The sequence below is a fragment of the Diadema antillarum genome, unplaced genomic scaffold, assembly GCF_040938485.1.
Source record: "Diadema antillarum isolate AM-2024a unplaced genomic scaffold, OU_Dant_1.0 seq00000569_RagTag, whole genome shotgun sequence".
NCBI lineage: Eukaryota > Metazoa > Echinodermata > Echinoidea > Diadematoida > Diadematidae > Diadema > Diadema antillarum.
This window is the reverse complement of record NW_027271507.1, coordinates 1-65,090: the sequence shown is the minus strand read 5'-3', so window position 1 is coordinate 65,090 and position 65,090 is coordinate 1. Positions and strand designations below refer to the sequence as shown.

Sequence of the window (65,090 nt, the reverse complement as noted above, 5' to 3'; positions counted from 1 at the left end):
ATCACTGGCCATAGCAAATCATTTTTGGTAGGGCTCCATTTCATTTGCATCTTCTTCCCTATGAGAAAAACAACAACAAAATACCTAATTCTTAGACACAAGCATTTCTTTCAATGGAAACAATACCCTACAAAAGCATACAAGTACATGTATCTATTATCGTAGAAACAATGCCATCTGTTTTCATCATTAGAATCTCTTTCATCTCCAATGTCTGCGGAAAACGGTCACAACACATCCACATACTGTTTGCTGTCCATGTACCTTCAGCACAAACGATGAACGAAACTCCTTCACAAAAGTTATGAGATGACATTTTGAGATGAACAGTAAGTCATGTTTGAGCTTTCGGTGCATGGCACTGGTCCGTCAAAAAATCCTCTTCTTCAGGATGTAGATGACCGTCGCTAGAAAGAGGGCGAGGGCAAGGAATATCAGCAGCTTGTCGGTCATCTCCCTCCGGCCGTACTTGGTCAGGAGGTTACGGCTAGTGTGGATCACCCCGGCCATCCCTTTGAATTCCTCGTGCGTCTCTTGCAGGGTTCCGGATGATTTGACTGGGGGGAAAATTACACAGAGAGGAAGAAAACTACAACACTAAGACCTGGAGCTAAAATTCTACAGGGCTAAACGTGTTTTACTGTCTACATAGATTTCAAGTCGTTATAATTCACAGCTTCACTAGCATGCATCTTGAGGGATAACATTTTTCTTTTGTAATATAAGCATTCAAACCCATTTCTTTGCTATAATTAGATGTAATGACAAGAAATGTGAGGAGCTGCCTTCACTGACACCAAGTTTTAAGATCATCATCTCTAGAGTAGCTTTCAAAGAAGAGAACTTGTTTGCACTTATCTTGTTTCACACATAAAGTACTGCTCAATTACTACCATTTTATCCATTGTTCAGCATTGAAATGTATTCAAATTATCAGAAACTCCCACATTCGTTGTGATACAAGGATAAGTTGTATTAGAGAAGAGCCAGATTCAAGACAGATGACTGAGTGCTGTGTCAAAAAGCATGTTTTTGATGTATTACTATTCTTTGTGGCAGCCCACTCTCGCTTATTCAGTTTTCTTTTTATTTCTTTTTGCATTGAAAGTCATACGAAAGCATGCTACTATCCTGCATACATGGATGAACCTATCTCTATCTCTGTTAAAATGGTCAGTGAGTTCTGAACCTACCTAATGTCTGATTGGTGATGTTGCTTCTCTCAACATTGGCTGCCATCATCCGATTTAGACTCAGCAAGTTTTCTGTGATGCTGCTCGCAGTCTTGGCAAGATCTTCTTTATTCTTCCTGTTGGGCAACAAGGAAAAAGGTGAGTCATAGTGCAGGGGCGGATCCAGGAATTCCATACAGGAGAGGTGCCTTTACAAAATTAAAGGGGGCGCTTGCCCCCTCCCCCCCCCCCCATTTTTTTCTTTTTATTTCTTTTGTTTAGACAGAAATAAAGAGGGGGCACGCGTCAGGTGCACCCCCCTCTGGATCCATCACTGATAGTGGTCTAGTGTGCTGTGGATACCTTACTGTGAGTTGATGCTTGGTTCAAGCACTGGTCCCAACAAAAGAATCCATGCATGCTAAATTCTTTTCTCTTGCAAAGTAAGAGTGGATGACCGCTTATTCTCTGTAGTAGATCCGGGTTCTCAAAAATCACTCCTCTTTTGAGAGAAATGCACTGACTTTCAATTCACCAACAACTGTCACTTTGAATCTTGCTGATTGCAAACAAGGCACTTATTGGTCAAGAAGCAAACTATTATATAGGATTATCACAACTCAAATCTCACAAACACACTCATGCCCAGCCTGCCCAGCTCTGAAAATATCTACAACTACGAATCCCAACATGAAAAACTAAAATTAAGATAAGAATTCCAAGCATTTGTCTGTGCAGATGCCCCAAACTGTGGAATAAGTTACCATTAAAAATTAGGAAACCTATAACTGTAGAATAATTCACACTAATACCACAAAACACATCCCTTTATTAATATGTTCGCTTTTGTTTAAGCTTTATCAGGGGCTCTTGAAAATTGTTATTATTATCATTATCATTATTATTATCATCATCATCATATATCATTATTATTATTATTATTGGCATCATCATCATCACTATTACTATCATTATTCAGGTGTGAACATTTTTACAAAAGTTATTTTGACCACACCCACATCAGCAGGTGGTAGGGGAGATAGTGCACATGTACCCCATGATTAGGGGATTTCCTGTAAAGTTGAGAGTTTTCCTCATTTCTCCAGCAAATGAGCCACAAGGAACACAAAGGAGTGGTCCTTTGTTACTGTTCTCACCTCTTCCTCACTTGTGGGTCCTCCTTCGCTCTCAAGAGCTCATTCCTCTGGTCTCGGTCTATCTCCATCTTACACGTGAGATTTGCTTTCCTGATTGCAGTCTGTGTGCTGAAGAATGCAGAGAGAATAATCGTTTCATGACTCTGTCACATACACCATGTATCGCAATTCTCAATTCCTCAGCACCATTTACACATGTGTATTTGTAATTGAATCATTTACATTAGTGGTAACACTGATGACTGGGAACATAGCATAGTGCATGTACCATTAATTTCTGTGTATCACACCTACCAAATGTACAACCCCATTGGTGCCCACACAGTATTTCAGTCTTGAGTAATTCCCAAGTGTAAAACTTACGAAACACTGAGTGAGAACAAATGGGGTTGTACATAGGGACAAATGTATGATACACAGAATGGTTACAGATAAACAATGGGTAATATGCTACACCATTTCAGAGAAAGCGTGTACACTCGGAGTGTCACACTAGAGTAGCAGAGATAGTAGCAAAAAGTGATTTTTCTGATTTGGGTTTGAAATTGTTTTCGCCAAATCAAACGTTCCACTTCCAATGTCTTACATTGTGAGTCACAAATATCAGTGGTCAGCTATTCCCACAGCTATTTCCTTTTTCCAACTATTTCCACACTGCAAAACTTTTCATTTTCATAGTATATTTCAACTACCGGTATACCCTTCCGGCTTCAAACAGAAACTGAGATATCAAGGCTGAAATCACTGGACACAGCACGTTATACACAATTTTTAAAAGGGGTAACATATCAACAGGTAATGGGAGAAAATCTTATGCAAAAAGATAAATAAATAAATAAATTAAAAATATATAAAATACTACTTATTGCCCATCAGTACCGGTACCAAATTACTGTGGCATGCAGTAACACGTACCAGTAGTCATAACATGGACAAATGTGTATAAATATACTTACTTTAGAAGCTGTTTGTGGTAATGTTCAGCTTCTTTCAGTAGTCCAAGCCTGTCTGTTTCTTTGTCTTGTTCTTTGCCAATTTTCTCTAATTCCTGGACAGACAAAATAAAAAAATGCAGGAGAATGACACATTTGGGACCCATTCTTTGCAGATCAAACTTTTCTTATGTACATGTAGATGTTTCTATTTCCCGAGTTTGGCAACATATAAAAAAAAAAAAGAAAAGATATACAATGTGTATCTGATCTAAAATTTAAAATCGTCGGGTGAGAATGAGAAGGGTGTCAAGTTGCCACTAAACCCAGTGTTCAAGACAACTTAACGTCCTTATCATTCTCAGCCGACGAAATTGTCTCTTATCGATTTTTGAAACTAGGCACATCATTACAGTTCTTTATTCATAATCTAAAGGCAGTTAGTGAAAATGACAAAACAATATCCACCTGTAAATTAAAATGTATGGTCGGTAGTACGGTAACTAGTATGAGTAGTTGGATGACAAACCTCAATTCTGCTCTTCAGGACTGCAGTTTCAGATTTTATTCTTGCATTTATGTCATTTAGACCCTCCATTGTCTTGCAGCTGCCTCTCAACTCCTGTTTAAAAAATGATACATGCAAGACTATGATTTATTTGTACAAGAGAAGGGAAAACAAAGAAAGCTGTGAATAAATACTGGGTGAGGGATCTTTATCTTTCCGGTACGAATAACTGTCCATGAACTGCCTCTGCAAATGTGCAGGAGTTAGAGGACAAGAAGTAGTCCATTTGGTGGAATGTTCTGCGTTATCCAGGTGGATGTGATAAAGGAAATAATAATCATACTAAACTAGAAAAGCACTCAGAGAGTGCAGACCTCCACCAGCTAGCAACTCATTTCCACTCATACACGCATGCAATTTCCCAATGTAGAAACCTTTTGTCTACATCATCAGCTTCCAGCTGCACAGCGCCTTGTCCAAGCAGAGTACGTTTTAATAGTGCGCATATGTTAACCTCCAGTACGCGCAGCTTGAACTCCAAAGTTCATTGACCTTATATGCCAAAATATTAAAAATCCTTCAAAATCCATAAAAATTCCCAGATCACTACCCAAATTTAATCATCTGTTCCTTGTGTCATTACCGACTTTTCCCGCAAGATTCAAATCCATTCACAACTTTTTGAGTTATTTTGCACACAGCAAACAATCAAACAAACAAGCCAACATTGATGAAAACATAACCTCCTTCCTTGGCGGAGGTAATAACACTATTTACAGTACTTACATAATATTTTCATAACTAATATGGAAATTTTGAAATGGAACTTTTTCCTCTGGGCCCTGCCCAAGACACAAGTCATGAAGTCTACATTGTCAGTTTGTGAACTGCTGACTCTGAACACTAACTGCATGTCTACCCCTTCTGACGTCCCCTAGGAGAGTCTATTTGTGTTTAATACTGGACATTTATTTTTCATTGCTCTGAATTCAGTCCTCAGAGGATGAAAATTTCGAGCAAAAATAACACTACCGGTATACTCATTCACCAAGTCCTTCAAATTATGAATTTTGCCAGATTATGTGAATATTTCTTCTGATTTGAGTAATGTCCAACCACAATTTGTGAAAAATACACTTCAAGTTAACTCCTCTACAAATAGTAATCTTTTAGCACAGTGCAAAATTGCATTATAATTCTGAACACGATTTTCATAATGGAATAATTGACATCTGTCACATCTTATTCATGAACCAGAATCACTATTCATATGGTACCGGTACCTGTACCGATTATTCACCATACACAGCAGATGGGGCTCAAGTTTTGTATTGTATGGTATACCGTAGGCCCTAGCAAAAGGTCAAAAATGAACATTTCAAACAATTCATGCGATAAAATCTTGTAATAAATCTACATCTTCTAAATTTGAGGTAAAAAGTTAATTTCTTTGTATACCGGTACTTTTTACATTTTTGTGTTGCACTTTGGCAATTTTGGCCCATACAACACTCAGCAAGCAAGATAGGTCTGCAAAGTCCCATGCCCATAGACCCTAGTCATAGAATGTCATTATTAACAAAGAGATATATGCGTCTGGAATTACCATAGTTGCATAGTGTCCAGTAACTATACACACACAGCCCTGTCACTGTACACAAGTGTCGCGTGGCGTCTGGTCGGGCTAAATATAAGTGTCCCAGAGCTACCATACCAAGTCTCACGCACTCTGTGTGAGACTCACGCCGCGCATTTAAGGTCCGTCTCACGATCTCACGCATATGGCACCCATTTTTCTCACGCATTGGGACCATAGCAATTGAAGGTATATTTCCCTTTTGTCTTTCAAAATAAGTAAAAAATAGTCACTTAAGTATGCATCAGATGACACTATATGAGAGCTAAAGATTAAAAAAGCTCCCTAGATCTACAACACCACAGAGTAGCATGCATAGCATGTATAGCAGCATGTGGCAGATTAACGATTAATAGCAAAATCTCGAATCTCTCTGTCCAGATCCGGAGGAGTTTTTTATTTCATTACTAATTAGACCAAGTAAAAAAAGATAATACTTAGTAGCTGCTCGTCCTCGCCTCGCGCGCGTCTATTTTGTTTGGCCACCGCATACATGCATGCTTTGTTTGTGCTATTTATGGTTGGGTGTTCATAATACCGGCCACCTAACGTTTTCTATCAATAGAAACGTGAAAAATTTCACATTTTGCCTGAAATTTTACTCACGTGTGGAGAAAATACTCCGGATTCACAAGCGCGCACTGAAAATGCGATCTGAGGTACGCGCTCTAGATGGCGGCTTCGAACGCGTGGGGTCTCATTTTTTCCGCACTCAGTTGCCCTGCTCATTTCAACCGACCACCCTGACAATACGTATAAAGGGCACTTAAATGCGTTTTTTTCGACAGGCCGCTGTTTCTTTCTAGCCGTCATTTTTTCCCCAATAATATTTGAATATATTTTGAATCCTTCGATATTACTTTTGAAGGACTGTTTGATGAATTTGAATTGATTTTCATGAGGAAACTTTTCATCGTAATTAATTGAAATAAATTAGATGAGTTGGTTTGTTTTTTCACATTCATTTCTTGTTTCTGCTTCAACTCGTACGGTCGTAGCGGGCGACAAAATAATTATGTCAATGTGTATGTGTAACGTGTGTGCACGATCGTACAAGCGGCGGTGACAATTTTGCGGTCAAAATCGTCAAATTTGATTACGGAAGGATACTCTACATCTAACAACGAGTCAGCAAAGGTAGGCCACTGCCGGCCTAGTTATATTATATGTAGTTACACGATAAATCTTATTCGATTTTGCTAAATTTTGTTAATCTAGAGGGAATACTTATTTGTTTTCGCCTCATTTTACTCGGTAGCGTAGCCCAGTGAAGAATCGAACACCGTTGCGCGTAGTCCCATGCGTACATTTTCTTTCTGTACGCGCAATGCCATTATAATGCGCGGTCGGTCGTTATGCACCCGGTCGGTGGGTTGCACACCTACCAACATACTATTTTTTTTTAAATTGGCTTTAAAAATGTCAAAAACTGTTGTTTCTCGTCCCCGCCTGCACCCCTTTTTGATTGCCACATCAATCACTAAAAAGATAAAGACCGATCTTTCGGTCAATTGTGTAGGGGTAGCATTAACCCCGTCGCGGGGCGCTGTAACACAGTAACAGCCCTTTCGGTACGTATTGGTCCGTATGGGGTCGCTGCTGCGGTTAGGGTAGCATATATTCTAGCTACGTAGATGTGTGATGAAATGTGCAGACACTGGACAGACAGCAGTGCTAGAATCCACAGACTGAATTACATTACAACTTTTACAATATACGGGACTGCACATATTGTTGGCAGTATCATAATTACGTACTCTTTCCTTCGTCGTCACTTCCTACAAACACGTCGACAATCAAACATTAATTATAATCACTTCGTAGATAATCACTACATGTTATTCTTTACAAGTATACCTGAGCATAAGCATTCAGCTGTAAGTCGTGCTTGACGATTTCTTGCACACATGTTCTGATTCTCACTGCGTCGAGGGCCATTTTTGCACGATCTGTACAAGACGAAAATACGTGAAATTGGCAACTAATTGTCTGCTTGCTCTTTGCATAATTTATTGAATTTAAGCTTAATTTTCTACAATATACACTTTTGTTATCTTTTTAAAGAGCTTTTGATATTGAATATATACAAATTTATAAAATATACATTTTTACTTTTTGAATATACAACTAATTCTTAGATGTTTACTTTACAACGTTGCCGTAAACACGCTTACACAGCTACAGCTATTAACCGTCCACGTACACGTACACGTACTTGGTATACCAAGTGCTTTTGCTTGGCTGACACACAGCCGAAGTTACACGTCGCCTAACCCCGTCGCGGGGCGCTGTAACACAGTAACAGCGCCCCGAAGCAACCCATGCAATTTTAGGAAGCACTCAAATGCACTGCAACACGTAAACAACTCACCGCTCAAAAGGACACTGGATTCGCAACGAAAAGCCACATGATATAAAACCATTATTGTTGAACAATAGAAACGACTATGTATTTCTCACCATTACCTCCGAAAACAAGATAAATAGTCATCTTTGAGACCGTCTACTCGAGATACTGTCCGTTCACCGTCTTGAACGTATCACGTAAATATACTGATCTGCGCATGCGCAAATGAATATTCATATTTTACGTCATCTGCCATATGTACAATGTTGCTCGTATTTGGTTCTCGGTCTCATTTAATAAAGGACACCTGTTCGTACCAATACCATAGGTATCATGGAGTTCAAAGATGCTCTAAGTGAAGTAGAGGAGGATGTAAAAAGAATTAAGTTCAAAGTGGAGCAAATAGAAATTATCGAGAACGCAGTGAAACAGAATGACACCTTCCTAATGTTGCCAACTGAGTTTGGCAAGAGTGCTTGCTTTGGTTTCATCACCAAATCTTGGAAGTTGGATAAAGCAGGGCTGCACACTAACCCATTTTTTTTTTTTTTTTTTTTTTTTTTTTTTTTTTTTTTGCCGGTCCAACCTGTCTCTGTCGGATCAGTAAATATCCATTTTTCCTCCCCATTTTTGTACTGGTCGGAACAGAAAATTTACTTGTCAACAATAACCTGAAAAAGCATTAACTGGCTTGCAAATTTATTTTCATGTTTTTGTCGACAATAATATTACCCCCCCCCCAAAAAAAAAAAAGAAAATACATTTTGCAAATAAATATTTGGTAAACTCAAGTGCCTTGTTTATGGATCATTTCCTTGAGAAGGAACAAAAAGGAATCATTTGTGAATTGATTTGTTGATACGAAAAGGAAGTAAAAAAAAAAAAAGAAGGGACTGAAATGCGGTTTTTAACTTTCCTCCGAAAATTTCTTCCCGTATCTTACAAGTATGCGTTCTTGAAAGTACACTGTAGTGTCGAATTTGTGATGCTTTGTACTCCTATCTCTTCTTCGTGTATAGAACCATTTTAAAAGAATTGAATGTTTGTGAATTAAAGTGTTAAATGATTATGAACAAAATCAGATTGTATCAAATGCGTTTGTGACTTTCTGTCAACATCGGCGCACGTAGAGTAACACGTGTTACTTAAGTTGCTGTGCTTTTCACATTTTTGGTGCTCAGCTGGATTGTAATGATTATATGAATTATTTTTGCTGTATAGTATTTTCTGATACATGTGCCAGAAGGGGTTCTTTATTTTTCTCCCGATAATCTGTTCGCATTTGTGCATGCGCTCTTGAAAGGTATATACGGCAGCATACGGCATCAGGGTCGAATTCACGATCCTTTTTGCTCTTATTTCTACCTCATATATCAGCGGGATTGTGACGATTTTATGAACTTTACTTCGGATCACTGTTCGGATGTAATCTGTTGTGATGAACACACCAGAATGGTTGACAATGCGCCCTTTATTTTGCTCCGATAATCTTTTCGCATTTCGTAAATGCGTCCTCTCGGATTAGAAGAAATGATACGGCCGAATTCATGATTCTTTTTGCACCTCTTGTTCTCCTCAAACTTCAACGGGATTGTGATGATTTCATGAATCATTTTGGCTGTAATTTTTATAATGCACGCGCCAAAAGAGGTTTAAAATGTGTCTTATTTTTCTCCCGAATTTCTGCATGCGGTATATGCGTTTTTGAAAGATACACAGCATGCAGGGCCAAATTCACGATCCTTTTTGCGCCTATTGTTTCTCAAATTTCAACGGGATTGCCATGATTTCATGGATTATTATTCGGCTATAATCTTAATGATTCACGTGCCAAGAGGGGTTGAAAATGTGTTCTTTATTTTTCCCCGATAAAATCTTCGAATTTCGTAAATGCGTTCTTGAAAGATCATAACACGGCCGAATTCATGATCCTGTTTGCGCCTATCAATTTAATATCAGCGGGATTGTGACGATTTCATGAATTCCTACAGCTGTAATCTTTTACTTTGCACACACCAAAAGGGGTTGAAAATGTGTCCTTTTATACTTTTTACCGATAATCTCTCCCATTTCGTAAATGCGCGTCCTCTCGGATTAGAAGGTATTCACGGCCGAATTTATGATTCGTTTTGCGCCTATATTGTCTCCTCAAACTTTAACGGCACCGCGGTGATTTTATGAATTATTTCGGCTCTAATCTTTTGTAATGCACACACCAGAAGGGTTGAAAAAACATTCTTTATTTTTCTCCCGAAAATCTCTTCGGAATTATTCATGCGTTTTTTGAAAGACAGTATTCAGGGCCGAATTCGATATCCTTCTTGCGCCTATATTTCAACGGGATTGCCATGATTTGATATTCGGCTGTAATCTTTATGATGCACCACCAGAAGGGGTTGAAAATGTGTCTTTTATTTTTCCCCCAATAATCTCTTCGCACTATTCGAATATCACGATTTTTTTGCGCCTATTTCTATACCTCAGATTTCAGCAAGATTGCGATGATTTCGTGAATTCTTTCGGCTGTAATCTGTTGTGATGCACGCACAAGAAGGATTGAAAGTAGTTTTTTTTTTCCCGATAATTTCTTCACATTTGTGCATGCGTTTTTGATAACCAACATGGCATGCAGGACCGAATTCAAGATCCTTTTCGCGCCTACTGTTTCCGCAAATTTCAACGGGACTGCGATGATTTTATGATTTTTTTTTTAAAATTTTTTCTCATCACATTTTGTGCATGCGTTCTTAAAAGGTACACAACAGGACAAATTTCGTTATCCCTTTTGTGCCTATCTTCATTATGAGACCATTCTGAAGGAATGAAATGAAAACAAACGCAATCAGATCTTTATACTGCTGTAATTTTTTCAATTTTTCTAAAAATCTGCACAAGTAAACTCGTTCTAACATGTCATCTGCCACGCTGCTGCAAAGCCGGGATCAGATCATGGGTTAAAAAAAAGGCATGAGTGAAATGACCACAGAAATGCGTGCGCCCCTACGAATACATACTCCTTGTCTGATGGCATGACCGCCGATCGCAAGCAAACGAACGATGTAAACGCGTTGGGGAATACCGGCATGCATTTCAGCAGTATTGTACATACACGTATAAGGCTTAAAAGGGTATTGATCAAGCAAGACAACATCCAAAAAAAAAAAAAAAAAAAAGCCATGGGGAGCAATGGAATACAATCCCAATGACCATGTGGATGGATCTGAAAGGGTTAATTTCTAGTTTTTCATCAACCAATCCATTATGCCTTTAAGATGAAAGCCAATCTAAAATTTTATCAATTTCACGACAATGATAAAAAAAAATCTAGCAGAACAGTGCAAAAATGATAAAATCGGATAAAAAATAAGGAAGTTATGACATTTGAAATTTCAAAAATTTTCAGAAGACACTTCTTGTCCCATTGCTATGAATGAATGAATGAATGAATGAAAATGAATGAATACTCAAGAGTCAATTTTATTGATCTGTATGTCACAGTACATTGAAATTTAGCTTCCAATTCTTCCAACTTGTTACACACAATAATTATGAAACACACATGCACGCGGACACACACACACACATACACACAATCAAACAGAAAGTGACAAGCCTGACAGAAAAAGAAAGACAGGAAGGATCTCCTCTCATACGGTAGTAAGTCTTTGAAAAAAAAAAGGTCTCTCAATAAATAATCAAACAATTCTCAACTATTGGAAATAAACAAAACATGTATGTAACAGAAGTGTATTCAATTCAAATCACAGTAGAAAATAAACATGAAGCAAAAATGAATATGAGTCCCCAAGAAGCAGAGCTTGTGAGTGGAGCCCATTGTGAATGTACAACATTAAAACTATAATGTACAGTGTGAAAGGAAACTTGATCTATAGATGAGACATCTGGGGCATTGCCTCTGCAGACTGGGGAAAAAAAAAACATACCCTCTATCATGAAAATCACCTGTTATTTTCTTAATCCTTCACATCTCCAGATGTTCATTATGTGTGCACTTCCTTTATTGCAAATAAATAATGAACCACACATTCGAAATGTGCTTTAAAAACGAAATAAATAAGTGCCGGTAGGCCCGATAGTAAATCATCGCCCAGCATGCATTCTATTTGTTACGTCTCATGAATATTCATTTCAGTTCTCAGCGAGCTGTCCGTTTTTTTTTTTCCACACGCATACATTGCGTATTACAGTATGTGCTACGTTTTATCCATATTAGCGCATGCGCTGTGTAAGTCGTGCTACAATACGAAATGCGGTAGGACTATAAAAACCTCGGATAAACTCTTTCACAGGGCTCTCAAAACAGATCATATTGTAAATCGACTTCGCCTGCCGTGATTGTAAGTATCTTATCTAAGAGTAAGGCTACTGATTTCAGTATAAAACCCTCTATTTTGGTCTCTGGTCACATAAATGCTTAGCCATATCAGGTGCTTCCGTGACAGGTATAGGTTTGCTGTGCGACCCCTTTACGGTACGTATTTGTCCGTATGGGGTCGCTGCTGCGGTAACACGTCGCCCAGATGGAGAATGCCGGTGTCAAATGTTGACATGTTATCGGATAGGTAGTAGCACTTTGCTCATATCTGCTCAAGTACACCGGGAACTATGATGCCGATGCCTGGCAATTATTTACCCAGCGGCTGAGACCATCTGTGTTATTTAAACTAAACAAGATATTTGGCTCCATCACGAGTATGGTTCGGTAAGTTCCAACAAAATGCCCCTCGCATCTATATTATTGATAAGCAGGGACACAAGCCTGGCTTCACCTTGTTCACGTGTTGAATGTCTCGACATTGATTGATAAATTCAATGGTAAATTAACCTAAATTAAGCAGCAGTTGGATGAGTCGCGCTGGAGCGGAGGTGTGAGTGACTAGACTCTAACGTTTGTGAATACTTTAATTTCATTATAGATGGAGTTTCTCACTAACGGTTAGATTCTAGGTAATTTTAGCTTAGGTTTAACTTTTTTTAGTCATGTTTGACCATGCATGAAAGTCCATGTTGACCTGAGTCATTATCTGACATTACATTACTAACGGTTAGACTCTAATAATATTATTATTAATAATTGTTGGGTCTAGACTCTCGTCTCAGTTTGTGAGAAATCTGGGACGGCTGCCAGCCAGCCAAGCTTTCAGGAAGTGTGTCATCATGGTCATATACCGTAGTTATGGGTAAACTCGGCCTAGCGGGTAAAGTCGGCCGCCAGCGCGCACAAGTACATAAAATTGTACTGTGCGCGCTGGCGGCCGACTTTACCCGCTAGGCCGAGTTTACCCATAACTACGGTACATGATGTATTGGTGTTATATATACAACCACACGCGTGTGTCTTTACCATCCAGCCACACGAGTGTGGTTGTAGCCATGGCGCAAGTCGCTCGATACAGCCACACTTGTGTGTGATGTACATTAACATATCCACACACGGCGAGAAGCTTGCCTTTATAAACATTTGCGTAGCGGGGAACACACTGTGTGTGGCCACATCAACACGCGATATCAGTCCGGGAAACCCACTCATGAGGACTGCTCCCACGTACGAGGACTGCCCCGCCTCATGAGGACCGCCCCCACGCCTCATGAGGCCCGGGGGGGAACGCCTCATGAGGCCCCCTATTCACTTCTATTCATCTCACATCTGACATATAAATTGTCGCAACTTTGCATGGTGATTTTTTGTTACACACACATGTCCACTATCCATGATGAAAAGAAGAAAAAATCCTATCTGTTTTTTTTTTCAAAAATCTAGTTTTAATCAACCGATGCAGAGCGCCCATCAAAACACACATGAGCGGGTTTCCCGGACTGATATGACGTACCACCGCAAAAAGCGATGAACCTACCTCCCTAAATTAATTTAATTTAATATTATCTCACCATCTAGACATTTCATTTTAAACTGTATTTTCATTTTCTTTATTTGATAAGATGAATTTAAAATCAATAGCAAAGTTACAATTGATTTTGCACTTTGATTTACGATTGATCATGCATCGCGTCGTTATTGTGACTTCGCCTTCGTTCGTTCAGGTACAGTAACTCGCAAATTGCGCACCAAGCGTACACAGGCAGCCGGCCCTGCTGGGGCGGGCGGCGGCACAACAACTGCTCTGGCTAGGCAGTGTACTGCTGCAGCTGCGCTGAGCGATTGCTAGCACCTGAAGTCACAACGTAGGGCCTACCACCTGCAGTCCAGCGATGTCAATCCGAAGTCCCCCAATTTAGCGGCAGTTGTAACTTTGCTATTAATTCTAAACCCACCGTATCAAGCAAAACGATAAGAATGGAGCGATAAAAAATATTTGTAAGAAAACAATATTAGAAGGTATGAAAATGAGGTTACTTTCATCGCTTTGCGAGCAAGCTGGTTGTGTGGTGTTCATGTGCTTGATACTCACAGCGATCAGCTTCTCCACGTGTGTGTGTGGATATACACACTGTACATAAATACTCACGAGTGAGTGTGGCTGTATCCAGCAACTCTGGCCATAGCTACAAGTTACAACCACACGCGTGTGGCTGGATGGTAAAGACACACGCGTGTGGTTGTACAACCACACACGTGTGTCTTTACCATCCAGCTACACGAGTGTGGTTGTAGCCATGGCCCGAGTCGCAGGATACAGCCACACTCGTGTGTAATGTACATATCCACACACACCGAGAAGTGTATAGGCTATTGCGTACATTGTATGTAGCGGGGAACACGCTGTGTACTGTACGTGTGGCCACATCAACACGCGAAATTGATGTACAGTTACCACCGCAAAGCGATGAACCTACCTCCTAACGTAAGATTAACCTCATTTGATATTATCTCACCATCTACTAGACAATCTTACTTTTTCCATTTCAAACTTTATTTTCATTTTATTTATTTGATAAGATGAATTTGAAATCAATAACAAAGTTACAATTGGTTTTGGACTTTGATTTACGATTGATCATGCATCGCATTGTTATTGAGATTTCGCCTTCATTCGTTCGGGTAATCGCAAATCGCGCACCTAGCACACACTAGCATACACAGACAGCCGGTGCGCGGGTCCCTGCTGGGGCGGGCGGCACAACTGCGCTGGCTAGGCTGCTGCTGCGCTGAGCGATCACTATCTAGCACCTGAAGTCGCGATGTAGGGCCTACCACCAGCAGTCTAGCGATGTCAATCAGAAGTCCCCCAATTTAGCGGCAGTTGTAACTTTGCTATTAATTCTAAACCCATCGTATCAAGCAAACACAATGAGAATGGAGCGAAAAAAATATTTGTAAGAAAACAATATTAGAAGGTATGAAAAGGAAGTTACTGTCATCGAGCTGGTTGTGTGGTGTTCATGTGCGTGACACGCACGGCGATCATCTTCTCTGTCGTGTGTGTAAACATGTACATTAGGCCAAGCAAAAAAAGATAGTAGTTTCTCGTCCGGGTTTTTTGAGCAAGGCGATGAGGGAGGTCCTTACTATTTGATATCTTACTATTATTTCGAGGATTGTCAAAATGAAAGTAATATGTGTTTCTCATCCGGTAATTCTGAGAAAGGTGAAGGGATTTCGTAGTAGGATGTTAATAGAACGTAGAAAATGTATCCTTCTACTCACCATTCGTTGATTTTATAACACAATATCTCCCGTGCTGCCGAGCTGCGCCTGGAGTCGATGCTGTTGCAGGAAATGGTCCTCCAATTGAGAGTTCAGTTATTGCACTTTCCCGTTTGGTATATACACAAAAACATAACGCGACACACAGTATAATTTCAGTAAATAAGGCGAAGTAGCACAATGTAGAATGCTCCAGAAGACGGCGAAGTTAGATAGGGAAAATAGAGATAGACGGATTGAGAGAGAGAGAAGTTCGCGAGTCCGATGTTTGATGATGAAGTTTGGCGAGTTGACAACTTGGCGTTTTCGTGCTTTCACGTCGAAAGCTGGTCAAGAAGTGTCGTGTGCGTGAAAAGTTGATTTTTGTGAATGGAGAGTTGTAACACGCGTGCGAAACTTCTTCGAGAAGTGGAGCGAAGAAAGAAGGAGATTGGTTAGAAATGATGTCCATCTCGCGTTGTCATGGTGACCGTAGGAGTGACCGGAGGTGAAGTTACGCTGTTCGCGAGGAATGTGACAGATGATAATATATGAGTGCTCGCGATACGGAGGGCCAGAGCGGTCGTAAAAATGTGCTTGTATTACGCCGTAGAGTGACCACTAGCGGATATGGTCAGCGAGTGGACGAAAACAATTCTTAGTAGTGCGAGAAAATGAAAGTGTGACTCATTGTGCTGCTACAAGTAGCTCCCCCCTAGATTGCTGCGAAATGAGATGCAGGAGCAATCGATGAGTGTAAGAAAATAGAGTAGAATGTTCGCAGGTGAGCGAGAGTAACAAAATAATATGTACAATGACTTAGAAAACAACAAGCTGGATTCGTAAGAAACAAAATTGTCTCTTCAACCGTTATCACAGTAGTCGACGTATTTTGTGGGAAATCGCACGTGACGACCGGAGCGTGTTTTCTTGATTGCCGTGGTCGTTTGGTTGGAGAGTGAGGTGGGGGTGCGAGGTGGGTTGGAAGGGGGCGTGGCAGGTTGTGTCGTGCGTTGAGTGTTTGTAGTCACGGGTGGTCGTGTGGTGCGGCGAGGCAATGGCTCGGGAATGATGTCCGTTTCTATGAATGCTGGTTTCAAGCGGTCGATGCTGACGGTGTCGTGTTTGCCGTGGTAGTCGATCACGAAAAACTTGTCAGCACGCCGAATGACTGGAAAGGGGCCTCTGTATGGGTGTTGTAGTGGTTTTCTCACGGTGTCATCGCAAATGAAAACATGTGTAGATGTGTTGAGGTCGTTGTGTATGAATGTCGGTTTGTGTTGAGTGCGTGTTGATGGCGGGTGCATGTCCTGCATGAACTTACGTAGACGTTGGACGTAGTCGGAAGGGTCGATGTCCGTCGTGGTCTGTTCGTGCTTGGTGATGCACTGGCCTGGTAGTCGTAGCGTTGTCCCATAGACAAGCTCTGCAGCTGAGCAGCCTATGTCTGTCTTCACTGCGGTCCGAATGCCGAGGAGAACGAGTGGTAGTGTCTCGGTCCATTTGGCGTGGTCGTGTGCCATGAGAGAGGCTTTGAGTTGACGATGCAGGCGTTCGACGAGGCCGTTCGATGTCGGATGGTATGCCGTTGTGCGAATGCGAGTGGATCCGAGTTGCGTAGTGAGAGCGTTGAAGAGATTGGATTCAAATTGGCGACCTCTGTCTGTTGTGATGGTCGATGGTGCGCCAAATCGTGCAACCCAGTGAGTGACGAAGACTCGAGCGACTGTTTCGGCTGTGATGTCGCTCATGGGGAAGGCTTCTGGCCATCGCGTGAATCGATCGACACATGTGAGGAGGTATGTGTGACCGTTGGATGTAGGGAGTGGGCCGACGATGTCGATGTGTACGTGGTCGAACCGTGCATCGGGCGATGAGAAAGTGCCGAGGGGTGCTTTGTTGTGGCGATGAATTTTGCTGCGTTGGCACTGTAGACATGTTTTGGCCCATGAACGAACGTCACGATTGATGCCGTTCCAAACAAATCTGTCAGTGACCAGTTTCTGCGTTGCTCTTACTCCTGGATGAGAGAGTTGATGAAGGGAGTGAAAGATTGCCTTGCGATGAGGGGCTGGGATGTATGGACGAGGAAATCCAGTTGACAAATCACATAATATCGTGCGGTCTGATGAGGGGATTGGCACTGGTGAGAGTTTGAGTGAACTGTCAGTCGTGAGTTGTTTGAGTTCCTCGTCGTGCTCTTGGGCGAGGGCAATGATGTCGAAGTCGATGGGGGTAGTGCTTACATTGTTGATGAAAGCTCGAGAGAGTGCGTCGGCAGCTGTGTTGCGTTTGCCTGAGATGTGGCGGATGTCGGTCGTGAATTGGGAAATGAAGTCGAGTTGACGAATTTCCCGTGGCGAGTATCTGTCGGGACGACCGTGGAGAGAGTGAGTGAGAGGCTTGTGGTCAGTGTACACAATGAATTGTCTTCCCTCGAGCAGGTGACGGAAGTGTTTGATGCACAGGTAGACGGCGAGCAGCTCTCGTCCAAACGCACTGTAGCGAGTTTCAGCTGGCTGTAGTCGTTTAGAAAAAAACGTGAGAGGTTGCCATGTACCGTCGATGCATTGCTGGAGTACACCGCCGACGCCGACGTCCGACGCGTCTGTGAGGAGACAGAGGGGTGCATCCATCTGCGGGTGAACAAGCATGGTGGCTTGTGAAAGCGCTGCTTTGACTGCATGGAATGAGGAAAGTTCGTCGTCGCTGAGCGAGATGGGCTGATTTTTCCTTTTAGCATTTTTCAACTTGTCGGTGAGTGGTTGCATTAAATCAGCGCATCGAGGGAGAAATCTCCGGTAGAAGTTGACGAGACCTAGAAATTCTCGCGGCTTGCGAAGTGAAGTAGGGGCTGGGAGGTCTTGAATTGCTTTGATCTTGTCTGGCAGAGGAGAGATGCCGTGGTGATCGACAACGTGGCCGAGGAAGTGGAGGGATGGCACGCCGAGTTGGCATTTGGCTGGGTTGATGACGATGCCATACTCAGAGAAGCGTGAAAACACAATGTTCAGGTGTTTTTCGTGTTCCTCGTGTGAGCAGCTTGCGACAAGGACGTCGTCCACGTACGCGTAGGCGAATGGAAGCCCACGCAGTACTTCGTCCATGAAGCGTTGAAAGGTCTGCGCTGCGTTGCGAAGTCCAAAAGGCATGCGAGCATATTCAAACAGACCGAAGGGCGTGGTTATGGCGGTTTTGTGAACGTCAGCCGGATGAACGGGAATTTGATGGTACGCCTTAACGAGGTCGAGTTTGGAAAATACTGTCATGCCATCAAGATTTGCTGCAAAGTCTTGTAGGTGGGGAATGGGGTAACGATCGGGGACTGTTTGTCGGTTGAGGGTGCGGTAATCGCCACATGGTCGCCAATCGCCGGAGGTCTTTTTCGGCACCATGTGGAGGGGCGAAGACCAGTTGCTTTTCGATTGCGTGACGATGCCGAGCTCGAGCATGTGGCTAAATTCCTCTCTAGCTGCTTCGAGGCGGTCTGATGCGAGCCGGCGTGGTCGAGCGGAGACGGGGGGACCTCGAGTCTCAATGTGATGGGTGACTGAGTGTTTGACGCTCGCCGGTGTGTATACTGGTTGTGTGATTGATGGATGTTGCTGAATTAGGGCGTCGAAGCGAGTGCCGGTGGAGCGTAGCATTTTGAGACTGAGGGACGTTGCCGACGGTTCGGTGACGACGCCGCTGACTGAAAGATTAGTGGTTCCATCTATCAGTTTGTGTCGCTTGACGTCGACTAGCAGACCGAAATGCCGTAGGAAGTCGGCTCCTAATATGGGTGTGGGCACGTCTGCGAGTACGAAAATCCATCGACACACGCGTCGCAGTCCGAGATTTAGCGTTAGGGAGCGTTCGCCGTATGTCGTGATTTGTGACTGGTTTGCGGCCTGTAGCTTGATTGTGTTTGATTGCACTCGCCTCTCAGCCGGGGAAGGGGGAAGAACACTGACTTCCGCGCCGGTGTCGACGAGGAACTGCGTGCCGGTGTTCTTGTCCGAAATGTAGAAGAGGCGACTGTGTGAGTGTGAACCAGCGCTGCTTGTCGCCATTAGGCGCTGGCTTGCTCGTTTCCCTGGGTCGTGGCAGCGGGCGGTTGATGAGCGGAAGACGGTTGTCGTCGACAAGGTGGTTGACAACGGCGAGCGTTCTCTCCGTAGGTTTGATGGTACCAGCACTCACCATTGTCTGAAGCAGGCGTCTGAGCAGGTACGGCAGGGCTGCTACCACGCGAGGTATGCTGTCGGTTTCTGCGTGTGGCCGACCGACCTCGACTACGGCTCCGCTCACGGTTACGAAGCTGCATTGTTAGAGTTTCCACCTGCATTGTTAAACGGTGTATTTGGTCCTGGAGGTGTTGATTGGGCGTGGGTGTTGTTTGGGGTGGGGCTGCCATGGCATTGACAAAACTAGGCGCTGTGACGGCTAGGATGCGGTCGGCGAGCTCCGCTAACTGTGTGACAGTCAGCGAATCGCTAGACGATGCCAGTATTTGTTGCACGTTTGTCGGCATGCGCTGGACAAACAGCTGCCGAAGAATGCTGTCTTCGAGCACGCGATCACCAAGCAGCTGTTTCATCCGACGGAGGAGTTGGGTCGGCTTCCTATCCCCCAGTTCTTCCTCCGTCAAGAGCTGCTGTAGTCTACGCTGCTCCGTCTCGGATGTCCGCGCGACGAGTGCTGTCTTCAGCGTGGTGTATGGCTGTGCGGCAGGCTTTGTGATGAGGAGATCGCGCACCTCCTGGGCGATGTCGGGGGAAAGAGAAGAAACCACATAGGCATATTTTGAGTCTTCCTTGGTAATGCGGCGAGTTGTGAATTGGGCCTCAACCTGCGCGAACCACACCAACGGGTCTTGTGGCCAGTAGGGCGGCAGCTTTATGTTTGCTACGGCGGCGTAATCGACAGCGATGTCAGTGGATGGTTTCGAAGTCGCGTCATCAATCGGGGGCTGAACGGGCTCAACAGGCGCTTGCGAGGGGTCGGTCATAGTGGCGGGGAGATGAATTAGATCACGTCGGGGTCACCAGTGAAGGGATTTCGTAGTAGGATGTTAATAGAACGTAGAAAATGTATCCTTCTACTCACCATTCGTTGATTTTATAACACAATATCTCCCGTGCTGCCGAGCTGCGCCTGGAGTCGATGCTGTTGCAGGAAATGGTCCTCCAATTGAGAGTTCAGTTATTGCACTTTCCCGTTTGGTATATACACAAAAACATAACGCGACACACAGTATAATTTCAGTAAATAAGGCGAAGTAGCACAATGTAGAATGCTCCAGAAGACGGCGAAGTTAGAGAGGGAAAATAGAGATAGACGGATTGAGAGAGAGAGAAGTTCGCGAGTCCGATGTTTGATGATGAAGTTTGGCGAGTTGACAACTTGGCGTTTTCGTGCTTTCACGTCGAAAGCTGGTCAAGAAGTGTCATGTGCATGAAAAGTTGATTTTTGTGAATGGAGAGTTGTAACACGCGTGCGAAACTTCTTCGAGAAGTGGAGCGAAGAAAGAAGGAGATTGGTTAGAAATGATGTCCATCTCGCGTTGTCATGGTGACCGTAGGAGTGACCGGAGGTGAAGTTACGCTGTTCGCGAGGAATGTGACAGATGATAATATATGAGTGCTCGCGATACGGAGGGCCAGAGCGGTCGTAAAAATGTGCTTGTATTACGCCGTAGAGTGACCACTAGCGGATATGGTCAGCGAGTGGACGAAAACAATTCTTAGTAGTGCGAGAAAATGAAAGTGTGACTCATTGTGCTGCTACAAAGGTAACGAGAGAGGGCTTTACTATTTTCTTATATCCAATTTATGAAATGAAATATCACTCTGGTAGCTGTGTTATGAGAGACCAGGTCCCAAGTGTACAGTATGTGTTGCCTGCACTCTGTGCATTTTCAAACAAATAGATTATGTACCATACTTGAAATGAAACTTCATGCATGCAGAAATACATTTGCTTTTTCTTTCCACTACAGATGTCAAGGGAAAATGACCATCTTAATACTGGTATTATTAGTGTTGTAATGGCATTAAATTCTGATACCAGTGTTATACTTGCAATTCTGATGTATTGTGCTACTCAGAAACAGGTATAAAACATGTCTTTCAACAAAGAATGTACGACTGAAATAAATTCTATGACATTCAAAACATGCTTTATTCATCATTGGTGTTTATGACTTTTTGTGTCCACACAGCTGGTATGTATCTGCATTTCTTCACAGTACAATTGTAGCACATTTAACTGGAAACTGTTGTACAATTGCAGATGGATGTCAAAATGATACTGATATGGCATTATAGCATTAAACGTTTAAAGATGTTTCTTCATGTTCTAAAAAGACATTTGAAAATCACTCATCATTTGGATGATGAATGATTGTATACCACACTACAGATGATCCGACTCACGGCCGTGTCCGTGAATTTACATCGTAAAGAAAAGTATCCCGCAGAAATACGAGACAAACCAGAATCCGTGGAAAAGTTATTTATTTTGCAGATACACCCATTTGATAATTCTACATTTGCTGGAAAAGTGCATTCACTTTCTCTTCAAAATAGAACAATAAATCGCCGTCAGCGATGCAACGTTACAGAGCAGAGTGTACGGGCTTCTACACATTCGAATGTGTTCATGCGTGCGTGCAGACAGCTGACAGACAAGTCCCGTTGCATAAAACTTTTTTAGCAACCGTTGCATAAAAACTCTGGTTGGGAGCTTCCAGCCGGAATGTTGTGATTTCAACCGGAAAAAAATCCGGTTGGAGTTTTATGCAACAGGCCCCAGGGGTTGGTACCGGTGACCGACCCTGGACAGCTACATGCATCAATATGTTAAATACAGACACGCACACTTTGCCAATACGGTGCGGCACGGCCACTGCACCGGCACCGTACCTTCCGACACTGCACACACATGCACATACATTTGTAGTCACAATGACATGAAAATGTATACAAACTCGATACAATCCTCACAAGCATTTGTACAGTACAATTCATCCGCTTGAAATATGAGCAGAAACGGGGGAAAATACGAACAATGCGCGAAATATGCGTGGAATATCAGCGATTGATCGCAAAAAAAAAAATGTTGCCGCTATCGCGTTCACGACGTACCGAGTGCGCTGTTCATCACAGCTAGCCGGCCCAGGCCGGCGCCGCCCGAGGCCGGCGCCGCCCGCGCCCGCGCCCATCCAACTACAGTTCGACTGCTTTGTGGGTCATTCCTTCTTGCCGAGCTCGCAGTGTGAAATGCATGCGTTGCGCGTTATACATACACACTACAGAAGCTACAGCTGTACTACAGCTAAGTAGAGGACGCAAGGCGTAATTAGAAATGACATCACGATTGGAAGGTGAATTGTCGATCTTTTTTTCGGCGGCCGAAAAAATAGTAAATATCAAAAAAGTTGATGCGGCAACTGAAAATTGAGGCGGGCGGGGAGCGGGCTGGGACGAGAATTATGAATTTCTTGGTATTTTCAGCGCCATTTTGAAAATAGTAAATAGTAAAAAAATCGATGCGGCGGCCAAAATCGATGCGCGCGAGGACGAGAAACTGGTTTCTTTTTTTACTTGGCCTTACACACGAGTGTGGCTGTATCCAGCGACTCGGGCCATGGCTACAACCACACTCGTGTGGCTGGATGGTAAAGACACACACGTGTGGTTGTATACACTGCCTTGAATTACAGTTGAACCTCTCGTATCCGGACAAGTCGGGACCGGGGCTCATCCGGATAAGGGATTTGGCCGGATACGGGAGACTCAATGCTTTAGGGAAGGGATATTTATTCTCACTAGCGTTCTACCGCGGGATCCCGCAAATTTGCGGTAGGACGATTTGCCGAACGCGTATACGCGCTGAACGTTTTTTTCTATGCGCAGCGGCAGGGGAAAAAAAATCGTGCGGAGGAACGCGGTAGGACGCTGATCGTCCTGCCGCGGTAGGACGGGCATGATTCATTCTTCGTGTGCACGCAACTACGGGCAGATACTGAAGTGGTGCACGCACACCCTTTCCCCGTCGATCGGATCATCTCTGTGACACAACCTTTCTAACGTTTCATGCATGCACGATACACTCGTTACATGTATCATGTTGTAGTGTATTTGAACGGCTCGTGTGTTTCACGCGGGGTTAGTAACGGTGCGTTTCTATTTTTGAGTTCTCACGATCGTATTAATAAACATTATACACTTTCTTTCGATCTCAACATAAGCAAAACTGCGTTTGACTTGTTTGCACTTTACGAATTCTTTGAGCTCTGTCACAGCACGATCATGACAAAGTTTTGTCAAATTCTTTCGAAATCATGCTCAGCAAAACTGCGTGTGATTTGTCTGACTACAAATATACAATCTAGCAAATTCTTTGGGCTCTCTCCAGCACGATCATGACATTTTTTTATCTAATTTTATCATTTTAAAGTTTTTGTTCGATCTCACTTTCAGGAAAATTGCGAGTAATTTTTTTTTTTTCTTTGAGTTTGTACAGTACGATCATGACATGTGAAGCAATCTATCACACACTTTCTCATACTAACAAGCTAGTAGTAAAGTTGGGCAAGCGTTTTGGAACAAGGAAAAAAAAAAATGCTTGACCGAATCGGGCAAGCAAATTATTTTGAAGTCATCCTTTTCCCCCACATTTTCCCTGAGCTCCAATATCAATAAACCCATAAAAATCGAGCATACGGAAGCCCTAAACTAACGACTGTCTAGCGCTGCTACGCAGTTTCAACAACTTTCTAACACTTACTTTTCGATGAAACACGAACACTCGAGAGATCGCTATGATCGGAAGTACGAGTAGTTATACAATGTACTTGAATATTCCAATGCAATTTGTGTGTGACTAGTATTCCGTAGTGACAAAGCCCAATATTTTGGCAGTAAAAGTAACCACCAGCAGAGAACTGGCGTTTTCTGCTCGCCGTAAGCTGTTTGCAGGTGAGTATAGGTGACCCCCCTCGTAAACAGCCATACAGTAACTGTTTGTGCACCACGTGTCTGTAGAGCACGCAGCGAATTCGGAGAAACAAAACAGAACGCAGTCACGTAGACAAAGTTGTGAACACCAACTTGACCAAGAAGGAAAACATGAAAAATCCCACGATGGCAAGGTGCCAGACTTGGGGGAAGGGTGGGGCGGTAGAATAGAGAGCATTCAACGAAGGAAACCGCGCGCACTGGTGCATTCCTGGAGGTTATAAGCAGTCTGGGGCCTGGGGGACCCGGGATGGACAGGTAAGGAAAGCAAATCGAAGACCGAGGGCGAAGACCAAGGATGTCAAACATTTAATACGATTCGTTATCACAGGCTATTTTTTCTTTTTCCTCTCATTTCTTATCTGTCTGATCTTTCATTTATCGGTAAAAAGAAAAAAAAAACATTAATTGATGTCAGGATTCAAATACTAGTAACTTGTTTTTTTTGTGTGCCTTATTTTCTTTTCTACTGAATTACCTCAATTATCACCACTGATCAGGGAAAAAACAACAGTTGTTCGTTTCTCACAGTTCACAATCCGAAGTTTTTTGTTTTTGTTTTTGTTTTGTTTTTTTAATAAAGAAAAAAAAATGAAAGAGAGAAAAAAAAGTTTCGGTTTTCCGAAGGTTCGCTTAACAAAATATGGAAAAAGAAGAAGAAAAGTTAAGTAATTTTGAAGGTTTGTTGATTCGAAAGCGAAACACAATGTGTAATTCTGAAGATTCCGCAATCCCGAAACTAAGGCCAAGTAAAAAAAGAAACCAGTTTCTCGTCCTCGCGCGCATCGATTTTGGCCGCCGCATCGATTTTTTTACTATTTACTATTTTCAAAATGGCGCTGAAAATACCAAGAAATTCATAATTCTCGTCCCAGCCCGCTCCCCGCCCGCATCGATTTTCAGTTGCCGCATCGACTTTTTTGATATTTACTATTTTTTCGGCCGTGTCTGTAACTTGCTAGCTGTCCAAATCGGGTCCCCAGGCCATCGCACGCATGAACACATTCGAATGTGTAGAGGCCCGTACACTCTGCTCTGTAACGTTGCACCTGACGGCGATGTATTTTGAAGAGAAAATGAGTGCGCTTTTCCAGCAAATGTGGAATTATAAAATGGGTGTAACTACAAAATAAATAACTTTTCCACGGATTCTGGTTTGTATCGTATTTCTGCGGGATACTTTTCTTTACGGCGTAAATTCACGGACACGGCCGTGAATCGTAACATCTGTAGTGTGGTATACAGGGCAGGGGAAGCTCGGTTTATAAAACGAACACTGCTATAACGAGATATCGGTTATTACGAGGAAATTTTCCCGGTCCCAAATTTCCTTCCACACAAGTCCATGTAAAATGCTACTCTTACAGCGAGATTGGCTATAACGAAATAACTGCTATAACGAGATAAATTTTGTGATTTCCAAACAAAGAAAAATATAGCCAATCAAACCTGATATAGCGAGGTAAAGCAAAATGTCTTCGGGTAAAGCTTAATTCGCCTGTGCTATCACGGTCCGAGATTGTAAAGCTCGATGCGCCAAAAACTGTCTTGTACACACACATTTTCTTCATGACAGTTCACTCTACAGCTAGCACCGCATGTTGTACGTGTATGTGTGTGTGTGTGTGCGCGCGCACTGATACATGCAGAAAATGTGGTGGGACGGCCGTATACATGACATCATCATGACGTTTAGCAAGTGTGAGGCAATCTGATGCTGTGATTGGCTTTCTACGTAGGGAATTCCCCATCTACACACACACATGCAGTCATAATGTACATACAGAATGTGTCACACACACACACAAAACATCGTGCAGACCATATTCAAGCTTTCCACACACAACACCCATACCATAAACCACATGCCAATCCACAGACGATGTTCACACAATCGCAAGCTATGTAGATTTACAAATTCAAACATCTATTCTACAATTAATAAGAAAAACATTCTTGATATCGGATTTCATTGGCGAAAAAAAATCTTCTTAACCATAAAGGTGAGTAATTACCTCACACACATTAGCAAGTTATCAGTATTGATTGAAAGATGATGGGTAGTCCCACGTGTGCAAATTAATGTCTTTATGTTATGCCTTCTTTTATGCCTACTGATATAACGAGATATCGGCTATAACGAGGAACACGACTCGTACCCGACCATCTCGTTATATCGAGTTTCCACTTGTACAATCATCATCCAAATGATGAGTGATTATCAAATGTCTTTTTAGAACATGAAGAAACATCTTTGTTTAATGCTATAATGCCATAAATCGTATCATTTTGACATCCATCTGCAATTGTACAAGCCAGTTTCCAGTTGAATGTGCTACAATTGTACTGTGAGGAAATGCATATACAGTGTACATACACTGTACCAGCTGTGTGGACACAGTGTCACAAACACAATAATAAATAAAGCAGTGTTTTGAATATCATGGAATTTATTTCAGTCGTACATTTGTTGAAAGACATGTTTTATACCTGTTTCAATTAATAGCACAATACATCAGAATTGCAAGTACACTGGTATCATAAATGCCATTACAACACTAAATACCAGTATTAAGATGGTCATTTTCCCTTGACATCTGTAATGGAAAGAAAAAGCAAATGTATTTCTGCATGCATGAAGTTTCATTTCAAGTATGGTACATATATCTATTTGTTTGAATATGTTTGAGAGTGCAGGCAAGACATACACTTGGGACCTGGTTTTTCATAACACAGCTACCACTTAACAGAGTGATATTTCATTTCATAAATTGGATATAGAAAATAGTAAAGCCCTCTCTCGTTACTTTTCTCAGAATTACCGGACGAGAAACACATATTACTTTCATTTTGACAATCCTCGAAAAAATAGTAAGATATCAAAAAGTAAGGACCTCCCTCATCGCCTTGCTCAAAAAACCCGGACGAGAAACTACTTTCTTTTTTTACTTGGCCTAATAGGCCATAAGTTTCGTACCACGCAGACCTATACATGAGAGTTCGTTCTAAGATTAACAAACTTTTTCTCAGATTTACAAACCCTGGGGATAATGCCACAGTAATATTCGTATTAACGAATCCTTATATTTTCTTTAACAAACATCTGGAGATTTTGCGTGTTTCAGATTCGAAATAACGGGGTCATCCTACGAGACCGACACCCACGACTCATACAGCTCACGAGTTCGACATTGAAAACAGGTCCATGAGTCATACAGGTCACGAGTTATAGAGCCCACGAGTTCGACGCTGGGCAAATGAAGTTCATGAGTTCGACACTCGGTAAAAACGGCTCACGAGTTCGACATAAATAAAAACAGTCCACGAGTTCGATGGATATACAACACGGGATTTAATGTGTCGGTCTCGTTAGGCCTTTTTTGCTCACGTTAAATGGGTTATTCAAATACCGGTTTTGATTGATTGGCTAAACACAGTCACGTGATGGAGGCACATTGGTTATGTTCGCCCATGGGCAGAACATTTTTGTAATGCTCTCCCATGGGAAAACATTTTCACGTAAGAAATGACAAACGATACCAAACGATTGTACGATCATATTTTTCACGCAATCGATAGGATATAAATTTGCCTATTCCGTACAATGTGAAAATTAAAGCAGATGACCGATAATTGTAATGCGTACGAAAGTGTGATAATTTGACTAGACCATATAGGCCCAATCTCACAGATAATGACTTTCGTTGTCGGGAACATGTACCAAACATTCCACCATCAGGGTTTGAAACACTATTTCGGGAGGCTGTAAGTTCCTCGACTTTGTCTCGGGACTTATAACCTCCCTCAATAGCATTCCAAACCCTTCGGATGGAACATTCGGTATTTTCCCTCCCCGCCAGTGGACATCATCTATGTCGAACTCAGGGCTGTATGACTCGTGAGGTGTATGACTCCTGGACTGTATATTATGTAAATATGACTCGTGGGTGTCGGTATCGTGACGTACATGCACCCGAAATAACGAAACATCAGAATTTCCTTTCAACGGAATAATGTATACCGTGCCTGAAAAAAATCAACCATTCTAAACCAAAAGATACTATACTTATTTGTTACGATTATATCTCCACGTTTTCCATACCTCCTTGTAAGATATCACTCACTGCCATATGAATACTCCTCGATAAAAAGTAAACTATGTCGAACCATGTATGTTAACTTATCTTGCCTCAAGGATTTTGTCTTTTCTTGATTATCCCTAATAACCAGAAGGTTCGATAATAAAAAAGAAATGAATATATAAAAAAATGAGAGGAAGAAAGGATCGAAGGTTCGTTCATTTGATAACGAAAATTGATTCGGTATACTGCAAGTTCGTTTATCAGAAAAAGTTTCGTACGACGTGATTCATTCTCTGATCAACGAATCTTATTTCATTTCCAGAGAAACGAACCTTCGGAATAATGCCACAAGTGCAATGGGATAAACGAACCTTGTTGATTATTTTCGGATTGACAAACTTCTATATAGTCGGCAGAGGGAATCTGCGTGTATCGGATTTGCAATAACGAACCATCGGCATAACGAACCTTCTTCTTCTTCTTTTTTTTTTTTTTGTCGGAAATTGAACACCACGCCTAGAAATCATCGATAGTGTCGAATAAGAATGAAACTGATTTCTTATACCTCAAAGATTATTCTTTTCTGAACTTTCTCCCAATGCCCGAATAAAAAGGGTGGTTTTAGAGCGTGTTGCTCTGAAAGTGCTTTATTCCAAAGGTTCGTGAATCCGAAAATGATGAATGATATGGCCTATTAAATTCTCCGAAGGTTTGCCAATCCGAAATGAAGGTTCGATTTTGTGATGGTTCGTTAGTTGATATATAAAAGGGTACTGTTCGTTATTCCGAAGGTTCGTTAATCCGAACATTTTGTGGCGTTATTTCGAAGGTTCGGTAATCCAAAAATGAAATAGGGTTCGTTATTCAGAAGGTCCGTTGATCCGAAAATGAAATAGGGTCCGTAACGAACCTTCGGAATAACGAGCTTTTATTTCATTTTCGGATTAACGAACCTTCGGAATAACGAACCTTATTTCATTTTCGGATTAATGAACCTTCGGAAGAACGAACCTTCGGAATAACGAATTGTAACCATATGTATATGTTGAAAAAATGGTGTTATGTTGAGGTGCATGTAAACACATAATTACAAACACAAGAACACACGATTCACAAACTGGAATACAATCGTAATCTCTATTTGTGGAATTGATGAATTTTATATCTACTCCTGACATTATTGTGATGAAAGAAAAAATATCTGCTTCTTTGAATCTCTCTAAAAAAAAATCGAGTGAAAATATTCACCCTTAAAGGAGTGAATACAAAAAAGAGTGAATTTCGAGTGAATTTCGAGTGAATTTTGAGTGAAAATGTTCATTTTCACTCGTTTTAGAGTGACCTCAGGGATCACTCCAAATTCTTCGAGTGATCCCTGAGGTCACTCCAAAATGAGTGAAAATGAACTTTGCATTCAAAATTCACTCCAATTTCACACTAAATTCACTCTTTTTGTATTCACTCCTTTAAGAGTGAATATTTTCACTCGATTTTTTTAGAGAGTACGTGTGTGCGGAGATGGGTTAAGATGATAGGTGAGTGGTCGAGTCGCGACTTGATAATGTTTTCATCAGCGTATACTCCATTACAAAAAGTTTGAAAAATGGAGATATCGAGGAATGAAAATTAAATGAAAACACACACGCATACAGAATCACGCACATACCCGTTTAAAGCTGACAGAAGGTTCGTTAATCCGAAACACACAAATTCCCTATAATACCTACAGAATCCGAAAATGAAAAAGGGTTCGTTATAATCCGAACATTTGTGGCGGTATTACGAAGGTTCGTTATTCCGAAGGTTCGTTAATCCGAAAATGAAATAGGGTTCGTTGTTCTGAATGTTCGTTTATCCGAAAATGAAATTGGGTCCGTAGCGAACATTTGGGATAACGAGCTTTGTTTCCTTTTCTGATTAACGAACCTTACTTCATTTTCGGATTAATGAACCTTCGGAATAACAAACCTTATCACTTTTTCGGATTATCGAACCTTCGGAATAACGAACCTTCGGACTAAAGAACCTTCGGAATAACGGACCTTCGGAATAACGAACTACAATCGGTAGGCGTAAATTCACACACGAATACACGATATACACCAAGAGACGAACTGGAATATAATCGTAATCTGAATATGTGGAATTGCTTTTATCATTGTTATTTTCATTTTTTCCTCTTCCTCTCCCTTCTTACGAAACTGTGATGATGAAGAAAAAAAAAAATTCTGCTTCTTGTATATAGGTTACTTCATTATTCCACACTTGTGTGCGAAGGTAAGGTGAGGGGTACCGAGTGGTCAGGTGTCGGGGTCATCCAACGAGACAGTGGACATTGGAGTAGTGCATACAGATGAGGCTTATGAATATGTCTTACGGTATTTTTTGAAAAAGTGGACCTTCCAGACTTTTATTTTATATTTATTTATTTATTTACAGTATTTATTTTTTGGGGGTGGCGTATAATGTATACGCACCCTAACACCACCCCCGCTACGGGCCTGCTGATCCTGATCATCCTCTTTGAAATAATGGGCTGCGTGTTCCCCTTGTCATTTATCAGCCCCTTCTCATCATCATTTTATAACGATGACCCCCCCCCCCCCCCCCCGTCTTCGCCGCAGGTTATTCACTGCTGTATAAGTTTGTCTTAATTCGATTAAAGGAGTGGTATAATATATTGGGTGATTTTTTTTTTCATAGCAAGATACTCACAAGCAACCTTTATGAAATGTTGAAGAACATACAATTCTAAGAGGAATTGAACATTCATTTGAGCAAAATCTGTTTTGAAATGGCTGATATAAAAACAGTGTAAAACAAACGATCGTCAAAGTGGGTCTATAACTTTTCTTGAACTGCTTTATTCCACCTCCCTGATATCTCAGCCATTTAAAAACCAATTTTCATCACTAAACTTTGAATTCTTCATAGAATTATGTGTTCTCTATTATTTCATTAGAGATCTCATCTAAAAGAAAAAAAAAAACATCTAGTCCCATCTCAAACAAAACTGTACCATCCCTTTATCGAACCTTTCCCTGTGGAACAATGAACTGTCGGAAAACTCCACAAAGAGTCCGGATAGAATTCCGCAAAATACTACGTGGTGGCCATATTTTACTCTTTCTTTACACACCGATCTGCAATTCCAAACGGTAAAAACAAATGCCAGTCCCTTCCAGTCAAAATGGGATGATGTTCGTTGTTCCGAAGGTTCGTAATTCAAAACAAATTTTCATCAAATACAACTTTGAATTCCTCACAGAATTATGTGCTCGTAAGCAGAAATTAGTAGGGACATACTCAGCAGCTCCAAAATTCGTATTTTGCCCTAAGAATAAAGATTCCCATGTTCAGCGTTCATTGATTGCTTTATGTTATATCAAGGACGCAATATCTGATGTTATACCAAGGACGCAATATCTGATCTCCAAATACTTCGGAAGGGGGGGGGGGGGGGGTGCGGAAACTCCAACTGCCTTTCAGGAGAGGGGGATACTTTGATCTTCTCAAGCGAGCTTTTGTGAGAGCGAATGCAAAACTTTGTTGGGTATTTTGAATTATCGTTTACTATAAAACATAGACATGCATTGTTTTCAAGCTTTAACTTTAAACATCACCATTTCCGAAGTATATTATTCCAGTTTCTTTTCCCCTAACTATAATCTGAAAGTCTGCCACATGCATGATCGCTAAACGCCACGCTTTGCGTGGATGTGCCGAAGTACGAAACGATTACAGCTCGTTATTCCGAAGGTTCGTTATTCCGAAGGCTCTTTAGTCCGAAGATTCGTTATTCCGAAGGTTCGTTGCTCCGAATTTCATTTTTGGATTGACGAATCTTCGGAATAACGCCACAAATGTTTGGATTAACGAACCCTTTTTCATTTTCGGATTAACGAGCCTCTAAGTATAGGGAATTTGCGTGTTTCCGATTAACGAACCTTCGGAATAACGAACCTTCGGAATAACGAACAGCACCCGTACGAAACACATGGTTTCACTCAATTCAAAGGAATGAGGTTATTGCAAGTTCGATGGATCAATGCCCCTCATGACTTAGTTGAAGAAATCAAGAAGTCTTTTACGAGCAAAGAAATAAAAATGAGAATGAAGAAAAGAAAAACCCCGAACGAAAGTTGCTAGCCAAAATATCTAAGTAAAATTTAGTGGAAATTTACAGTATATATATAATAATATATATATATATATTTTTTTTTTTTCACAGGTGAAGTTCCTTCGAACTTTGAATAGGGATACGCAGTTTTGAGGGGCATGAAATTGTCATGATTTTGCTGTCTAATCGGGTACATGTAGCTCTCAATAAGCATGCGGCTGCATAACATTCTCGTAGTGAATTTGTCTCGGCATACGAGACCCTTCATACTAGTAATATTTCTGTAATTCCATTTTTGATTGAGTGATTAATCAATCCCTTTTATAGTTCAGTGAGCATTAAAATACTGGTATTCAAGCATATATAATCGACTGTTCGATGTTGTCTAGTATGGGCCAAAAGAAAAGCTACTGTTTTTGTGGAAATGCCCACACGACTTAGTGTGTGTTGTGTGTGTGTGTGTGTGTGGGCGGGGGGGGGGGGGGGGTCAAGTTTCTTCTATCCGAAGAGACTGCATACGCACAATCAGCTCTTCGCTTTTATTTTACTGTCGTCAATGTTTTTTCCCCTTATTCTTTGCTGGTAATGGCATTCGTAATTTAACCGAAAATAAAAAAGGTCAAACGGTTGGTTATTCGGCAATTCCATCCAAGTTGTAAGTTAGTTTATCATAAAGAGCAATACATGTACATGTAATAGTATTTGACAATTACAACAGAGGAAGAAATGATCAAATTTGATCCTGAAATTGATCCTAATGGCGATGTAGAAGAGAGGGAAACGTGGCAGATGGAAGGATTTTTTTTTATCATTGAATTTTAAGAAAATTACAGATCACCAGTATATTTCATGTCGTCAAAACTATATCGTGTTTTTGTGTTTATGTCAGTGCGTGTATGTGGGCATACGTTTACTTGCGTGTTTTAATTCAACTCTCATCGTGTAATATCCCATAATTATAATTACAGCAATCTGCGCATCCCGAGAAAAAACTGAAAGATTTAGCATCTCCTTGCTCAAAGTCTTGTACTACGCCTCCCCCTCCACCACCCCACCCCTCGAAAACCAACCTAACATAACATAGTGTGTTTGAAAACACCGCTGTGCTTCTCAAAAAAAAAAAAAAAATAGAGAAGAAAACAACTGTACATTTCGCGTCGTAACGTGTTGATTGCACGTCGGTCTCCCACCACTCAAAGAACATCTTACATGACACCGTGCGTGGGAGCTGAACATGAAAGTTGCGTTCTTCCCAGGCACGCACATGTTGAATGACAGCACGTGGTTATTGCGCACCTCTTCTTCTGCAATACTCAGTAGACTGTTCACAGATTCTCTTGCAGACTGACTTGATTACAGTAACTGTTGTTCTCAATCATTCAACTATAGTACTAGTGTACGCGTTTCTCTTCATATTGTTATTGTGCTGTTAATAGCCTGCAGCTGCAGGCCGGGAAAACAACAGCGTGTTTGAAATGGAATTGTTGGGAATATATCACAGGTTACTACTGATTTGAGAAGAATTTGCTTTCCTGTCTTTCAAAGTGGTATGTACAGGCAATCTCCCCTAAAAGCCCAACCAATTTAACGTAAAATCCAGCGGTTTTCTTGGGATTGCAACGGTATTTTAGCAGCAGCCTATACTCCTGTAATGATAGGGAGATCAGGAACGAAATTGCACATCGTTTAATACAACCTTGGGCGTCCTTACAAACGGAATGAGTTGCCCGTCGAGGCGTGGTAAATATTCTGTAGGTGTATGTACCATTATAAGAACTAATTTCCGTAAAACAGTATCCCGACAGTGAAAAGAACTGCCGTGTCGGTAAAATAATGTCAATGTGAGACGATCAAGCTGTAATAACAATGTACAAAATACAATCTACAAACTACAAGAAAGACATGATATTACATTCGCTCATCAGAAGTGAAATTCATCCACCAAAATTTACGTCTAAAAAGGCGAGTCTAAGCAAGGTGTGTGACCGTGGCACATGCCGTATTCTATGTAAATAATCATAAGAGTTGTCAAAATGCAGCTTCACGATGTCCTTTTTGTGACTTGTGTTTTGTTTTGTCGGGTTTTTTTTTTTTTCTTAACAAAGGAGCTTCGATATTTGAAGCTCATTTTTCCCATTGGCATTTTAACATGTCAAACGTTGCACTCTCGCTATTCGATTGCCTGACAAAGAATATGAGTCACGTGTAGATATTTTTTCAGTGATTTCGTTCATTTATATCAACACAAGACTCGCGAATTGTCATGTCACATTATATAGCTCATTTCACTGTCGTGAAATCAGGATTCAGGTACCGGTACTAACTAGCCTAGACCTACTTAATCATAATCACTTCATCCTTGGATGTAAATTAGGGCCTACACTTTATTTTTTGAGTGATCCCAATAGAATAGTGTCTCAGCTTGAAGGTTGCGCGACGATATTTTTCCACCTCATTTGTGATTAAACTGGCATCCATACGGCCACAAACGATTTCAAGCCGTGTAATTCTAGTCTTTAAAAATGGCCATACGCATCGTAGTACACCCAGCTTCTGGCTCTCGTTGGTTGCGTTGCTGCTCGAATTCTCACTTCTGTTGATTGGGATCACACGGCGTACGACCAAACCGGGCTCCCCCCACACACACACACGTACACACAAAGCATGAGACGTGACCAAAATGTGGCGGTAGAACGCGGAGGGACGCCAGTCGTCCTACCGCGGTAGGACGATCTCTCTCTTACAGAAAAAAATCACCAGCGCGCACATCATGTCAGATGCGCCTATATACGCGTAAAATCGTCCTCGAGCGTTCCATGCGTCCTCCTGCGGTAGAACGCTAGTGAGAATAAATATCCCTTCCCTTATACATGTACATATACATACACATGTACTGATGTAGCCCATTGTAGTACCACATGTAGTAATGTGTATACTGCAACCTTTTCATTGTTACATTTAGGGATGTTTTGGGATGTTAAAATGTCTGAGGGTAAGCGATTTGGAAGGAAATTTGATGTAATGTATGTTAATCATGTTGGAAGTAATATGTAATTTATGTGTGTTTGTGTAGGAGTTCTCAAGGAGTTGGGAATCCCCCTTTCCTCCCGTAATTATTTAAAAAAAAAAAAAAAAATCACGGCGAGATTGCGTCCGTATAATAGAGAGATCCGGATAAAGGGAGGCCGGATAGTAGAGGTTCAACTGTATATGTAATCATATTTCCGTTACATAGGCTTCTAATTTTGTTGCGGTAATCCTGGAGTTTTGATGATACTAGCAGAGCTACCAAGTCTCACGCATTCTGCGTGAGACTCAAGCATTTAGGGACCATCTCACGATCTCACGCATGACACCCATTTTTCTCACGCATCGGGCGAAGTCTGCAACTTGGGCCTATAATAATGAGCATAGCTCAAAAGACTTAAGTGATAGTTGCAATTGAAGGTATATTTCCCTTTTGTCTTTCAAAATAAGTAAAAAATAGTCACTTAAGTATGCACCTGATGGCACCATTAAGGGCTAAAAATTGAAAAAGCTCCCTACCGTGGGAGGACACAGGGGGGAAAAACCCCTCCCACACCCTCGCTCGCGGGCACATTCGCATGCCGAGATGCCGAGTCATGAAAATCTCACTCATAAAATTTTTTTGAACTTGGCATCCCTGTACTAGTCGTTACTACTACTAGTGTGGTACTAGATCTAGTACTACCGTACTGACACTACTACTGGAATAGTGGAAACTCAAGCACCTTGTTCATGTAAATTTACTGTTAGTGTAGAGTCTATACGCTGTTATTTTTGCGAGGGTTTAATTTTCGTGAATTTTGCGAATCACAGTTGGATCGCGAATTTAACAACACGTGAAAATGTCTCCATGCGCTTTGTTGATATATTAATAGTGCATTAATGTAAGGTTGGGCATCAACAACTCTTGCACAAATCAGACTTCTTATATATATCTGGTAATCAAAGGGTGCATTTATAAGATTTTTTTCTGGCCAGAAACAGTGTTTTGAAACACTGTTTCTGGCAAAACAGTGTTTCTAGCAAGAAAAAAAAAATCTCATAAACGCTAGCCGTAAATTAAAACAGTGTTTTGAAACACTGTTTTGAAACACACAAACTAGTGCGTTTCAAAACAGTGTTTCTGTAGAAACAGTGTTTTAAAAATCTTATAAATGCAACCGCGATCTCAAACACTGTTTAAATGACGTCACAATGCCTTGTGCGCACCCTGTTTGACCTTTTGCTGAGGAACAAACTGCACAGAGTGAGCTGCACAATGGCACAGTCTGAGCAAGAGCCCCGACACGCTCGGGAGAAAAATCTTATAAACGCTGTTCTGACAAAACTGTGTTTCAAAACGGTGTTTCAAACAGTGATTCTCAGCACGCAAAGTCTTATAAACGCAGCCTTAGACGGATCCAAAGCTCTCTCCGTTGAAGGTGTCAGAGGGTCCCTTTGGATAGCATTAAATCATCACCAATACTAGACCAGAATAATCTGGAGTGCCACAGGTTCGGTTCTTGGACCTTGTCTTTTGCTGTTGTAGACTCTACATCAATGACATGACAAGTGGACTAGCATCTAAAGTTTGCCAATTTGCGACATGGCAGCCAACGTCATACACAAAATCTTCAACAAGATTTTAACAGGATTAGAAACTGGGCTGAAAAATGGACGATGGTTTTGAACACAGACAAATGGAAGGTACCGTACTATTAATGTCATGATCTCCAGGTGAAGAATCAAAATTCAACATGTAAATCTTGTGAAAGATGCAAGAATCTTCAGCAAGTTGAAAGAGGCAGACTAAACCAAAAGAAGAAGCAGTGCCCTGCAAGATTGTGCTTAATGTGAATGAACAAGTGTTATATCCATATTGCCATAGCAGTAACACTGCAGTATGAAATCTGTTTTCAGTTTAGTATCGTCATGTACAATGCAAGCACAAGCTGCATCTGTGGAAGTACTGTGATGTGTCGTTACTAACAACAGTGTTGCTGATTTAATCATGGCAGTTAGTGACAATAGTGTAAAATAGTAACAGTTTATGACTATAATGGACATTTTATGGGAAACAAATACAACAGAGTCGAGAGATAAAGTCATGTAGTAAGACTTGTTTTATGAGTGATGCTAGTTTGTGTCGATTCTTAGAAGCAAAATGTGTTTCTTTCTCATCCAGGTGTCCTTGCCTCCTGCCCCTCCCAGCGGTGTGGCACATCAGTTTCCGCCTTACCCACTGCCGGAGGCAGACGGCATGTCTTGCCCTCGTCATGTGCCTCCTCCTCATCATCAGCATCGCCCTCATCGAGACCGGCGCCTACTCGCGGTCGGACCGCCAGCCCGCCAACTACGAGCGCTATGTCAAGAAGTACGAGCACGTGGAAGCCACCGACACTGACAACCCCAACTTGTACTACGGGGTGGTTATTGATGCCGGCTCCAGTGGCACACGGGTCTTCGTCTACTTCTGGCCCAAGCACACGGGCAAGAACAACGAGCTCCTGCAAATTCATCAGATGAGAGACTCTGGGAGGAATCCTGTCGTAAAGAAAATAAAACCAGGTAAGAATGTATGTTTGGGACTTGTACTTTAGCTAGATGAGGATTTCCGAAATTACCTACAGGTGAAAGGTCAAAGACCGTTTCCCAGGTAGAGACATGTCAAATTGATACATGTAACAACTGTAGCTGTTCAAGTTGTATGCATACCTGTTGATCTGTTCAGAAGTTTATTCTCTGGTAGCAGAACATTGATTGATTTGCCACAATTATTATACGTTAGATGCAGGCAAAGCTTTTCACAACATATGACAATAGTACAATTTAACATGTGATTCCTTTCTGAACCCTACTACATTGTATGTTAATGACACTGTTTGCACTGGAGAAACTTGCCTTAGTGAATAAAACCATATCTTGACAAAGTGACATATCACCAGTTTCAACATGAGCTCTGCATCCCAACCAAACTTCTTGAACCACAGGCCTAGCGGAGCTGGCCTCCAACCCCCAGGAAGCCAGTATCTACATGGAGCCCCTCCTTGACTTTGCAGTGGATCACATACCAGAGTCCAAGATTCCGGAGACGCCACTGTACATCCTCGCCACAGCTGGCATGCGCATGCTCCCAGAGAGGTTAGCCAAAACTTTTGCTCTCTCTTCTCATTGCAGATTCACAAGCATGAAAGATATTTGCTGTTTTTCTCTCCTGGGCATCTTACTTCAGTTCTGTTCAGAACTATGCTTTCCACCATATATACTCTTCTTCCTTTTGTAAACTCTCCTAGTGGTTCTCCTTATATTTTTTTGGTGAAGCAATACCTTTCTCATCTATTTAGTGTGATATGCCTGGCTTCTTCACAGCTTATTCCATGTCCGTGTCGGAATAGAAAAATAAGATTTGCTCGACAATTCTTTTTGGGAACACAACTCTTTGTTCCCTCCACAGACATGCTATTTGTGGTGATTTACTGGTACAGAAGTGTAAGAGGAAATTGATCAAATGAAGTATGAATTTAGAATAACGGCCGAACACTTGGACCTTTTTCCCCCTGTAGACAGCCCATGTACACTTGATGTCCATAAATAACAGAGCAAATAGAGAAAACTTTCATATGTACCATGGATGAAGTTGTTAAGGATTGAAAGTCAAGACAAAGAGCTAGTTTGGGGGCATACACATGCCTCTTCTGCTTTGAGAATTACCCAGTCCTTATTTCGTTGTTATTTGAGCTCCATGATTAATTAACACTATGATAAATTTGTTGCACAGAGGAATTCCATGGTTTGACCACTTGTTGGTGGAAAATTATCAGGTGTTTTATATAATGTATTGTTTCTCCTACATTTACACTGTGTTCACAGTCAATCACAAGCCATTTTGGAGGACCTGCGCAAAGACATCCCTAGGAACTACAACTTTCTCTTTTCGGAAAAGAATGTTGAGGTGATCAGTGGCAAGCAGGAAGGGGTGTACGCGTGGATCGGAATCAATTATGTTTTAGGACGCTTTGATCACAGCAATGAAGGTAAGCAAGAGAGTGCATGTACTAACAAGCAAAAGGAAATAGCTAGTATTGAATCAAAGATCCCACACTCCATAAGATGATCAACTCTCCCGATTTTACAAGGCCACTGGTGAAACGGAAGTGGCTGCTGCCCACTAGCGTTGAGCGGGTATAAATCGAACAAGTGTTAGCATTATGCAAAGGCAGCTCGCAATAATTTGTGGATGTGCTCAGTCACAGCGAGTGAAGTGACCTGCGAGCAGAGCTGAGTGAGCTGTGTGCGAGTCTACCGCTCGTTGTGACCAGGGAGGTGAGACGAAAACTTGCTGTGCACAGTCTTTTGGAATTGAAATCATAATGTACCTGCTGATGGTTTGGCATAGCTATTGATGCAGTTTAATGCAGTGCACCGTTTCTTAGGTTTACTCATGATTCTTTACAGAAAATTCCTTCTTTCTTGTCTTAGCCTGTCTTGGTCCTACACAAGCGTATCAGGAAAGTACTGCTCACCTGGAAACTTTCCCTGCTCAACGCTAGTTGGCGCACTCCTTAAAAATCCCACAATTCCAAGCACAGCGTTTCACTTTTCAACTGAGAGTTGACCATCTTATGTAGTGTGTAGGATCTTTGATTGAATGTAAACCCTCTCACTAGATTTGTTCAAAAGAAGAAAGACACACACACAAAAAAAAATTGCTGTGGACTCTAATGTGTAACCCAAGATGCTAGTCTTGTGGACTCCTTATTTATTTACTGTGCCTTGACTTGATCACATGCGGTAAACTTCTCAAGTACCATCTTTGATAAAAATATTGTGAAGGACTATGTAGACTTTGTATCAAGATATCGTATTTTGTATGGTTGGTACCAAGTTGTCATTGTGTGCGCCTGTATCATTGATTGAAATGTTTCCTCTGTGCCAAAGACATTTGTGTGTGATGGCTGTACCTGGGTGGTGAAAGAACTGTAATTTATCAGTGTGCTGCGACAAATTTTCTTGAATGAGATCATGAATTAATGAATTCATGTCGATTCCATATATTCATCACATTTCCAGATGGAACATTACAACTGTATAGATATTTCTCAATGCTCTGTCAAGCAGTTTGATATATATTTTTTTCATAATACAGGAATGAAAACATTGATATGAAAACTTGAATAAAGCTAAATGCCTTTCTGCAGTAACTTTTTTTAAAAACATTTAGTGCAATTAATGACAAAGACATGGGCAAAATGTTAAAGCAACTAAAGCAATGTGCTTCTTGGCCATAGGATGCCTTGTCAATGCTACTACAGTGTACATTATTAAATATGGCCCAATACAGACATGTTGGATGATAATTTGTGATGAACAGACTTTCTAAATCATGCTTGTTTTTAGTCAACCGAAATATGAAAGTCAATGCTATGTTTTCTATCATACGGTATTCATGAATTTCATTATATGTGGACAGAACCTATTTGAGCTGATATACATGTAAGGTAACATTTTGAAATTGTGTACCAACATGTGCATATTTTACATTGTAATTGATGGAAACTGAATTGTTGTTGATATTTATAAATCATGTTGTTCATTCTAAACATATTTCAGATACCATAAACTGAATTGTTGTTGATATTTATAAATCATAATCATGTTGTTCATTCTAAACATATTTTAGATACCATAAACTGAATTGTTGTTGATATTTGTAAATCATAATCATGTTGTTCATTCTAAACATATTTCAGATACCATATACTGAATTGTTGTTGATATTTGTAAATTATAATCATGTTGTTCATTCTAAACATATTTCAGATACCATAAACTGAATTGTTGATATTTTTAAATCATGTTGTTCATTCTAAGCATATTTCAGATACCATGAAGAAACATTCTTATAAATCTTTGATTGTATTTTCCTATTCCCCCCCCCCCCCCCCCCCTCCCTTCACACAGATGAGCCAGTCGTTGAGGTCCAGTTACCGGGAGCGGAGGCGTCGCCCATGACTGTCTCCCGGAAGCGGACGGTCGGGGTGCTGGACATGGGGGGAGGGTCCGCCCAGATCGCCTACGAGGTTCCCCAGACTGTAAGCTTCAATCTGGCTAGTCCTAAGGTGTATATCATGTCGCACAAATTTTCACCATGTGGAGTAGAGTAGAAGCAATGATAGTCTAGTGCTATTAAAGGACAAGTCCACCTTCATACATGTGGATTGAGTGAAGGCAACAATATTAGTCGAACACATCAGTGAAAGTTTGGGGAAAATTGGACAATCCGTTCAAAAGTTATGAATTTTTGAAGTTTCTGCTCAGTCACGGCTGGATGAAAAGACTAAGTTAGCTTGTGATGTCACATGAGTACAACGATATAAAGAAAGAATAAAGAAAATTCAACATATTTCCATTTTTCTCGCATAACAAAAGAACACTCAACTTCTCTCTTTCAGAAGGCAGGGGAAATAATATTACCCTTAACATACGTCTGTAGCAAGTTGAAGAAATGTGCACTTTATTCAAAAAGTAAAGTTTTGTGAAATTCTCTTTTTATTTTCCTTATTAGTTGTACGCATGTGACATCATACACTGTAGTAGTCTTCTCATCCAGTAGTGACTGCGCAGATACTTAAAATATTCATAACTTTTGAACGGATTGTCCAATTTTCCTCAAACTTTCACTGATGTGTTCTACTCATATTGCTGCATTCTCTCAATCCTAATGTATATGAAGGTGGACTTGTCCTTTAAAGACCGCTTGATTCAACAAGTCGTCCGTAGCTGCATGTTGCATGATTTTATGTTTTATTCATGGCTGTGGATTTCCTCAGTCACTTTGGGTGCATATGTGTGTATAAATTTGTGTTGATCACAATCTGTCAAAGTTGTTCACAATGAATTAATTTTCATTAGTTTGTTTTTGTTTTGTTTTTGTTTTTTTATATAATGAGTCAACCCCCCTTTTTATGTGCATATACTCCGTGATGCTGGACCAGTAAATCATACATGTATATGAGCTGTCAGGCTTAAATGACTTCATAACACGTACACTGTTCCCCTCAGGGCTTCCAATTCACTGCGAGTCAGTACCCACCCATTTCCTGTCACATTTCTGTTATGCTCACCCAGACCAATCCTTCTCGTCACAGTTATTAATTAAAGAAAGGAAGGAGAATTACTTTGTGTTGAAGGAAGCGCAAGAGCAAATCCTCTTTGCGTGTCTGAGTCACACTAGGCAGGGGGTTGCTGAGGAATGATGGCAGAATCCTCTCAATGCTATTATTCCCTTTTTGTAAGCCTTGTTTAGCTCATCTCAGCTGAAGATGGCATTTAGTGGAAGAATGACACATGTCACTTTTTCACTTACACATCCAGTGCATTTGCGCAGCAAGCTGTTACCTTGTCCCATATGAATTTGTCTTTATTTTGTTTGAGTGCCTTTTGAGTGTCACGCTTTTGCCATCAGATGAACAAGAGTTTTCTGCTGCAAGAAATGTCACGTTCACACCATATGATGATTGCTATTTTGTGTGTTACATGTGGAGCTGTTGGTAGAATCCACAGTAAGCTATTTTGTTTTTTCAACACTATACTGTCAATCAAGTATCCATCTATTCAATTGACTTGTCTTTTGCATGAACATTTCTCTTGAATGAATGTTGATCTTGAAGGGGCCATTCTCCTAAATGGACTTGTCACACATGAGGACATGTCTCTTGAATCTCTCTGATATCTGTCAATTGAATAAACTTGTTCCTTGAGTGGGCCTGTCTGTTCAATGGGCCTGTCCCTTGAATGAATATATCTATTCAATGAATGTATGTCTTTTGAATGGACCCACAGGAAGCAGCAGCTAAGGAATTGATAGCCGAGTTCAATCTAGGCTGTGACCAGCATGAATCTGACCATGTGTACAGAGTCTATGTCACAACGTTCTTGGGATACGGAGGCAATGCAGCGCGGGCGAGATATGAGAGCATTCTAATCAACTCCACTCTTGCAACTCTTGAGAAAAGGTAGATATAGATGATCTCTTAACAGAGAATGAAACCCAAATTTATTTGTGGATTGAGGGAATGCAGCAATATTAGTAGAACACATCAGTTAAGTTTGAGGAAAATCAGACAATCCGTTGAAGAGTTATGAATTTTCTAAGTTTCAGTGCCACTATCTATCACTCGAAAAGAAGACTACAACATTTTGTGACATCATGCATGGACATTGATTCAAGGAAAATAAAAAGAGAGTTCAACATACTTTCATATTTCCAGCAAAATTAAAGGAGCATTTGACTTACCTTTTTTAGAAAGCAGGAATGATAATATTTTCATAACATATTATATCAGTAACAAGTTGAGGGAATATGTACTTTTGTGTTAAAAAGTACCTTGATGTAAGTTTGTCTTTTGTTGTTGTTGTTGTTTTTTTAGAACTTCAGACAAAGTAAAAACACCAAGAAGACCCAGAAAATTTAAACAACTTCAGTTGCCCTGCAAAGATCAGAGTCAATGGAACTAGCAATCTGGAAAGGAAGGGTCTTTATACTGTGGATGGCACATTATCAAAGTGAACAACACAGTAAACCATATCAACAGACAATACAAACACTGCTTGTAAGATCTTACATGTGCTTGTCCCAGTAATATCATAGTGGGAGAAGTCTGTAAAGATTTGTAGGCTGGCTAATTTGCTTATCTTTCTTGTTCTGTGTTGTCTTTTTTTGGCAGTCAAACCGCAGTTGGGCTGAGCCCCTCCTCCCCATTCCTGGACCCCTGTCTACCCCTGTCCCTGACCGACACCATCGTCCGCTACGGCCACACCTTCCACTTCAAGGGGACGGGGGACTACATGGCATGCCAGGAGGCCATGACTCCGGTGCTGGGGTCGGGCGCCACGCCCTGCCAGAAGGAGCCCTGCTCCCTAGGCGGGGTCTACCAGCCTGACATCAACTTCGATAACTCGGAGTTCTATGGCTTCTCCGAGTACTGGTACTGCATGGAAGACGTCCTCAGGATGGGCGGGGTCTACGAGTACCGCAAGTTTGAAACTGCAGCCAAAGTAAGCCATAACCTTGTGCATCTGCTTGCCTCTCGAGAGTTGGATCTCTACAGATCTGTTATCATGTCTCTCAGTGATTTGCTGTTTACAATGTGCTGAATTCTATCAGAAATGAACACTGTATAAGTGGAAATTTTCGTGGTGTTGAAATTTTTGTGCATTTCATGCAACCAGAAACTAGCACGAAAATAAAAGCATGCAAATATCTTTACTTGCTTAGGTTCTAGTAGTTCATGTCTTGATTCTTGCTAATAAAAAATGTCCAAAACTCATCTTATGCGGTCAAGTGCTAAAAATTACTCACGTGAAAGTATTCACTTTTACAGCATCAGTGTTTAGCTTTTATTTGCCCAGGCACTTTGCTTAACTTGCCAAGCTCTTTCACTGGCATTCAGTAATCTCTCCAAACTTCGTTGTAAAGTAAGCAAACCCATTCAGGTGTACCATTGTGCATCAGTCTAACAGGAAGACTGTGGTGACACAATAACAATAAGGATAAAGGGGAAGTAGGTGATCTGCATTCATTTACAACCAGTTTCCAGACATCAGGGCCAATCAGTAACCTCTCCAAACCTGACCTAGTTGTAATGTTAGTAAGCCCACTCAGGTGTAGCAGTATGCCTGAGTTCAACAGGGAGGCCATGGTGACACAATAGGGATTAGGGGGATTAGGGGGATTAGGTAATCTATATTCACTGATAACCACTTTCTAGACATCTATGCCAATCAGTGAAGAAAGCCTTCTAGAGTGTGAACCAATTCTCGACCAAAACGCGGTCGTTTCATGAGGACTAAAACTCATCCAGGAAAGTGCATCCCTGTTGACAGGACTGCTGCTCATTCTGTATTCTGGATAGAATTAGGTACACCGTGAACCGCCAATCAGTGTAATTTTACTGTCTCAATATAGAAACATAGCAAGATTCTTTAAAACTGGGTCTTAGAAATCGTGATAATTTTGCTCTCTGTTTTTGGTGTTTTGGGTTTTTTTTTTATATGTTTGCTCTGTTAAAAATCAACATTAAACATCATGCTGATGGATTTGTCATTCTTCTGCTCTCAAGCAGTTGTTTTTATTGATACAAATAAAAGGTTACATTTAGCCATGCTGAATTGCTTTCTTGCATTTTCTTAACCTATTGATGCAACCTGTGTAACAATTTAGATTTTTAGGAGTAGAATCTCAGCCAGAGTGTGTCATTATCTATGTTGGAAAAAATAAATGTATGTGTATGCATTTAATTTATGTACATTTGTTGTGTGCTATCCCAGTGTAACATTATTGCAAGACTGGTTTTGAAACTGAGAAGACTGACCATTTCTCCATTACACCATCTAAAATTTATCTTACATATGAAAACATCCCTCCTGATCCCTTCTTGCACATAATAGATATGCCTAAGGATTAGTCGTTGAGTCTATACCTTGTTCATTATCTCTCATTTTCGTGAATAGGGAGAGTCAGTCTGAATTCTCTATGTTCATTAAGACATTGCTCCTCACGTTGTGACGAACAACACGGCATATTACATTACAATTTCTTTCTTTCCATTTTCTTACAGAGTTATTGCGCCACCAAGTGGTCACTTTTACAAGAGCATCATAAAAAGGGTTTATACAGCAAAGCCGATGAGCACAGATTAAAGTAAGTCTAATCTCTTCTAAACAAAGCTAAATTTTGGATCACATGCACTCATTTCCTTTTCCCCTTGTAAAAATGTACAATGTCTATGAATCAAACAAATGCATAGATTTTGGGCCAGTTGTCATGTTGAATTTTTTAGTCAAGTGTCCTTGAATACCTTTGGCATTTACTTTTTATGCCTCCGCCACGAAGTGTCGCCGGAGGCATTATGTTTTCGGGTTGTCCGTCCGTCCGTCCGTCCTTCCGTCCGTCCGTCCGTCCTTCCGTCCGTCCGTCCTTCCGTCCGTCCTTCCGTCCGTAATGTTATTTTGTGGACAGCGTATCTAAAAAACTGTTAGAGGTATCCTAATGAAACTTGGCATGTAAATGTATGAGTGGGCGAAGTTGTGCCTATCAACTTTTGGGCGCACATGATCAAGGTCAAAGGTCAAAAGGTCAAGGTCAAATGCTCAAAATTTCACTATTTCCCCTGTATTTATGCAATGCCTGGAGGTATTTTCTTGAAACTTGGTGTATACATGAACTACCAAATAAAGATTCCCCAGAGAGAGCTTTGGGTCATGGGGTCAAAGGTCAAGGGTCAAAGGTCAAGTGAAAATGTTAAAATTTCACGTTTTTCTCCATATCTCACAAATATTTCAAGGTATCTTCATGGAACTTAGTATTTATGCATGTACTGACTGGCAGTGATCATGTAGGAAATTAAGGGGTGAAAGGTAAAAGGTCAGGGGGTGAAAGGTCAAGGTCAACTCATAAAAATGTCATTATTTCTCTCTTATCTATAAATGCAATGCCTGCAGGATTTTTTCTTGAAACTTAGTGTATGCATATTACCCAATACAGATTCTCTTGGAAGTTTCTCGCCTAAAGGTCAAATGTCAAAATGTCAAATGTCAAGTGAAAGTGCTAAATCTCACTTCTTCTTTAAACTTATAAGAGGGTCAAAAGTTGGGTACAAAAATCCTCAAATCCTCAAATACCTGCACTCTTAGACAGTATAGCCATTCATCCAAATAAACCTTGTTCAAGGATAGTGAACACTCAATGCATTTGTGACAAACCTGTCATTGTAATTTTTTTTGCCAGTTATGTGAAGCTGTTATCACACATTGTCAAGACATTGTGCTATAGACCTATTCGGAGAACCATGCATTATGGCGGAGGCATACCAGTCGCCATAGCGACATTTCTAGTTTTTTTTTTTTTGGTTTTCTACAGACGAGTCAGCTATAACAGTTCTCAATGTGCAATATTCTTTCATTTGACTCCAATTGCCAAAGATTTTTTTTAAAAATGACTTGTTATTTCATGTTTCTTATTCATTTTTTTTTTCTTATAACATTTATTTCCACAAAAACATTTTAAGGCCAGAAAAGAACTTTAAAAGATGAAACGATAGGTCCCATTGTATTTGCGTTACAACAAGATATTGCATCAAATGCTGTTTTATCATTTCCTTCCTCTGTAATGTTAAATTGCATTTGGTACCATACATATTACCAGTAGCGTTTCCTTGTCATCAGTTATATATGACCATTGTAGAAGCAGAAGGATGTAACTTCGTCAGGTTCAAATTTTGCAATGATGTCCTTGTGGTTCTTAAACTGAATAGCAGTAACTTCCACAGACTACTGGTAATCCTTGAAGTCTTGAGCACTAGTCAGCTTCTTGCCACGGCTTTTTATTACCTAGATCATCAGAGTGGAAATGGATGCATGGTCCTTTGATTATTTGCTTACAAGCATTTAATTGCTTTCTTACTGACCATGAAAGAAACATCCAAACTCAACTTCAGCTTAAACTGGAGGGAAGATATGAACAAGGTAATAAGTTTATATTTGTGATATTGGCAGCATGTTTCATTATGTTTCAGTTGAACAGAACAAATTGAAATTACAGTGTAAATTCATTGAGAATAGTTACTAAATCAGATGCCACAAAGAGCTAATCAGTTTGCATACATGCCATCTCATCATCTACAGATACCAGTGTTTTAAGTCAGCGTGGATCACAACCGTGCTCCATCAAGGTTTCAAGTTCCCCAAGGACTATCACTACTTACGGTCAGCGAGTCTGATCCATGACAAAGAAGTCCAGTGGACATTAGGTGCAATACTCTACAGAACTAGATTCTTGCCACTGCGGTGAGTTTGCTTACTTGTTTGCTTATTTGTTTGTTTGTTTGTTTGTTTGACTTTCTGTTCAAATTGTACACTACCTACCTTTACATCCCTCCATACCCAAATGTGATCAGCTGAGTGATATTTTTAAATTTGTCACTGTTTAGAATTGCTCAGTGTATTTGGCTAAAGCTGTCCTCCTCATTGTTATGTTTGACAAAAAAAAGGCAATGTATTAAAGAAAAAAGGGAAAGCTATTTCCATTCACTGACCAGCAGTCAAATTTTTTGTTGGACAATGAATGCCTTAATTTGATACTTTGTTTAGCACTCTAAAGTATCACAGTGTTCTTACTGCAGTCATTGTTAATTGTCTTCCGCAAATGTTAAAGGATGAATTGTCTGTTCACCAAATATATGCTAAGTTTAAAGTGTATCAACTTCCCATCAGGTATGATGGGCTGTGCAGAAAGTAGAAAGATAAATGTGCTCTCCATTCTGTTGCTTTACAGAGAAATTCAGCAGGGGGCCTTCCAAAAATCCTACCGCCCCCCTTGGATGCGGGCAGCGGCCCCCTGGCTGTCCAATCAGTACCTCCTGGTCGTCTGCTTCCTCGTTGTCATCGCCTTCATCTTCGTCTACTCCCGCTGGCTGGGACGGATGCAGTCGCCGCGGGCAACGGGCCTGAAGCGGGTGCCCACCATGGCCTACTTCATGACGGAGGAGGACCAGGTGCAGGATGGGGTCTACGAGATGCCGGGCCTCAATCTCAGCTGATTGGGCTTTGGTCAAAGCCCCCATCCCACCGAGACAAGACTGAAGAGTGCCAAGCCCACAGCACAGCTCCCTCTGTTGGTGAATGCAGGAGAAGGGACCAAAGGAGATATCACTGGTTTAAAGGAGCGGTGAGAGATTTCCTTTATAGCAGTCTGTTTGATGTAATCCTCAAAATCCTGTGGTGGTCCTGTGATGTGGTCAGTGTGGAGCGAGGTCGTAAGAGATTGATTCAGCTGGTCAAGACTTCAGTATGGTTACAAGTCTCCTGTATTTCATCAACAAGATAGATAGAGTTGCCTCCTCTCTGTCCCTTGTGTCCAGCTATGGTGCACTTTATAACATCTAAGTATTACAGAGACTGCTCCAACAGAAGGATTGTGAATTGGGTAGTGCCATGCCTTTCAGCATGGTATGACATTTTGTTGCTACTTGTAGGTACGTTCCCTTGATTTATGAGCATATTTGACTGTTCATACATCTAGTCAGCTGTGATCAGTGGGAGATATCTAGAAGATGGACACATGGGATATTTGTTCTCTTTGTTCTTGAGAAATATCTGTGGCGGGATTAGGTTTCTCAAGGTTTCCTTGAATTGGGGTCATACCGAGGTATATGATTCAAGTTTGTGTCGATTTCAGTTTGATATTTTTATCTCTTTTTATATATATTGAAGCTATGGTGGGATTCATAAAAATGTCATGCTTTTTTAGAAGAAAATTGATGGAAATTTGTGTGGGTATCATATAGCACCTTTTCTCCAGGGCTTTTATGAATGGGCCAGATATGCTTGAAAAGATTGGTGCCACTGTTGAATGCTCAAGCCAGAGCTGGATGTCAAAAAATCCTCTGAATTGCACTTTTCTTTTGTGCATTCAGTCTTATGACTGCAAGATATAAATATCTCAATAAAATATCATGTATTTTACTACAAAATTAAACTTAGATTTTGCCATATCGAAATGATGAAGGGGAGGAGTAGCATATGTAGCAGGTCTGACTGTTGGGAAGTGGACAAAGTATGAATGGTCTACATGCAAGAAGATTTCTCTGATGCGTAATCATGCCAACTTCCAGATTGACATAGGTCATGTAAATGTCCACTTGATGATTGTACGGCTGACGGGGATAGGCTCGTCGCTAGTGTTGCTGCAAGAGTCGACTGTGTTGATTTGCCAATGAGGAAGAGCCCCGTAGAGTGTGGCGGTGTTGTTTGTAGCCGTGAAAAACCTTCCTGTTGTTTATTTGTTTGTTTGTTTTTTTCTGTACTGTGTGTGGTTGGTGCCACTATTGTATGATTTTGTGCAAGGGGTTTGACCGAGACTGGGGAAAACCCCACCAAGCTGGGGAAAAACCCACAGGGAATCTTGATGAATAGGCACCAGCTCGGGTCACGATCTTGTTTCTGAATTGTATTCATATTACTCAGTCTGTGTCATTATCAAAGAGAGCATAATGCTAATGTGAACTCTTTGTTCTATCTATACAAGTGGAAAAGGAGTACGTATATATCAATATCAAGGTAATCCTTTATGAACAACTCACATGCAAAGTCATACGTATGGCGTAAAGACATTCCTTAGAATTGAGTAGTGTGGTGTATGATGACAGGGTTGAAACCCTGGTGTGGTTTTAGGAGTGAAAAAGCTTCTTCTTTATAGAAATAGAAACTGTTGTTAGTTTCTGAATGGTCTATTACTAATATGCAAATTTCTGTGTCTTAGTATTCTGCCCTGTGTGGACCAGTATGAATTAAACATAAGTACAAACAATTTACTGACAGATTATCAATGTTCTAGTGGTGCAACACATACATAAGTAAATAGGATCAGCACTTACATATATGATTATTTTGTTGTTGTTACAAGAGATAATTATGTTTGTATATGATAACGGAATTCTTGGTCTTATCACACCGTATCATGTTCAAACCTTGCCAGTGTGCAGTCTACTTAATGACTTTCATGTGATTAGTGAAATGAAAGTAAGGCTTTGTTATGCCTGGTAAAAGTTCCTGGAAACTGTACCAGGGCTTTAATCTATTTGTACTTCGTACAAATGTAGTTTTTTTTTTTTTTTGGGGGGGGGGGGGAGGTAGGGGTAAGTGGACGATGAAAGTCCAAAGTACAAAGCAGAGCGTGAATGCATGCGTGCCAAATTTCAGATTTCGAATCTATGCTGAGATTTTTTTTAAGTTACACGTGATGTCTTCATGCACGTAGTCAGTAAGCACTCCTGAATTTAGACATGCCATGGTGTTCATACCCTTCGGAGACATGTTTTTTGTCAGTTGGTTGCAATTGTACTTGTGGTTTGTGTTGTTTGTTTTGTCGTTTGTTTTTTATTCATCACAGGTAAGAGAGGGGAAAAATGCAGTGGTATGTCATATAGTTTTCTTTTGTGGTAAATATTTCTGGAGTATAGCAGCAACTTCCAGGTAAAATAGCAGGCTTTTCACTTTCAGTATTGAGTGTGACTGCTCATTTGCCTTACCCCTCTTTCTTAGAAAAAACAGAAAAAAGAAAGGTTGCTTATCGATTTGGGAGTAACCTGATATGAATCATCAAAACAGATAAAATGTCAATGTTATGAGATAGACTTCATGCAGATGTAATTGGTAGAGTGTAATTTCAGGCAGCTAGGCAAAAAAGAAAGAAAGAAAAAAAAAAGAAAACAGTAAAAGCTTACCAGGGAATCTGAAGTTACACTAAGATAACATCTCCTTAGAAGCATGCCATGATATGTAAGCACTACGAAATGTTCTCTAATGCACTGTCACTGTGTCATGTGACCAGGCATTGCACAGTCAATACTGCTGCTACCACCATCTCGGCTTTCGTCCATCATGAAATCAATGATTCGTGCAAATGTGCCAAGACTAGGAGGATGGTGGAACCAATTGATATCTGCTGTAATGTTTAACCTTTTCAGCACCAAGGATTCAAACAATGTGTACAACACTAAAGAGTTTATTGTGCTAATCAGCACTCCAAGCACACGTGGGGATAGAAAGCATTACCGGGTATGCGAACCACCACCATGTTATCTGAGGAAGTCGCGTACATGTGACCTGAGAAATCTGCAAAATAAGACCATTAGTGGATCAAACATCAGAAATTTGAGATTAACTATAAAATTCTTATGTTTTTGTGTCTTTGGTACCTCATTCCTTAATTTCATTGTCTCAAGATGTTGTGAAATTTGAAACTTTTCTGTGTTTATGAAGCAAGGCATAAAAGTGTTTTGATTAATCTGAATGTGTTTAGGTGTCAAAGCTTCTCCACACATGACTATTTATCCAGACATCAGAGCCACTCTGGGGCTCTAGGGCTTTTTGAACTTTTCTGTCCTGGCGTTGCAGTGTGACAAATTGAATGTCATTCAAAACCTGGTATAGATCTATACGAGTAGTTCAGATAATAAAGTTTGTAAATCAGGAAATAGATATATGGAAACTTTCTTAGACTCTGCTCATGGTTTGTGACATGGTTGTTGAATAACTTACCATTCGAAATTAAGAAATCCCAACTGTTGCAGTTTTTAAATCAAGGCTCAAAACCCATTTTTTCCATTTAAATGTTTATTGTAATTTATATCGGGATTTCTTGTAGTGCTGAAGAATATGCACATATAGGTTCAGTCCTTTTTAGATTGATATCATTATTATCAGTGGTATTATGATTATTAGTTGTAATCTGAATGAAGGTGCCATAGGACAAAAACTATGACTAATCTCTCTGTTTACTTTGTTTTTTGTTATGCCTCCGCCACGAGGCATTATTGTAATTGTTTTTGTTTTGGAGTCCTGTAGAAGCTATAGATAGGTCCATGTATTTCTGTGGTTATTCCGAAATGTCAATCAAGTTGAGCCACAGTGACAGATCTGATTGTCTGCAAGACCTTGGCCACTTTTTGGCCTCATGTCGTTGAGACTTGATAGCCCCTTTATTTGATGCACACCCTACTGAGTCACAGGTGACATCAATCCAAGGTGATCTTAACTCTGTTATATACTATCAGGCTGTCAAGGAATCCTTGAATCCTTTTATTGGATACCTTCAACAAATTTCCCTAGGTCTTTGGCTTTTTGACTGTTTTACCACTTAATTAACCACAGTGCCATTTCCATATTTTACTCTTTTCTTGCACCTGATATTTCACTTGTTTCTTTTGTGTGTGTCTGTGTGTTGGCTAACAGAAATAGTGAATTGCAATATGTTAAAGACAAAGGTGCAGATGGTGAAATCTGTCCCGATCTATGAGACATGTAAGAGGGATTATTTCCATCCCTACCCAAAATATTGTATATGCCATATATTTAGCAAGTCCAAATTTTTTTGCGAATCTGTACTTCCCGGCGATTTCGTGAGTGGTTAAATTCGCAATTGCAAAGTACAGTACTGAACAGGGAAATGTATGTGTGTATGTCACATTCATGTCAGAGTCAATATTTTTGTGTGTCGTTAAATTTGTGAATAGCACCTGACTCGCGAAATACGCGAAAATCAAAACCTCACGAAATGTTCAGCGCAATTAACAGTAATCTAAAGTTGAGTAATAAGTCAATTCTCACCAATGCTGGATAAGGGTATCATGTAGAGAAATAGACAATCAAACTCATTGTTATCATGACATGGATTCAATCACTCTCCGGCTTTTACATGATGTGAGTGTTGTGTGTGTCAATCGATGATTCTGTCTGGAAATGTAGACACCCATGCTTGAACTATTAGAAAAAATAGAATGAAATTAAGAATTGGGGGGGGGGGTCTTATCCAAGATTTCAATTGATGTATTATGGTATTTTGATTGTTGGTTTGGGGTTTCAAAATATTTCATATGTCTATGTGCTACTGCAGAAACACTCTAAAAAGGTAACTTTCCCCCCCAAATACTAACTTTGTAGCTTCCTTTTACAAGTTTTTATCTCTCAGCGTTTGTCATTGGTGCTGTACTGTATGAGTAGCGACATAACAGAGCGACTCTTTTCTTTCATTGCTCGTGTTTATTGTTAGATGACCATGGATCATTTCTGGAACCACCGTTGCCTTTTCTTGTCCTAGCATTAAAGCTTATGTAGAGTCGACTGTACTTCATGTCTCACGACTATGGGTACTGGTGATAAGGTGGTCATGTGAAGTGTACTTCTATCTTTTTGTGGTCATTTTTTTTTACAGATCTCCCAATCCATTCTGAATTTGGAAGAAAGAATCTGAATTTTGACCATTCCCAGCACTTGTTTCAACAGGAGTTTCCAATTTTTCTTGATAATTTTTACTACTCATTCCTGTGGGAATTGCTCTTTCTTTCCTAGTTTTGAGCCAAATCATCCCTTTTTTCCAGTCAGAAAGGTTGGGAGGTCTGTTTTTAAATTATTTTGTGTTGTTGTTTGAAAAGTACATGTACTGTAAAAAGATAAAGCCTATGGAAGTATATTATAGTACCTCAGCATTGTCATGACTTTGTAGCCTTTAAAACCAAACTCATCCCCTCTTTTAATATGTATCACATGTATTTTGTGTTGCTTAAATTTCTTCCAATCATTTTTCATTATTTTTTTTTTTACATCACTTGAAAGCTAGTTGCATTCTTCAAACACTTTTAATACTCTTCTATCAAAACTGTTGACTATTGCTGATGTTTGGTGTTGGGAAGTGTGTTTCCACATTCTTAGGACAAGGCCTTTCATGATATTGGCACAGGGCAACAAAAATGTTGTTGCCATTATCTGAATTATTGTCACTTCCAGGGATGACCCTCAGCCCAGTGCTTCGAAGATAAAGGTCAGGGGTGGTATTCTGAGACCGTTTTATCTCTGTTGTAAGTCTGTTGTAACAAATCGGTATTCTGAACACCGTTTTATCTCTGTTGTAACTTCTGTTTAACTTGTGTTTTATCTTGCGCACTCTTTGCCTGCGCATACCATTGTCTTAGGGTATGCGCACGCGCGTAACAGTGGGCGCAAACCTGAACACCCATTAGATTACACGGTATTCTGAAAACTGTTTTATCTTCTGTTGTAAGTCACGCCCCGTGCAAATTTATGCTTCTGAGATAAAACAGGGTGGAAGGTGTTTTAACTCCGTTGTAACTATCGTTTTAACTTATGTTAGATAGTGAGATAATTCATCAAGTCAATATTGTGGTATGCGAGTTCAAAATAAAAAGATATACAAAAAATAAAAGCAATGTATGTACAGAAAGGCAAAAGATATAGCAGTTTGACAAAATGTAAACTCATTCCACAATACAACATTTGGTAACAGTAACACTGCAAGTATACATACGCGTTGCATAAATAATGCACATAGATAAAAACACAAACACATGAACAGAAAGGTTACCGGCACAGTCGGCAATTTGTTTTAAACACTATTCATTTAAAAAATGTGTTTCAAAATATTAAACATTTTTTTAATATGATTTCACTATCTTCGCCAATAAGAATTCATTATCAGTACCTTTGGGTGTTTCAAAAATATTTATTGCTGGGGATGGCGCGAATCCTGAGAAAAGTATTAGAAGTCCAAGGTTCCATGATGGAACTTTACGTGATATTGATCTCCAAGAGATATCTTGTGAAGATAGTGACAACAACAACAACAACAGCAATGATAATAATGATAATAATAACGTGGCATTGCAAGGGCTTAACTTAATTTAGAAGCGTCTAGTTCCCCATAAACCATGAAATTTGGGTTCCTCTTATGAACGCCAGATATCTTATTTTTTTAGACAAAATTTCAAATAAAAAGACTCAATCTGAGATAGCTTTGCGAAACCCCTACCGCACCTACTATACGTCAAAACCGGTAAGAAGGCATTAATGATCAAGCTTCTGTTGTAACTTTATTCTATCTCTGGCTCTCTTTACCTGCGCATGCCATTGTCCTATTTGTGCGCACGCCAGAGAATGAGCGCTTGTTAAAACGCGCAGAGTTAAGCGAGGCGCATTTGCCCAAGGGAGCAATCTTATTGGTTGAAATGTCTTAGATGCTACTTCTAACAATATTTCCTATTGGATATGATTATTGCGATGGGCAGGGTTATCGTCACTTACAACACCGTTAAAACAGTTTTCAGAATACCGATTTACGACTGTTTTAGCGGTGTTGTAACTCACAGACTTACAACACAAGTTACAACACAAGTTACAACAGAGATAAAACGGTGTTCAGAATACCACCCCAGTTCTTTTGCATTTTGAATTGATTGGACATCGTAACTGTACACCAAGGCTGCAATGTGTTTTGCATCCTACACCTTCAAGGAGCTTCGTAGAGTCTCAAATTGAGGTTGTGCGCCTCTTATTTTAAGTCTGAATTTATCCGATGATGTGGAAATATGATGTGTTTGGATATTTGCTGAAACTCTTCCAAATCACTCTACAATTATGTCTCAGATCAAATAGGATGGGGAGATTAAAAAAAGAGAGTAGATAATGTTTGATTAGAATTATGGTCATATATTTGTATATCTTTTCTTCTTTCTTTAAAAAAAATGTAAATTGTGGTATTGCAGACTGCACCATCAAAATATGAATTTTTAGATGGATCCCTATTTTGCTTCTTTGGCAGAATTGCATTAAAGTATCAGTATGTAATCTTACCTACCAGATGTATACTGACATTGTATCTTGTTGGTGTAATATCTTCACCTTGAATATATCTTGATATCCACCTGCGATAAGACATATTTATATATTTCCTTCAGGTCCCAGCTATGCTATGTTAACTTTCTTTTTCATAAATGGAGCAAGATTGAATAGAACGGTGAAAACTTATTTGTAATCAAATCAAAAATCCAAAAATGGAAAAAAAAAAATCACTTTTACAAGAAAAATATGTTTTAAATTTGAAATTCAGTGAAGTATTTTTTTTTTTTGTATTTTAAAGGATACTCACTTCTCTATTTTTAGCTCACCTGAGCCAAAGGCTCAAGTGAGCTATTGCGATCGCCCTTCGTCCGGCGTCCGTCGTGCGTCGTGCGTCGTGCGTCGTGCGTCGTGCGTCGTCCGTCGTCCGTCGTCCGTCGTGCGTCGTGCGTAAACTTTTTACATTTTCATCTTCTTCTTGAAAACCCCAAGACCGATTTTCATCAAACTTGGCAGGTAGCATCCCTAGGGGGTTAGGAACTCAATTTGTTAAAATGGGCACCATGACCCACCCAGGGGGCCCCCAGGGGGGCCCAAACCCCCCAAAATTAAGGAATCTTTAAAAATCTTCTTCTCTAGAACCAGAAGTGATAGAGCTAAGTTAATACTATGAGTTAGTACATTGATGACTGCAGTTTCAAGTTTGTTCATGGCAGAATCAGGGATGCCCCCCTTGGGACCCAGGGGAGGGGGGTGGGGAGGGGTTCTAATGGGGCCTAAGTTGTACATTTTCATCTTCTTCTTGAGAACCCCATGACCCATTTTCACCAAACTTGGCAGGTAGCATCCCTAGGGGGTTAGGAACTCAATTTGTTAAAATGGGCACCATGCCCCACCCAGGGGGCCCCCAGGGGGCCCAAATCCCCCAAAATTAAGGAATCTTTAAAAATCTTCTTCTCTAGAACCAGAAGTGATGGAGCTAAGTTAATACTATGAGTTAGTACATTGATGACTGCAGTTTCAAGTTTGTTCATGGCAGAATCAGGGGTGCCCCCCTTGGGACCCAGGGGAGGGAGGTGAGGAGGGGTAAAATGGGGCCTAAATTGTACATTTTTATCTTCTTTTTTAGAACCCCATGACCCATTTTCACCAAACTTGGCAGGTAGCATCCCTAAGGGGTTAGGATCTCAATTTGTTAAAATGGGCACCATGTCCCACCCAGGGGGCCCCCAGGGGGGCCCAAACCCCCCAAATGAAGGAATCGTTAAAAATTTTCTCTAGAATCAGAAGTTATACAGCTAAGATAATACTATGAGTGAGTACATTAATGACTGTAGTTTCGAGTTTGTTCATAGGAGATCCAGGGGTGCCCCTCTTGGGGGCAGGGGTGGGGGGGGGGGGGGGGGGGGTTGGTTAGGAAGGTCCAAATGGGGGCCTGAATCGTACATTGTCATCTTCTTCCTGAAAACCTCATGATAGATTTTCGTCAAACTTGGCAGGTAGCATCCTTAGGGGGTCAGGATCTCAATTTATCAAAATGGGCACCATGCCCCACCCAGAGGGCCCCAGGGGGCCCCCAATTCCCCAAATTAAGGAATCTTTAAAAATTTGGGCCCTTATTGTACATTTTCATCTTCTACTTCAGAATGCCTGGTCAAATTTTGGTAGAGCTGTGAATAATTTAGATTAGTGACTGCGTGAAAGGTGAACTTGCGATACTCAGGTGAGCGCTAGACCCGCGGGTCTCTTGTTTATTTCCATCATCTATCAAATACATCATGAACTCAGAATGAAGTGTCCCTTAAAGCAGAGGATATCCTCCATGCCAAGGGTATACTATATGTGTCTAATGATGAGATGCCATGCACCAATGTACTGTAGGTCTTACAAATGGATGTGTCTTCGACAACATCCTAGAATTCGTATCAAACGAGTCAGCCTGTCCACAGTGATTTTCTGACGCTGATGACAGTCATCCCAGCAGTGGAGATGTTAAAAGCATAATTTACCATTTTCAGATGAAACAAAAACCCAGCATTAGGGCTTTGAAATAGTTCTTGAATTTGAGTTAGGGATAGAAACAACCACTTTAAAAATTTGAATCACTAAAATCAATGTTAAGTATTGTTAAATATACAAAATGTGAACAATATTTATAATAAAAATGTTTCCAGACTAAACCATCTTCTGTTACAGTTTATTAAGAAAAATACTGATATCTCCTTGTATTTTAGGCTTTATTGCTAAAATTTTATGTGGCAGGATGTTTTGTGGTACAACAGACCTACTGATATGCATCAAATGTGATATCTTGAACATTTTTTAAATCACTGCTCCCAAAGGTATAGTTTTGGTGAAGATGAGGATTAGGCTTTTAACTTTTTGCAAGAAACCACTTCTGAAATAGTATTGAGCATACCATTTTAGGAGGAATTCAAAGTTTATTTGATGAAAATCGGTTTTGGAATGACTGAGACATCAAAAAACAAAGTAATACAAAGTGATCGTAATAAAAGGTGGGTCACACCTTTTATTAGGAACACATTGTTTTTAATATCTCAGCCATTTCAAAACCAGTTTTCATTGAATTCCTCTTGAAATTACATGCTCTTTCACATTTCATAATAGGTTTCTCATTATCTCACCCAAAAATGCTAGAAACCTGAAATTTGGTCTCACCCAAAACTATATGATCCCTTTAAGTCATGAAATGTGTTACATAGAGTTTTAATAGACACAATTAAGACAGCACTTCTCTTCCGGAATGTTATATGGTTACCGCTGTGCCATACTGTCTTGTTTGAAATGCCTGAGTAATTGTTCAACAGCATTTAAATGTCAAAACTTTAGAAGGAAGGAGTGGAGTACCAGTTGCGTGATTTGTCTGCTAGCTCTATCAGACAACAAATTTTCTTCCTTCATTGTCTCAGTATAGTACATGTATTTCTCCTCATGTGATGAACCACTGCATGTATATCACATTTGTCAGCATTAAATGGAGTATGGAGGGATGTACTTGATATATTGAAATGGGAACATATTTTGATGTCGAGCATAATTTATATGATTTTTTGTTTATTATTGTGAAGCAGCAATAACAATCAGAAAGAAACGTGATTTGATTGGGTGTTATGTCTAAAAATAGCATAAGAATCTTACACTTGGAGGCATATGTCGTAAGTTGAGAACTGGAAGGGTGCTAATCACATTCTAAAATTTGAGCGTAAATAAAAATGATTGATCAATTTTCATGAAATAAAGAGTTAATTCAATAAAAAGTGGGTAGATCTGTAGGCATTGTTCCAAATATAGGGTGAAATAGCACTCTTTGTGGTTTGGATTTTTAACATTTTATAGAAAATGAAAATAATTTAAAATTGACACCATAACGTCAAGAAGATCGAGCCCTATAACATAATACCAATAACTCAATACCCCATCCCCCCCCCCCAAAAAAAAAAAAAAAATTGATAAGCCCTTCTGGTTCTCAGCCAACGATATGTGGACTTTAAACTCTGCACAGCTTGAATGTTCAAGTGTCTGTCATCTGTTGTTGGACGAGAGAATCAGTGTCAATGTGCATACTGTGTGCAAGATTTTCATTCCAATGTATGCATTGCAGATGAGTAACTTTTAACTGTACATGCATTTAAGAGATAGATGGAGATTTCTGTGAGAAATCATGCATACATGCTGAAAATCAAAATATTGTATGGGTAACGCAATGCTATACCAAACTTGTGAATAAAGAGTAACCTTATTTATACAAATTGGTGTCAGAGCACTCTGTTGTAAATGTCTGCAATGGACAACTTTTGTTTGGGTTGTTTGTTTCTGTGTTTGTTTTCTGATGAGGTGTGAAAAAAAGAAGAAGAGATAAAGTGTGTAAATAGAATGGGGGCTTTGTGTGTGAATCAAGCGATGTTGGATAATGCATTCAAGTGTATGGATATTTGTCTCTGGAGCAGGTATAGTTACTTGTGTATTCAAATTTATGAATGATTTTCCTCAGGTTATGTGCTAGTTTGCAACCACAAACCCTTGTTGGTCGTAAAGGAGTCTGCACCAAGACTTCTACATACACCACTGGCACTGTCCCATAGGCTTTAGTTTAGTTGGCATTAAGACATAGGAAAGATACTGGGTAAGTGAATTCTCCATGTGTATACTTCAGGTACATTAACCCTTTCACAACCACAAACTCAAACTGCCATAAACATTGTATACAAACAGGTGGCCAGAGATACTGTATTGTCCTGGAAACACATGGACATGATGGATGGCCCCCTTAGGAGAGCCGTTTCATCTCTTGTTTAGATGTGGCATCACGATGATGAATGTGGATGTTTTGTGAGTCAGGCTGAGTCATGTTCAGCAACACTGGGGTTATATCTTCATCATCTCCTCCTCCTCTGCCTCCTCCTCCTCCACCTCTTCCTCTTCTTCTTCTCCTCCCTCCTCCTCCTCCTCTTCTTCCTCCTCCTCTTTGTCATCTTCCTCATTCTCTTCCCCCTCTTCTCCTTCTCCCTCCTCCTCCCCTCTACCTTTGCTCCTCCTCTTTTTCTTCTCCCTCCTCCTCTTCTTCTTCTTCTTCTTCCTCCTCCTCCTCCTCCTCCTCCTCCTCCCCTTCTTCTTCCTCCTCCTCCTCCTCCTCTTCTTCTTCCTCCTCCTCCTCCTCCCCTTCTACTTCCTCTTCCTCCTCCTCTTCTTCTTCCTCTTCCTCCTCCTCCTCCTCTTCTTCTTCTTCTCCTTCTTCTTCCTCCTCCTCCTCTCCCTCCTCTTCTTCTTCTCCTTCCTCCTCTTCCTCCTCCTCTTCTTCTTCTTGTTCTTCTCTCCTCCTCCTCCTCCTCTTCTTCTTCTTCTTCCACCTCCTCTTCCTCCTCTTCTCCTTCCTCCTCTTCCTCATCCTCCTCATCCTCTTCCCCTTCTTCTCCCTCCTCCTCCCTCCACTTCCTCCTCCTCCTCTTCTTCTTGCTCTTGCTCTTCCTACCCTTCCTTCTCCTCCTCCTTCTCCTCCTCCCTCCCCCTCCTCACCCTACTCCTAATCTTCATCTTTTTTCCTCATCCCCTGCCTCCTTCTCTTCCTCCTCCTCCTCTTTCCTCTTTTCCCTCCTATTCCCCTCTTCTTCCTCCTTCTCCTCCTCCTCTTCCTCCTCCACCAATTTGGTATAATCATGACCAATTCGACGGTGGTTTATGCTCCTGTAGACTTCATGGCAAAATATTTTTGGTCATGTCGATGTTAAGAGAAAGTTAGGGAATGTATACATGCACTGTACTTCACATTTCTACCATGAGAATAACTTTGTGCCTGTTCAGTCATAGAAATTGCACTTGACTTGCGTTTTATGGCTGACTTGCTCAGCTCAGTGAACAAAAACAGGAATGAACAAATCTGGATTGTGGGTATGATGAGTTAGGAAAAAAAAAGGAGAGAAAAGATCATAACAAAACACCATAGTAGTGTATATGGCCTTCTATGATATTTCAATTGTCCTCACAACCACACCGTGGGTTTTTGTTTTTGTTTTTGTTGGTTTTTTGCATCACTAGTCACTGACTACTATAAAACCTGTAAAACAAAACAAACCAAAAAAAACAACAACAATGGGAACATGACAAGTACTTATAGTATTAGTCACACCGCATACAATGAAGGCCTACATACATTTGTGTCCTTCTTATCTTCACTGTACTTGTGTGTTTTATCAGTTTGAAGATTTCCTCATAGAAAGTGCGATGATCTCTCGGAGGGGGGGGGGATTCAATGACAAGCCTCAGCCACACGATTTACAGCTTCTTTCATGTTTTCTACCGTCATTGGTTTACAGAGTGTAAGTTGCACATTTGTTTATAAATTTTTTCTTTGCTTGATTTGTTGTTTTGTTTTTCCTTCTTCTTCTTCTTGTTCGAGAAAGCCTTCTCTCCAGACTGAGTTAATTGGTAACTGAATCAGATTGGTATATGTGCACAGTCAGTTGGGGGTGGGGGGGGGGGGGGGACCCATAGCCCCAAAAGGCGGGCTACATGTACTTGTACAATCTATTGCTCTTGGCTTGCGGGCCAACTCGAGCTGCGGTATGCTCAGGAAGTGGATATAGTGTTTTGCTCAAGTTTTTTGAGATGTCATGACCCAACGCCCTCTGAACAAATCGAACCCCAAACCTCAAACGGAAGACATTCTGTCGATTGTCAGCTCCTCCACATACACACAGCTGTCAATAACTTCATGGGTTATGGGTCACGTACAGCTGGTACAGTGCCAGGCTGTGAATAGCCGCAGTAGTCTTGACTCCAGACACTCCTTCCTCACATCAGCTGCCACCAACTTGCAGCTGGTTATTACCTCTGCGGAGGCCATCTTTCTTGCCTGCAGAGCTTGTCTTAGTTCATGGGTTTTACTTTGATATTACTGTAAACCAACCTTCCAAACCACCTGAATATTGAAATATTTTTCTGTGTATATTCATAATTTCTGTGGCCAGAATACTAGGATAAAATAGTTTTGTGTTAAAAATACCAGTTCAAGATTCACTTTTTAGTATGATAAAATGTCGTACACAGGTCATACAGTGTACATGTGCCTATCATAATTCATGTTAAATCAATTTGTGAATCAACATCTCTTGTGATGGTTTGTATTCGATTCAGTTTCATAGCTGGGCTAGTATATATATAGCAATGAGATTAGATTCTAAATTGGGTATTCTATTGACTATATTGAAGATCAGATACATTTACTGTTACTGTGTAAATTTGACAAAACAAATAAAACAGATTTTCCTGATGTTTTCAATGTGTTAAACCACACTTAACCTTTAGGCAGCATATTTTTTCATCAGTCAGATGCAACTGCAACAAGGTACACTATCCCAAGGGTGAAAGTTGTTGTGTTTATTCCAAGTGCAGTATCATTAGGCTATGTGTGTAGCTCAACATGTATATGTCACATGAACTACCACATGCAAGGTCGTGCACCAGTTCCCAGGGACATGATTGACAGGGATCAGGGGCGGATCCAGGAATTCTGTAAAGGGGGGGGGGGGGGGGGGGGGCAACTAATAGTTCAGGTGCCACTTCCAGGTTTTTATTTCATTTTTCTTTTTATTTCTTTTTATCTTTTACGAAAAATAAAGCGGGGCGTGCGCCGGTTGCGCCCCCCTCGGATCCGCCACTGGGGATGGACTGTTATCAAAACTGCTCATGGCAATCGTTAGGTAGGCCTGCTACTGCCAAATACTTCTCCACTGTCGGAGTGTAGCAAAAGGTTTTTGATTATCAAGATGTACCCTGATGCATGACAATGGTGTCAGAGTGTATTTCTGTTCGATGTTCAAGGTGAGTACACTATTAGGCCCACATGGTATACAAATAATGAATGTTTATGAGTGCAATGGACAGAATATTTCATGAGGTAAAAGATGAAAATAATCCATGCAATGAGGTACAGCCGAGTTGAATAGATCAATAATTTCATCTTCTTCACCCTATGAAATATTCTGTCCTTTGCACAAATGAAAATCATTTATTAATTGTTTTATGTAACACCTAGAAATAGATCCTTGTCATTTGCTGTTTTATTAATTTAGAACGAGAGAATGTGCAAGATCTGAGAGCGAGAGAGTACTCACTGAGTTCTCATATATATATATGCTAGCGCACTGTTCGTCAATATGCTTGATTGCATGCACACGTGACTACAAACGCAAGCATTTTTACGTACGTAGTGTGCCGGCTATCGGCGTGCATGCCGGCTATCGGCGTGCATGCAATGACGCAAATCGCATGGATCCAAGATTGCACAGTATATGGAGCTACAATTGCACAAATTATGACGTAATAGTAAAATAGGACAAAATGATCAATATCAAACAACCAATCAATCAAGTTGTATAAAGTTGAATTTAAATACTATAAACCATATTGTTTGTGTAATGGTTATTCTACAGGCCGGTTCTCAAATGCCGGAATTAAAAGTATTTTACAATTGTTATTTGTAATGTGATCAAAAAAAAAAAAAAAAATTACCAATAATTCATTTGTTTGTTGCCATGGACACAGAAGAATTGTTTACTCTCCCGATATTCATCTTTGGGTCATTTTTTTTTTTTTTTTGAAACAGTAGTTAGTGTTATTTTATTGTTTAGTGTTGAGAGTCTTAGGTTTTTAGATCCAGACTTTTTTTCCCAGACTCATCCGCTTTCATTGACACTTTCTCTGACCTGACTTTTATTCAATACCAGTGTCATTAACAAAAAAGAAAATCAGAAGGAAATAAAATGTCCCCTTTGAGACAAAGTTTGTCCATTCAAGCTTTTAATAGCTCTACA

The 65,090-nt window shown here is 40.6% G+C and overlaps 3 protein-coding genes across 3 annotated transcripts; 1 reads left to right on the top strand and 2 right to left on the bottom strand.

Annotated features, from left to right (window-relative positions):
• Nucleotides 1–369: 369 nt before the first annotated feature.
• LOC139735262 (vesicle transport protein SEC20-like) lies at nucleotides 370–7,343 on the bottom strand. Its single transcript, XM_071646018.1, has 6 exons — nucleotides 7,263–7,343; nucleotides 3,791–3,883; nucleotides 3,286–3,377; nucleotides 2,330–2,437; nucleotides 1,194–1,309; nucleotides 370–557 (listed from the first exon to the last, which is right to left on the bottom strand). The coding sequence occupies exons 1-6, from the start codon at nucleotides 7,341–7,343 to the stop codon at nucleotides 370–372; spliced, it is 678 nt and encodes a 225-aa protein (XP_071502119.1).
• Nucleotides 7,344–19,412: 12,069 nt separating this feature from the next.
• LOC139735295 (uncharacterized) lies at nucleotides 19,413–20,351 on the bottom strand. Its single transcript, XM_071646052.1, has one exon. It carries the CDS (start codon nucleotides 20,349–20,351, stop codon nucleotides 19,413–19,415), a length of 939 nt encoding a protein of 312 aa, XP_071502153.1.
• A 4,262-nt stretch (nucleotides 20,352–24,613) lies between these two features.
• LOC139735294 (ectonucleoside triphosphate diphosphohydrolase 4-like) lies at nucleotides 24,614–50,054 on the top strand. Its single transcript, XM_071646051.1, has 10 exons — nucleotides 24,614–24,621; nucleotides 37,757–38,139; nucleotides 38,562–38,712; nucleotides 39,442–39,605; nucleotides 41,533–41,690; nucleotides 43,414–43,586; nucleotides 44,298–44,628; nucleotides 46,191–46,273; nucleotides 48,256–48,417; nucleotides 48,905–50,054. The coding sequence occupies exons 1-10, from the start codon at nucleotides 24,614–24,616 to the stop codon at nucleotides 49,167–49,169; spliced, it is 1,878 nt and encodes a 625-aa protein (XP_071502152.1). The 3' UTR covers nucleotides 49,170–50,054.
• The last annotated feature ends 15,036 nt before the right edge of the window (nucleotides 50,055–65,090 follow it).

What these genes read in the sequence shown, in the direction of transcription:
- LOC139735262 (XM_071646018.1), bottom strand. Translation starts at nt 7,343, where the DNA reads ATGGCCCTCGACGCAGTGAGAATCAGAACATGTGTGCAAGAAATCGTC. An exon ending in TCCTGAAGAGCAGAATTGAG is followed by an intron (nt 3,378 to 3,790) that starts GTTTGTCATCCA and finishes TTGTCTGTCCAG; the next exon opens with GAATTAGAGAAAATTGGCAA. An exon ending in GACCCACAAGTGAGGAAGAG is followed by an intron (nt 1,310 to 2,329) that starts GTGAGAACAGTA and finishes GTTGCCCAACAG; the next exon opens with GAAGAATAAAGAAGATCTTG.
- LOC139735295 (XM_071646052.1), bottom strand. Translation starts at nt 20,351, where the DNA reads ATGACCGACCCCTCGCAAGCGCCTGTTGAGCCCGTTCAGCCCCCGATT.
- LOC139735294 (XM_071646051.1), top strand. An exon ending in ATGCGCATGCTCCCAGAGAG is followed by an intron (nt 38,713 to 39,441) that starts GTTAGCCAAAAC and finishes CTGTGTTCACAG; the next exon opens with TCAATCACAAGCCATTTTGG. An exon ending in CTTGCAACTCTTGAGAAAAG is followed by an intron (nt 43,587 to 44,297) that starts GTAGATATAGAT and finishes TTTTTTTGGCAG; the next exon opens with TCAAACCGCAGTTGGGCTGA.